The sequence below is a fragment of the Quercus lobata genome, chromosome 9, assembly GCF_001633185.2.
Source record: "Quercus lobata isolate SW786 chromosome 9, ValleyOak3.0 Primary Assembly, whole genome shotgun sequence".
Taxonomy (NCBI): domain Eukaryota; kingdom Viridiplantae; phylum Streptophyta; class Magnoliopsida; order Fagales; family Fagaceae; genus Quercus; species Quercus lobata.
The window spans coordinates 12,773,852-12,845,655 of record NC_044912.1 but is presented as its reverse complement, the minus strand read 5'-3'; the positions used below and the strand labels follow the sequence as shown (position 1 = coordinate 12,845,655).

The following is a 71,804-nucleotide window of genomic DNA, read 5'->3' as shown; positions in this document are numbered from 1 at the left end:
AAACACATTTTTTTTTCTACAAAATAGGACCACTAAAAAAAAAAAGAAAGACTCATCGCACATGTGAAGCACGTGTGATGAGGCTAGTAGATTATTTAAGCTTTATGAACTGGTAAATTTTGAGGGTATTTTGGACATGAAAATTGAGGATCCCAAATAGGGAAGCCACTTAAATAGTAGTATAAATTATTTAAGCTTTACAAACTGGTAAATTTGAAAATATTTTGGGCATCAAAATTGAGGATCAAGGGGAAGCCCCTTAAATAATAGCTAGCCTAGATAACAAATTTTATCCCAAAAGTGAATTAATTAACAGCGACAAAAGAAATGAAAAAAGTTTGCTATTTTATTTTTCTATACTGGACAATCCCATAGATATGTAAGTTAGGGGTCCTTCTCCAGTACCCCCTATATTTTTAGTGGGTATGGTACCCACACAAATCTCAGCCATTAAAACTATGTTGTTTTAATCTTAACCGTTAATTTTAGTTTAGTGGGAAACCAATTACCAATAGACCAAGTAAACATATAAAAGCCAAAAAGAAAAAAGAAAAAAAAGAAAAAAACTGTATTTCCTCTTCTCCAGCCTTCTCCTGTCCTCCCTCTCTGGTGTTCTCTTAAAAACCCAGATTCCTTCTTTTCAAATGGGTTCCTTATGTCCATCAATTTCACTGTCATCTTGTCGGTATCCCCATTTACTAACTGCTGAAGGTTTCTTAAAGGATCAAATCTTTTGATTTTTAAGGTAAGGATCAAATAAAACCCTAATTTCTTTGTTGGGTTTTGAGAATTTTTTTCGATTTCGCTCTTAAATTTCATTGTACCACAATGTAGGCAATACTTCTGTGTTGAAGAGGTACTAATTTTGTTATTTCTTTTTAAGTGGCACATAAAGTGCTTGTTGAAATGCTTCATTGGGATTCAGTTTTTCCAAGCTTGTTATGTCTATGTTTTTTATGATCAGGGGATTTGGGTTCTTGTTAGTGTGGTGTTGAAATTTGGGTTTTTTTTTTTTTTGGTTAGCAGAGGGAAATGCTCTTCCTGATACATTTGGTCCGCTTGATAATTTGACCAAACTCAACCTGGACCAAAATCCTCTTGTAATACCACTAGTGGAGGTTGTCAAGGAAGGGGTTGAAGCTATCAAAGTTTTCATGGCTAAGAGGTGGCTAGATATACTGTTTGATGAAGAAAGGAAAAGCATGCTTGAAATGCAAGAACTGACTCAGACTGGATGGTTGACTCGTAGCACCTCCTGGTCTAAAAATTATGTTACAAATGTTTTAGAATACTTGGAATCTCCTAAAGACCTGTTTCTTGATCAGCAGCTATGATGCTCTGATAATTCATGACTCGTTTTGAGTGTCACACTTTTCTTTGCTCAAATGCCAAAGCTAAGGAAGATCAAACCGGTGGCTTTGGTTTGCTGCAATTTTTGTACTTGTTTCTTTTCTACTGCATCCATTTCAAGCTTAAGGGTGCTGAATATCTTACTAAATTTTGTTCTTTTTTTCCAGTTCAATTGTTGGGAAATATGAGTTTTGTAGGAAAAAATAATAGATAACCTGCTATGCATCCTGTTTCTGATGACAACAATTGAATGCTTATAATTGTACTTGTACATTCACTAAATCTGGAGTGTCAAATTTTGGCACCAATCTTGCAATTTTCATTACCTTAATCAAAATTGTTTCAACTTCTTTTATAGAACATCATGCATCGAGGAGCTATGTCATCACTCTTATATATTGGCTCATCGATGAAATGATCAGAAATGTATTTATAGCTTTTGTTTCCTAGATAGGTATTTACAATTGCAACTAAAAAAGATGTCCAACAAATTCCTAGATAGGTATTTTCTTTGCCTTTTGTTGTTATTGTTGTTGTAGTTTCTTATAAATATTTCAGTTTTACCAAGGCTTTTGCACTACTTTCACGGGGAGTGTAGGTAAAAGAACAAGCATAAGCACCTACTTTCAAATGTGACGTAAATATTGCCAATATTGACAATGGAACCATCAAATATAAAAAATAAAAAATAAAAAAAAGAAACCACCGAATGTGACAAAAATACAATCACATGTGATGTTGGTACTACATAATGTGTGAATGGAACCGTCAAATTTGAGGAAAAAAAAAGAATCACTAAATGTGACAAAAGTACTGTCAAATGTGATATTGGTACTACCGAATGTAACAATAGAAACATCAAATGTGAAAAAAAATAAGAAAACCACCAAATGAGACAAAAGAACAATCACGTATGATGTTGGAATTGCACATTGTGAGGATAAAACCGTCAAATGTAAGAAAAAAATAAAGGAACCATCAAATGTGACAAAAGAACAATCAAATGTGATGTTAGAATTGCATAATGTGAGGATGAAACCATCAAATGTGGAAAAAAAATAATAAAGGAACCACCAAATGTGATAAAAGTACAGTCACGTGTGATGTTGTATTGCATAATGTGAGGATGAAACCGTTAAATGTGAGGAAAAAAAACCATCAACTATAACAAAAGTATTGTCAAATGTGATGTTAGAACTGTACAATGTGAGAATGGAACTCTCAAATGTGACAAAAAAAAAGGAAATCACCAAATGTGACAAAAGAACTGTTACATGTAATGTTGGTACTGCATAATGTGAGGATGAAAGCGTTAAATGTGAGAAAAATAAGGGGAACCACTAAATGTGACAAAAGTACTATCAAATATGATGTTGGAACTGCACAATGTGAGGATAGAACTGGCAAATGTGAGAAAAAATAAAAGAACCACCAAATGTGACAAAAGAACTGTCACATGTGATGTTGGAACTGTAAAATGTGAGGATAGAATCATCAAATGTAAGAAAAAAATAAGGAAACTATCAAATGTGACAAAAGAACTGTCACATGTGATGTTGGAACTGTACAATGTGGTGATGGAACCATCAAATGTGAGGGAAAAAAAATCGTCAAATGTAACAAAAGAACCGTCACATGTGATGTTGGAACTGCACAATGTGATGATGGAACCATCAAATGTGAGAAAAAGATAACCCGATATAGCAGGTTACCTACTAATGGGTACCGTACCCTCTCTTTTTTTGGGAGGGTACGATAGAATTACTCCCAATAATATATATGTCATGTTATGTGTAATTTACATGATTCACTTAGTTGATTGGATTAAATGACTCATGACAAGAACTAATTAATGTCAACTCTTATTGATCATTGAAGCCCAAGACCTCAAACATGGTTAGAGCTGAACTTTGTCCTTAACATAATTAAGTACCAAATATGTATGCCATGGGTTTTGTAACTTAATTGGCTCCTCCTGGTGTTTCTAATGGAAATGTCCATAGTTAAAATTCTACTCCCATGACATAGTCAAATATGTATATTAAGTTCTTAGCAATTTTCTTTTTAATATAAACAACTAAATTATTTTCAATAAAGCTTGTCCTTGGAGATCCTTAAGATGTTCTTTGGGAATTGAAGTTTCAAATGTTTTCTAAATTGTCAACATCTTTATTTTAAATAATGTATCGATACTTCTTAATTTGCGTATACTTACAATATATAAGGATTAATAGTGAAATATCCAGATTGAAGGAATTATTAGTGGCTTTAAATTTAATTATCCTTAGCAAAGATAATATTATTTGTACTTTATTAATCAATATGACCATATATTTTAATTAAATTAAAGAACTTAATATACTGTGCCTAAATTTTTCGCTCATGAAAAAATTCCAAGCTAAGTCAGGCTCGGGGTATGGCCACTTGGCCACTTAAGCCACTAATCAGGAAACATAACACACAAAAGTGTGTGTAATTCTGCATAAAAATGAAGGATAAACCATTAGTACATGAAAAAGATTTAAGAGCACACACTTCGTCACAATTTACACACGTATTAAGTGATCATTGAATTACTTTTCATTAAGTACCAATAATGTGGAATCCATGTGTAAGTGTTATAATTAAATTACAAGTTGACATATGCACAAGTTGTGGTAAAATGTATGGCTCTAGAACAGCTGTTAGTTTAGGGATCTGTTTCTTCTTTTGTGGGTCTTGCTTAGAGTTTTATTTAGTAATCGTCGCTCTAGATAGGTTCTTGTGGATGGTTTGGAGGAGAAGAATTTGAGAGAGACGAAACTAAAGAGAGAAAAGTAGACTATAGAAAAACTGAGAGACAGGAGAAGAAAGTCAGAGAATCAGAAAATGAGTACTACCCAATATGAAGATGGTACCATTCAAGTGGGAAAAAAAAATAAAGGAACCATAAAATGTGACAAAAGTGCAGTTACATATGATGTTGGTACTCCATAATATGAGAATGGTACCATCAAATGTGAGAAATAAATAAGAGAACTACTGAATGTGACAAAAGTATAGTCACATGTGATGATAGTACTGCGCTTTGTGAGACTAGTACCATAAAATGTGAGGAAAAAAAATAAGAGAACCACCGAATGTGACAAAAGTACAGTCACATGTGATGTTGGTACTACGCAATGTGAGGATAGTACCATAAAATGTGAAAAAAAAAAAGGAACTATCAAATGTGACAAAAGTACAGTCACATGTGGTGTTGGTATTGCGCAACATGTGGATGGTACCATCAAATGTGAGAAAAAATAAGAGAACCACCGAATGTGACAAAAGTACAGTCACATGTGATGTTGGTACTGCGCAACGTAAGGCTGGTACCATAAAATGTGAGGAAAAAAAATAAGAGAATCACCGAATGTGACAAAAGTGCAGTCACATGTGATGTTGGTACTGCGCAATGTGAGGATGGTATAATCAAATGTGAGAAAAAAAATAAAGGAACTACCAAATGTGGCAAAATACAATCACATGTAACGTTGGTACTGCACAATGTAAGAATGGTACAATCAAATGTGAGGAAAAAAAAAAGAACCACCAAATGTGGCAAAATACAGTCATATGTGATGTTGGTACTGGGCAATGTGAAAATGATACCATCAAATATGAGAAAAAAAAATAAAAGAACCACCAAATGTGGCAAAATACAATCATATATGATGTTGGTATTGTACAATGTGAGGATTGTACCATTAAATGTGAGAAAAAAAATAAGGGAACCACCGAATGTGACAAAAGTACAATCACGTGTGATGTTGGTACTGTGCAATGTGAGGATGGTATAATCAAATGTGAGAAAAAAAAAAAAAAGGAACCATCAAATGTGGCAAAATACAATCACATGTAATGTTGGTACTGCAAAATGTGAGGATGATACAATCAAATGTGAGGGAAAAAAAAATAAAATGAACCACCAAATGTGGCAAAATACAGTCATATGTGATGTTGGTACTGGGCAATGTAAGGATGATACCATTAAATGTGAGAAAAAAATAAATGAACCACCAAATGTGGCAAAATACAGTCACATGTGATATTGGTATTGCATAATGTGAGGATGGTACAATCAAATGTAAGAAAAAAAAAATGAACCACCAAATATGGCAAAATATAGTCACATGTGATGTTGGTATTGTACAATGTGAGAAAAAAAAATAAAGGAACAACCGAATGTGACATAACTACAATCACATGTGATGTTAGTACAACACAATGTGAAGATGGTACCATCAAATTTGAGAAAAAAAAAAATAAAAAAACCACCGAATGCGACAAAAGTACAGTCACATGTGATGCTAGTATTACACAATGTGAGAATGATACCATCAAATGTGAGAAAAAAATAAAGGAACACCGAATGTGACAAAAGTACAATTACATGTGATGTTAATACTACACAATGTGAGGATGGTACCATCAAATGTGAAAAAAAAAATAAAGGAACTACCGAATATGATAAAAGTACAGTCACATGTGATGTTGGTACTGCATAATGTGAAGATGGTACTATCAATGTGAGAAAAAATAAGGAAACCATTGAATGTGACAAAAGTACAATAACATGTGATGTTAGTACTACATAATATAAAGATGGTACCATCAAATGTGATGTTTTGGTAACCTAATATAGCAGGTTGCTTACTAATGGGTACCGTACCTCAAAAAAAAAAAGAGGGGCTTACCGTAGAATTACCCGTAAGTTAGATATCCTTCCAAATATTCACTCCCACTCTTTTCTATAAATTCATTCTTTCTTCTACAATGAAAATCAGTCTTAAACATTTTCTATTCGCAGAACATGGGGCTGTGTCTAAAACTCAGAACATCCCGTGTACGTTTTCCTAGCTCTCTTATTTTTATTTTGAAAAATGAATGAACATGGTTCTGTTTTCTATGTTTTCCATTGTGTATGTCATTTTTGTTTTTCCTGAGGGCTAGGTTCTGAGTTGAATCTCACAAAAAAGACGGTTTTGCTGCTTTGAGTTTCGGTTTTAATATAATGTTTTCTTCGTTTTGTATCTTTGTTTATAAGCATTTCTTCCTTCTTATTAAAGGGAATTAAAGGTTGGCATATACACTGATATTTTGATTTTCTTTTGTTAATGTTTACAGGTTATCTCAGCGATTGTTATCTTGGGAATACTAACTTTAAGGGTCGCAGAGTGCCGAAACAATCATCATCATCATAGAGATAATGGTGGAAAAATAGAGTATCCAGCGATAAATTGTCGAAAGCACAGTGCAGTTTTGACGGATTTTGGAGCAGTTGGTGATGGAAAAACATCAAACACAAAGGCTTTTAATGCTGCGATTCAGAAACTAAGCACATATGCATCAGATGGTGGGGCAAAGCTTATTGTAACCCCTGGTAAATGGTTAACTGGAAGCTTTAATCTCACCAGCCATTTCACCCTTTTTCTTCATAAGGATGCGGTTATTCTTGGATCACAGGTATGATTTTTCCCCCTTTTTATTAGTGGCTTAATCATTTTCAAAAGCAAACGGAGTAGATCATTCACTACCAAGAAATTAAAAATGGAGGAGATAATTTTCTTATTTTGGTTTAGTTTCTTGCTTTGAATCTAGGACCTTATCCTCCATCATATTATTTTAAGAAGAGAAAATTTAATTTGAATTAGAGAAATTATTTACTTTTATGAGATGAATAATCCTAATAATCATATTGATAGACCAAAAACGATAGGATTGATGACAAGATTGATTTTACTTTATGATACTAGCTACTTCACCCTATTTACATTTTTCCTTTTACATGAAACATGAAACATGAAATTTCTCTCATACCAAGAAATTAGACCAAAGCAATTATAGCATGATAAGCAAGAAACTGCCCCATAAAAGGAATTGGCCATTACTTGTTCATAATCTTTGATATTATCCAAAGCTAAAAACAAGGGAAGACACTAGCCTTAGAGTCTGTTTGGTTGGAAGGGTGGAAAAATGAGAGGATAGAAAATGATGGGAGGGTAGAAAAGTGGGATGATAAAAAATATTTTAATTTCTCTCATTTTTGTTTAGTTAGGAGTGGAAAAGTGGATGAATGGAAAAAAATAAGTTAGTATAAATTTACTCACATGTCCTTGTTAAAAAGTAATGTCCAATTAAAACAAAAAAAAAAAAGTGACAAACAAGCAAAAAAAAAAATTCACCCAAATTTATTTTTAAAAAAAAAATCATGTCAAGAAAAAAAAAATCACGTCTAGTTAAAAAAAAAAAAAAAACAAAAAAACAAAAACAAATCACTGTCACCCCACACCCCAAGAAATCAAAAGAAAAAAAAAAGTGCTAATTACACTCTCTTTCCCAATTTTCTCTCTATTTTGGAGAGAATATTTTGGTGGACTCGAGAAGAAAACATTTGGGTCCCACCACATTTTTTTCCTCTTTCCTTCCCAATCAAACACTCTCTAAAAAGTTTTATTTCCTCATTTTCTCTTCAAAATTTTCCATTTACCCTATTTCACCTCCAAACAAACACATCCTAAGTTATAATTAGTAATTGAGTAATGCTACGCCCGCAACAAATAAACAAAATAATACTTATTTTATTTTTATTCTATGTTTTTCTTACCATAATTTGCTATACACATGCATGATCATATGGACAGGATGAGTCAGAATGGCCTGCTATTCCTGTGCTGCCTTCCTACGGGAGAGGAAGGGATGCATCTAGTGGACGGTTAAGCGCTCTCATTTTTGGTTCAAATCTCACCGACGTCGTAATCACTGGTAATTATAGATTAGATCTCTTCATTTTTTTTTTTGGGATAAATATTTTGGGCTTTAAACAATTTCTAATGGATTCCATTTGTTTTGGCATTGTATTAGGTGACAATGGCACTATTGATGGTCAGGGTTCTACTTGGTGGAAGAAGTTCCGTGCCGGAGAATTGAACGTGACACGACCATACATGATTGAGATTATGTACTCTGATCAAATCCAGATATCTAATCTCACTCTAATTAACTCTCCATCATGGTTTGTCCATCTCATTTACAGCAGGTTTGGCCATGCTCCTCTGACTAAGTTTATCCTGAGCACATATGATCATAGCACTTTTTATTAGAATCCTGTGGTTGTGATTGCAGTAATGTACTAGTCAAAGGGCTCACAATCCTTGCACCAGTTGATTCTCCTAATACTGATGGGGTAGACCCAGGTATGTTTGGCACTTGTCCTAATTGCTTTGATTAATATGTAGTTTAAGTTTAATTACTTATTCCCCTGCCATTCACCTATTTTTTCACAAGTTGCTAAGTTAACAAGTTACAATTGATATTTCATTATTGTCACTTGACAGCATTGACACAATTTACAATTGCTGAGTTTATGTTCCTTTCTTTGTGTCCAGATTCATGCACAAACACTCGTATCGAGGACTGCTTCATAGTTTCAGGGGATGACTGCATTGCTGTGAAAAGTGGTTGGGATGAATATGGAATCAAAGTTGGAATGCCTACACAGCACCTAATCATTAGAAGGCTTACCTGCATTTCCCCTGACAGTGCCACCATTGCTCTAGGCAGCGAAATGTCTGGCGGAATCCAAGATGTTAGAGCTGAAGACATCACAGCCATTGATACTGAATCCGGTGTTAGAATTAAGACTGCTGTTGGAAGAGGAGGTTATGTCAAGGACATCTATGTAAGAAGAATGACCTTGAAGACTATGAAGTATGTTTTCTGGATGGCAGGCAATTATAATCAACATCCAGACCCGAACTACGATCCAAAAGCAATTCCAGAGATTAAAGGAATTAATTATAGAGATGTGGTGGCAGAGAATGTTACTTATTCAGCAAAACTTGATGGAATTCAGGGTGATCCCTTCACTGGAATATGCATTTCTAATGTGACCATTACTTTGACTGAGAAGCCAAAAAAATTACAATGGAATTGTACTGATATTGCTGGGGTGACAAGCAATGTGACTCCTACCCCGTGTGCGTTGTTGCCTGAGAAGCAAGGTGTGGATTGTGCCTTCCCCACCGATAGGCTGCCCATTGATGATGTTCAGTTGAGGACTTGTTCTGCTGCCCTTTGATGATGTTCAGATGAAGACTTGTTTTGCTACCAATGCCATCTTGTTGGAGTGAAAATGTACTTTTTCTTTTTGAGAAGAGAGTGAAATGTGCTTGAAAATTTTATGTTTCAAACATTTTAGCTTAAAGATAAAATGAATGAAACGAAAGTAGCATCACAGGGCATTTTTTGTTATTTTATCTATGATCCATTTTGTTACCAAAAAAAAGAACCAACTCTTGGCCTTATTCACCCTCAAAAAAAAACTCTTGGCCTTATTTATTTATTTATTTATAGGAACTCTTGGCCTTATTTAACTCTTAACGATAATTATAATTACCATTTTCCTTATTATAATCACACTTTATATGAATTCTTCAATATCTTTCTAATTTGTTGTTATTTATGTTTATCTTATGGTCAGCAACTTGCAATTTAATGGGATCTATTGGACTTTTTTTCTTTTTCTTTTTTTTTTTTTTTTTGAGAATGGGGATCTATTGGACTTGGTGTCGGTGAATCGCATTTTAAATTGATGGAAATTATTAAACAATGATGCACCTAAGTCATCTATTGGATTTTGGACCTCTGGTACCAAATACGACTTATTGACAAAGCTATGTACAACATGACAACAAAGCTCTGGACGGCAAAATGACAAAGCTCCATATGAAATTTGCCAACAAAATGCAGTTGATTGATCATTGATGAAGCTACATCAACACATCATAAATACAACAATATATTAACGTGTAGATATGCGTGACACAACTAGAAATTAATAGAAGGAACAACAATAGACCCTTTTTTTTTTATGGAAGATGGTAACTTTATTAAAAAAAAGATAAATTCAATACATCTTAAGACTTGGTTTATGAAAAACTAGTCGTAGACCCGCGCGATGCTTGGGAATAAATAATTATTTTGTATTGTAATATAATGTATAATTTTTTCTCTAAAATTTGTTGAAGATAATTTGTTCTCTTTAGAAAATAAACAGTTTCTATTTGGTCTATTTCGGTCCAATTAGGTCTACTTCGGTCCAATTTGGTCCATTTGGTCAATTTCAATCCCTTTCAATCCACTTAAGACTAATCGGGCTTTAAATTGATTCTTTTTGTAGGTTGCCTTTTCAAGTTTAGCTCAAAAATTCTTTTTTTTTTTCCCTTAATTTTAGGGTTGAAAAGTATGAAATTTTATTATATTTAGACTAAACTCTTTAGTTTTGAGTCAAAAAATATAAAGAAAATAGACATTAGAAATTAGAAATATGCGCCCTAAAAATGCAATAAAAATGATAAATATTCAAAAATCTTATTCAATCCACATTGTTTCTATTTGGTCCATTTTGTCATCTTCAATCCAATTTGGTCATATTTGGTTGATACGGTCCTATTCGATCCATTCTGTCCACTAAAGTTCTATTCGGTCCACTTCGCTTCTATTCAGTCCACTTTAGTTCTATTCAGTCCATATTGGTCCTATTCTTTCCACTTCGGTCCTATACTCTTATTCAATCCAGTTTGGTCCTATTTAGTCTATTCAATTAGCACTGGTCCTATTCGGTCCATTTTGTCCACTTTGGTTCTATTCAGTCCACATTGGTTTATTTGGTTCACTTTGTCCACTTCAATCCTATTTAATCAATATTGGTCCTATTCAGTCCATTTTGGTCCAGTTTGTCCACTTTAGTTCAATTTGGTCCCTTTCAGTCCATTCTATCCACTTTGGTCCTAATCTGTCCATTTATTCTTATTTAGTCCAGTTTGGTCATATTTAGTCCCTTCGGTCCACCTCGTTTCTATTCGGTCCTATTATGTCCATTCAATCCACTTTGTTCCATTTAGTCCAATTCGGTCCATTCAAATCACTTCAGTCCATTTTGGTCCACTTCGATCTATTTTTGTACACTTATATAATTGGGGGAGGGGGGGGGGGGGTGGGGAACATGTTTGGGTTAAAAGCAACTACTCTAAATCCAAATTTATTATAAAAATATATAATCTCAAACTCATAATATCTAAAATCTTGAGCATAGTATTTATTATTGTTATGCTTTTGTTGAGCCATATTAACATAGCATTTTAGTCCACTTTGGTATGACTAAATTTAATTTAAAGTTTTTATAAACATAAATGCTATGAAAATACAAATGTAATATTTAAGGAAGTTATTCATTTATTTTAGGGTATGTTTATTTGAAGGGATTTTAGGGAGGATGGAAAATTGAGGAGAGAAAAGTGGAGAGAGGATTTTTAGTAGGTGTTTGGTTGGGAGGGCCGGAGAGGAAAAAATGTGGTAGGGTCAAGGTGTTTTCTCCCCAAAATGTAGAAAAAACTAGGGAGGAGAAGCTGAATTTTTTGGGTTTTGTCCACATCTAGTTGCTTCTTCCTTCTTCTTTTTTCTTTTTTTTTTTTTTTTTTTCTTTTCATCTAGTTGCTTTGTTTCATCTAGTTACATTTCCCCCCCCTTTTTTTTTTGTTCATTTATTCTTTTTTTCTACTTCTTTATTTATTTATTTATTTATTTTGGCTTCTCTTGTACTTCTCAGTAGTGTTTTTTTTTTTTTTTTGGTGCTCATCTTTCTTTGGCTTGTGCTATTTTTTTTTTTTTTTTTAAATTTTGAAGTGTCCATACACAATTTTTTTAATAAAAAAAATGTGTTACTTTTTTGTTTTATTTAACGAGGACATAATAGTAAATTTATACCAATTTTATTTTCCATCCTCTTATTTTTCTTCTCAACCAAACAAATAAGTTTTCCATCTCTTTACTTTTCCATCCTCCTAACCAAACACAAATGAGAGAACACTAAATCTCTTCTATCCTATTATGTCAATAAAAATTTATAGAAAATAATATGAAAAGATAAAGGGTAAAAATAAAAAATATAGTAATCGACACCAAATTATCTCAGTCCTATTATGTAATAAAATAACATTATATTTTTATATACTACCTTTATAATGCAATATGATAACATCTATGAAATCAAGGAGGATAAAAAAGATAACAACTTAAAAACACAAAATTTAATTGCTCAAATCAAAGTAGAGTTCCAAATAATAGAAAAACTCATCAACCTAAAGTAGAGATGTAAGAAAAATAAATAAAAAAATCCACCAAAAATGAAAAAAAAAAATTTGAGAGAGAGAAATAACCTTATGTGTGTGGGAAAAACTATGTATAGAATGGAAAAGAGAATTGCAAATTTATATTAAGGGGAGGGGAATAACAAAAGCCGAAAATAAAAGAAGATAAAGAGATGGATGAAAAGTGATAATAAGGTAGATAGTAGTGGGGAGTTGAAAATGTAAAAGGGAGGGGAAAACTTAGAGAAAGTATAACAATAAGTTGGCAAATTAAGAAGAAAAAAAAAAGTTTAAAACAAGAGAGAGAATGTTGAAAATGAGTGGATAGTATGGCTATTGATGAGCTCAACATGAGCATAACAAAAATAAATTTTATACTTCAGCTTTTAGATAATATATATATTTCAAAAAAAAAAAATTTGAGAAAAATATTTCAAAGTTTTCTGTGCATTGTATGCGTTTGTGATTAATTTAAAATAAATTATACAAAGCTTTGTTAAGATCCGGGGGCACTAGCGTTAGCGGCTGGGGGAGTTTTAACATTTATTGATGTGGCAGATTATTAGTTGTAGATAAAAAAAAGTAATATCAATGACGAGCGCAAATAACCAAAAAGGTATAAAAAATGCTGTCAAATTTTTTGTTAATGCTACTCTATCTTGAAAGATACAAATAGCAAGTTAATTAATTCTCTCTATCAAATTTTATCCTCTAGAAGAAGAAAAAAAAAATCCTCTCTATCAAAAAACGTGAATTATTTCACAACAAAAAATATAAATAGATCAATCAAAGTCAATAAAAAAAATATAAATAGAAAAGAGTGCGTCACTTTTCTATAACTAAAAATACAAATCATCTATTTCACTTTTCTATTCCTGACATTCTCATAAATAGACCGATGTGAGATTGATGTCCTTCCAAATATTCACTCCCACCCTTTTTTATAAATTCAATCTTTCTTCTACAACGAAAATCAATTTTAAACATTCTATTCTCAGAACAAATATGGGGCTGTGTCCAAAGCTCAAACATCCCATGTACGTTTCCTAGTACTCTTATTATATATATTATAATTATTTTAAATGATCAATATGGCTCTGTTTTGTATATATGTTTTTCAGCGTGTTTGTCATTTTTTGTTCCCTGAGGGCTAGGTTCTGAGTTAAATCTCACAAAACAGACGGTTTTGCTGCCTTGTGTTTCGGTTTTAATATAATACTTTCTTCGTTTTGTACTTTTGTTTATAAGCATTTACTCCTTATTAAAGGGAATTAAAAGTTGACACTTAAATTGATATTTTGATTTCTTTTGTTAAGGTTTACAGTACTCTCAGATTGTTATCTTGGGATCACTAAGTTTAAGAATCGCAGAATGCCGAAACAAACACCATCATCATCATCATCTTCATAGAGTTAATGGTAAGTATCCAGCAATAAACTGCCGAAAGCACAGTGCAGTTCTGACTGATTTTGGACCAGTTGGTGATGGAAAAACATCAAACACAAAGGTTTTTAATGCTGCAATTCAGAACCTAAGCACATATGCATCGGATGGTGGGGCACAGCTTATTGTACCACCTGGTAAATGGTTAAGTGGAAGCTTTAATCTCATCAGCCATTTAACCCTTTTTCTTCATAAGGGATGCTGGTATTCTTGGAACATAGGTATATATGCTTTCTATTTTTATTTTTCCTTTTTTATTTGTGGTTTAATCTTTTTATTTATTTATTTGGTTTAGTTTCTTGGTTTGAAATGGAAAGCATTCCTTTTATGGTAAAGATTATATGGAATAACAGGTCACTAATTTTTTTTTTTTTTTTTGAGAAAACACTAAAATTTAATCTCATCAAACGAAGAATGACATTTTTTTTTTTTGGAGAAAAATGATAAATTATTTTAAATGATATGAAAACATATTTTTACCTTTAATTAGTCAAGTACTACTTTTTTTGAGAAACTTAGTCAAGAACTACTTTAAATCTCTATTATCATAATTCATATGATATGCAGATATGGTAACTTATTTTAAAACTCTACTATATAATATACTCTTTTAATTTCAAAAGTAAATGGTGGAGATCATTCACTCCAAAAAAATAATATATTAGAAGAAATGGAGGAGATCAATTTCATAATTTGGTTTCGTTTTTTGCTTTGAACCTAGGACGTCATCGTCCATCATATTCTTTTAAGAACGAGTAAATCTAATTTGAATTAGAGAAATTATTCACTAGGATGAGAGGAGTCCTCCCTTCCTTCTCTTACATGTTCTTGTAAGGAAAAAAAATTATTTTACTTTCGCTAAAAAACGTAGGCTCTAACTAAAGAATAACATATCTTGTGGTAGAAGGAAATATGAGTAAAATAATGTAAAGAAAATAAGCTATTTCCAACACACTAATAGTTGAGGGCCCAAAGCTTGCACAAAAACATCAAATCTTTTTACAACAAACTATGAGCTACTAGATTCTCCCAAAAAAAAAAATCCTATGAGTTATTACATTAGTAATACAATTTTCTATTTAGAGATTAAAAACCTTATTTGGCAACTCAAAATAAACAGAAAACAAAAATTTTTCTCAAAACTCAATTTGTGAAGGAAACTAAAAACATGCAAAATACTGTTTTCACTTTTTGGTTTCTAATTTTCAAAAATCAATGAAAATACACATTTAATTCAATAAATCTATCTCATTTAATGAGTTAGCATTAGAGTTCAAATCCCAGTAACAACATATTTTAGTATTTTCTAGTTTTTCTTCAAAAATATTATTTTTTTAATTTCAACTAACCAAACATGTTTTTAATTTCAAAAATAAAAGAAAATTATTTTTTATTTATATTCCCAAAAACAAGTTTTTAAAAACAGAAAACAAAAACTATAACAAGAGATAACCTAATTTTTTATTTTGGTCACTAGACACGTCATCAATTTTCATCCAAAAAATAATGGCAGGGACTAAATGGACATGGTACTGAAATATTAGAGATCAAATTGAAATATAGTGTATAGGATAGGGACAAAAAATATAGTTTACCCTAATTATATTGATGACCCTCATTAAGGGGAAAAAAATTATATTGATAGACCAAAAACTACAAGATGAGAAGATTGATTTTACTTGATTACTTCGCCCTATTTTCATTTTTTCCTTTTAAATGAAACGTGAAAATGCTCTCATATTTTCGCCAAGAAATTAAACCAAAGAAATTATAGCATGATAAGCAAGAAATTACCAAAATAAACTTGTCATAAAAGGAATTGACAGTTACTTGTTCCTAGTATTTGATCTTCTGAAGCTAAAAACAAGGGAAGACACTAACATAAGTTATAATTAGTAATTGAGTAATGCTACACAAGTAAAAAAATAATTCCTTCCTTTTTTGTTCTATGTTTCTTTTACCATGAGTAATCAAACGGGCAGGATGACTTAGAATGGCCTCCTATTCTTGTGCTACCTTCCTATTGGAAAGGAAGGGATGCACCTGATGGACGATTAAGTTCTCTCATTTTTGGCACAAATCTCACTAATGTCATAATCATGAGTCCAAATCTTCTGTCCCACTTTTCCTGCTCCACTCTATGCTCCACCACCTAATTAATTAATTACTATTGTAAGGACACGATTCGTGGCGGACCGTAGTAGTGTCGGGTTCGCACATGAAAAAGCCCTAACAATATCATTTATAGAGCGTGGGTTCGAAAGGCTAGGCATTGATCGATAGGCGGTGGGTTTTCGTGGTGTTCATACAAGGTTAAATTTTCATTCACCCCTGGAGTCTTTCTCCGGGAGGTGGGCTGGGAGGCTCTACAGTTTGGCCATCTTCTTTTTTCCAGCCCCTTCCCAAGGTTACTTAGTTTTCCTTTTATACTCGCCTGTGTCCATTATCCTTCATCCACGTGTAGGGTCAATCTTTCCAAGGCTGATACTTGTCCCATCAGTCCATCCCCCAAAGTCGTTGGGGGTGGTTGTAAAAGCCAAAGAATGCGGCCCTGTCGGGTTCAGAACATTAAATGACAATAACAGCAGCTTTCCCCGGATATTTTAGATCTTTCTTCCGAGTTTCAGTCTTATACCGTTTTTACCCTTCTTCATGAGGGGGAACTTTGGGTCTGCCGAGGACTGAACTGCTCTCGGCAATATCCACAGGCTATCTTGTCGAACTTGGGCCACAGCCTTCCTCGGCTTGGGCCTTTGGATCCCCCCCCGGGTAGATGGGCCTGGCCCATAAATCATTTGGTCCCCACAACAGCCCCTCAAAACCCGGCTGTCCAACCTCCTGGTTGGACAGGGGGGTTTTGGTAACATCGAGCCCCTTCCTACGGCCCAGTTGATTCGGCCTTTTAATGATATGGGCGGCTATTCATCTGCCCAAGGAGTGCACCGGTCTGTGAGACAGTCCTTTGACTTTGTTCCAGACGCGTTCTTATCGCTTGGGTATTCAAGGCGCGCTTTTAATGGCCTCTATTTACGGAACTGTTTTTAATCTGACGGTTTATTTTGAAGAGGTGGAGAAGTGGAACCGGCGTGTTTGTGCTTGCAGATTCTTTTGGAGACCTGAACCTATTAAATGTCCCCCGCTCCGCCCTCTGTATAAATAGGACAGGAGGAGTTTATCGCTTTTGTAAAGAATCCCTTTTCATCCTTCTGAGATTTGAAATACTTGGTCTCCCCCAGGGTTCATTTTACCCACCGGTTTACACACTAAATCATGATACACTTTACCGTAACAACGAGTGATGCAAGAGCCCAACCCCTCCCATAAACGCCACGTTCCGATAAAACTCCTTATGGCTCGATCGGGACAGGGATGGCGAAGACTCAAAATCAATCTCACCTTTCTTTCAGTCAAAATCCGAAGCAGGGACTCGTCACGTCACACTTTCGGCGTGACTGAGTCGAGAACACCCATCATCGGTACCAACCGCTCTCTTATGAGCATATATAGTATGGCCCCAGCGTGTTAGGAGTCAGGACCGAGGCAGAGACTAAATGTCCTTGCTTCTTCCCCTCTTCGCTCACTGGTGGCTCTCTCCGCCTCCCTTCCCTAGTCTTCCCAGCACCAGATTCATTCTGGTGCTTTCTCTTCTCCCTCTTTTGCTCCTTTTCTTTCTTTTCATCTCTTCTCTCTTCTTCTCCTCCTTCTTTACTCATGTCCTCCATCTTCTTCATTCATCTCCTCCATCTTCTTTATTGATTTCTTCCTTACTATTTCCTTCCCCGTGATTATTATTTTATTATTATATATTTTTTTTAAAGAAGGTTATTATCATAACATGAGCAGTATTGAGGCCGAGATTGGAGAGATTTTGAAGACGAGTTTAAGAGACGCCTGACAGTTTACTTATCTGTACTATGGATGTAATGATTGCTTAGGTAGTTCACATTTTGTATAGGCTCGTTTGAGCCCCTTTTTGTAAGTTGTAATAATTTTTCACACTAATAAAAATTGTTGTTAACCTTATTTCGCATGTTATGTCTCCATGTTTTCATAAATTTGTAAGCGCTGCTCGGCACAACAATATAGCATTTAAATCATTGACGACTAAGACCAAAATATCTGATAATAAAAAGATGTCGCCATAGCTTTAATAGAAGTGCTTGGCACAATAAGGCCGGCCCGTAAAAAATAGTACTTACCCAGAACTAGCCGAGGAGAGAACCGAAGGCTTGATGCCGTGTGAGAAATAACCATCCGAGGACATATCACCCGCCAAATGAGTAGCCCTTTTATACGACTGAATGCTGGGGCGTTCCATCACTTTCCTTACACCTTTATTGGCCTTAACTTTTTATGGTGTTTAAGCCGTGAACGAAGTGATTTTGACGTTTTTATCAAGTAACCCATCTTACGAAATTCAAACCTTTTCTTATCTAAGTGTTTGGTTTCTCCATTGGCTTGGGTCCGAGGACCATACACGGCCTTGGTACTGTCCGACACTTGTAACTTTTATTTTTTGTACTTGGTTCCCCCATAGGCTTGAGTCCGAGGACCATGCAATACCTTGGTTCTGTCCCTGGGCCCCTGTGTTGAATCGGGCCTGGGCCGCGAATTTACTGGGCCCACAAATTAGGGGGTATTTTCGTAATTTTAGGTCACGCGGTACTTTTCGGGCGTCCCGGTGTTCGAGGTGCGCCTTCTCGAGACTCCTTTATCTTCAGGGCTGCAGACGACATTGGAAATCGTGCCAGAGATGTTTTGTCTGTAGCATTCCTTGAGACGCTGCGTGAATTAAATGCCACCACCTTATCTTTTAACATAAATAGGAGAGAAAGTTGCTCTATCCACACACAAATCCTTCAGATTCCTCCCTTAGTTCATCATGCTTGAGGCAGGGCTTGGGAAAAAGGAGCTCCCTCCGCCACAAAGGCGCCATGTCCCCCCGAGACTCAGAGTAGGGAGGTACGGGCCAAGGAGGCGCAAGTTCAAGGGAGCATTCCATTTCGTCATAGGGGAGAGGGTCTTTTTCCCTCTTTTAGTCAAAATCTGAAGCAGGTTCTGGTCATGCCAGTTTTTCGGTATGTCCAAAGAAGGAATTTCCACCATCAGCACTGTCTGCCTTGTAGCAGGAAAATTTTTGTGGGGGCTTCCCAACCTCCGGCTCCCCGCACCCTTTCTGTAGATGGTGTTAGCCTGAGGTCAGGTTCTTTGGCTGCCTGAGTTATGGGCATGTAGAAGTGTCGAGGGATAGTCTCCTTTAGACGACATTTGGAACAGTAGCCAATCTCTCCTCTGAGCTATCTCCTCGGCTTTATCTCCACTTTCTTGTATTTCCCTTTACTTACATAGTTAGCTTTAGTGTAAGCTTGTTTCAACTTTTTATTGTACACGGCACCATTCCTTTGTCTTAACAAAATATATGTCTATTTCTCTATATATATCTTTCTTCTCCGTAACAACTACTTCATGCATGAATATTAAATGTAAGTTTGACGTTAATGATATTCCAGGCAGAAAAATGATTTAACACAGATTCCTACTAGTTTAAACTCACAAGTATTATCAAGCATAACAAGGTTAATCCTCAATAATTTTGACTCTTGGAACTAACCGGGATAATCGCCGAGTGCTGCGCGATGCGTACTAGAGCGGTGTCCGAGGATGATAAACTCTAAATAATTCGTCTGAGAGGGTAGCTAAGTAGCGAGGGACTTTGATTGTGCTTATGGGCAATATATTGCACCGTACCGCATCAACCCCTTTGACACTGGGGATCTGAGGGTAGACCGAGGATAAACCGAGGGATCCGTGAGTCAAGGTATTAACCCATCTGTTAACGCGGAGTTCTCTTCGGATGGATTTTGAGGTTTATGTGCCATAGTTTTTTTTTTTTTTTTTTTTTTTTTTTTTTTAAATGCAATGTTGGTTCTTCTATTAAGTAGTTGGTTTCCCCATAGGCTTGAGTCCGAGGACCATGCAATGCCTTGGTTCTGTCCAAAACCTAGTTTTCCACATCCAAGTAGTTGGTTTCCCATAGGCTTGAGTCCGAGGACTATGCAATGCCTTGGTTCTGTCCAAAACCTAGTTTTCCACATCCAAGTAGTTGGTTTCCCCATAGGCTTGAGTCCGAGGACTATGCAATGCCTTGGTTCTGTCCAAAACCTAGTTTTCCACATCCAAGTAGTTGGTTTCCCCATAGGCTTTGAGGAGGTGCAATGAGTCCTATGCAATGGTTCTGTCCAAAACCTAGTTTTCCACATCCAAGTAGTTGGTTTCCCCATAGGCTTGAGTCCGAGGACTATGCAATGCCTTGGTTCTGTCCAAAACCTAGTTTTCCACATCCAAGTAGTTGGTTTCCCCATAGGCTTGAGTCCGAGGACTATGCAATGCCTTGGTTCTGTCCAAAACCTAGTTTTCCTCATCCAGTAGTTGGTTTCCCCATAGGCTTGAGTCCTGCAAGGACATGCAAGCCTTGGTTCTGTCCAAAACCTAGTTTCCTCATCCAAGTAGTTGGTTCCCCATAGGCTTGAGTCCGAGGACATGCAATGCCTTGGTTCTGTCCAAAACCTAGTTTTCCACATCCAGGTAGTTGGTTTTCCCATAGGCTTGAGTCCGAGGACCATGCAATGCCTTGGTTCTGTCCAAAACCTAGTTTTCCACATCTAGGTAGTTGGTTTCCCCATAGGCTTGAGTCCGAGGACCATGCAATGCCTTGATTCTGTCCAAAACCTAGTTTTCCACATTCAGGTAGTTGGTTTCCCCATAGGCTTGAGTCCGAGGACCATGCAATGCCTTGGTTCTGTCCAAAACCTAGTTTTCCACAAGGTAGTTGGTTTCCCCATAGGCTTGAGTAGTCCAAAACCTAGTTTTCCACATCCAGGTAGTTGGTTTTCCCATAGGCTTGAGTCCGAGGACCATGCAATGCCTTGGTTCTGTCCAAAACCTAGTTTTCCACATCCAGGTAGTTGGTTTCCCCATAGGCTTGAGTCCGAGGACCATGCAATGCCTTGATTCTATCCAAAACCTAGTTTTCCACATTCAGGTAGTTGGTTTCCCCATAGGCTTGAGTCCGAGGACCATGCAATGCCTTGGTTCTGTCCAAAACCTAGTTTTCTCTTTGCATGGAACCTTGGCTTTAGGGGAGTTAACTCCTCAGCCAAGCCCCTAGAGTTTATCTATATGGTTAACGTTACCAAGCGCCTGGTTTGCAATTTACGAGGAGCTTTAGCTTTGGGGGAGTTAGCTCCTTAGCGCAGCCCCTAATCCAGCAACGTAGCCCCTAGCAGGACTTTACACTAAAAATCTATAACCAATGGTTAGAAATAACAAAGGAACTACTTCGACATATCACCTACGCCAACACACAAGTCTTCCCACAGACGGCGCCAATTGTAAGGACACGATTCGTGGCGGACCGTAGTAGTGTCGGGTTCGCACATGAAAAAGTTCTAACAATATCATTTATAGAGCGTGGGTTCGAAAGGCTAGGCATTGATCGATAGGCGGTGGGTTTTCGTGGTGTTCATACAAGGTTAAATTTTCATTCACCCCTGGAGTCTTTCTCCGGGAGGTGGGCTGGGAGGCTCTACAGTTTGGCCATCTTCTTTTTTCCAGCCCCTTCCCAAGGTTACTTAGTTTTCCTTTTATACTCGCCTGTGTCCATTATCCTTCATCCACGTGTAGGGTCAATCTTTCCAAGGCTGATACTTGTCCCATCAGTCCATCCCCCAAAGTCGTTGGGGGTGGTTGTAAAAGCCAAAGAATGCGGCCCTGTCGGGTTCAGAACATTAAATGACAATAACAGCAGCTTTCCCCGGATATTTTAGATCTTTCTTCCGAGTTTCAGTCTTATACCGTTTTTACCCTTCTTTATGAGGGGGAACTTTGGGTCTGCCGAGGACTGAACTGCCCTCGGCAATATCCACAGGCTATCTTGTCGAACTTGGGCCACAGCCTTCCTCGACTTGGGCCTTTAGATCCCCCCCCGGGTAGATGGGCCTGGCCCATAAATCATTTGGTCCCCACAACTATCATGATTGACTTATTAATACTACCATTATTAATTAATGATACTAATTAATTAATTAGGTAAACATGTGACAAGTTTTTATTGGTGGAGCATAGAGTGGAGCAGAAAAAGTAGGACAGAAGATTTGGACTCCATAATCAATGGTAATTACAGACTAACTAGATTATGTCTCGCAAGATGCGCAGATTACTTTATAATTTCATTTAAAATCATTTTTATGTATATTAAGACTTACATATAATACTATTTTGTTGTATAATATTTATGTTTGCCTACAATATTGTTGAATACTTTAAAACTTAATTTTCTTAATTCATATTTTTTTTAAAAATTGTATAAGAATATACGACTATAACATATTATAATATTTACTATTAAAAGTAAAATTTATTTTTTTAACTGATTAAATGATTTTGAAATCTATAAATAAGAATTTAAAGCATAAAAACCTTTTTTATCCTAAACTTACATAAATTTAAGCAAGCTCCCAAATATTTCCTCAACCACTCTTTTCTCACAACCAAATATGGAGACCTCAATCACAAACACCTAATTCATTATCTCAATGAAATTAAGGAAATCATTTGTAAGTATCAATATAAAGAGAATGTGATTAAACAAAGAGAAATTGGCTTTAGTTAGGCTTCCGTATCCTTAAAAAAAACCTGAAAAAACTTTGAAATCATCATCGATTTTTATTTTTATTACTATGGCTCATACCACACGAAATAGCAATAAAAAAAAATAAAAAAAATAAAAAAAGCCTACAAATTATGAGTTCACACACACACACACACACAAAAGGCTAATTTCATAAATAATCAATTATTATTATTATTATTATTTTTAGTTCTAAAACAAAATACATTTATGACTTTCTCAAACCAAAATCTCAAACACCCAAATACTCAGAATAAATCACAACCTTCACAAAATCCATAACATCCGACTTTAACATCAAAATCGTAAACTACCGTTACTGAATAAAAAAACGCAAGCCCCCTTTCCTTGGTCATAGCCTACTCATACAGGTTAGAATCACAATCTTGGAGTTATATATGTAGGTGCTGTTGAAAAGTTGAAGGTAAATGACATCATTTTTTTGTCTAAGTGTATTTGAGATGAGATGACATGAGGGGCTGTGAGCATATATACATACATACATATATATATATATATATATATATATATAGAAAGGGTGAATAGAAATGCAAAGAGTTTTGTGTGTATAAAAAAAAGGAAAAATCTTAAAACATTGAACCAAATGAAACAAATAATAGTCTTAAAACAATATTGAATAAAAAATGCAACAAAATTAGTATTGAAACATTGAACCAAAGGAAAAGAGAAATCCCTATTTTTAAATTTGTTCTTATTTCTGATGTAGTTTAAAAGTATTTCAATTTTTTTTATAGAGTGTGCCACATAGTAGAACCTTATACTTTTCCACACGAAATCTTTACTTTTATATAAAAATTGATTAGACCTCTTATTTATTTATTATTATTATTATTTTTTTGGATAAATATTTTTGGCTTTAACAATGTCTAATGGATACCATTGTATTGGCATTATATTAGGTAACAATGGCACGATTGATGGCCAGGGCTCTACTTGGTGGAAGAACTTTCATGCCGGGGAATACAACGTGGCGACCATACATAATTGAGATTATGTACTCTGATCAAATCCAAATATCTGATCTCACTCTAATTAACTCTCCATCATGGGTTGTCCATCTGATTTATAGCAGGTTTTTATGCAACCCACTATTTGGCAATTAAAAAAACCATCCACGTGTATTTATTATTATATGACATTTTTAATGAATTGTGTGATTTACTTAAATAATACAAGTGGATTTTTTTTTGAAATATCACAGAATGAGTTGCATAAAAATTTATGCAATCCAAATTGGATAAAAACCTTACTAAAAAAATATTATCTAATGCTAAGAGCCTAAAGAGAAATGTTATGTTTACAACATTTTCACAACAAATTTTTAGTAACAAATTGTTACTTGTTGTTACCACTGGGCAAAAATGTGATTTCAGTAATAGATTCAAATTAAAAATCTACAACAACTTGCTATTTAGGATTTGTTGTGAAGTGTTATGAAAATATTGTAGATATAACACTTCTCTATTATTAAGTGTTAGAATATTTCAAATTATGAAAAAAAAAAAACTCCCTTGACCAAATCCTAATAATAGTTAGTGAAAGTTTTTTTTTTTTTTTTTTTTAAATAATAGGGGAAACTTTTTTTTTTTGGTTAAACATTATTCCTGATCACCAAATCATGATTGGAGTTTAGTCAAGGGAATATTTTCAAGTTTTAAAATATTTTGAAACTTTAAAATGAAGAAATACATAAGTTGTAACTTGTAAACTTATCTGGGATTTAGTAAGGGTTGTATTCTCTTTACTATGATAGTAATAAATTAATAATTTCTCAACGATCAAGCGAAATCTTTGATGCATTTGTCATTGAGATGAATCAATCATCCTTGTTTAATATTAATCATGTGGATGAAAATAAGATTTTAGGTCAAATATTTAAACTTTCCAAAAAAAGGGGTCAAATATTAAAAATCATTATTATTATTATTATTTTGAATAAGAAAATCTTATCAACTAAAAAATTAAGAAAAATGAGAAAATAGCCCAACTGAACTGCCAAAAAGGGGCAACAAAACCAAATTCCCACCCACAAATACAATACACCCCTACCCAAAATAGGCAACACTACCGGAACACCACAATTAGCAAACCAACTACCCCTACCCAAAAAACTCCACGAAGTCAAAATTTACAGAACAATTCTCATCTATTTACACAAATTTCTCAAATATCCTACTCATGAAAGGACAAAAATATATACAATTCCTTAAATTACTCAGTTAAATTAAGTTTAACTATATATATAGCAACATTGACCAACTATATATCTGAATCTTTTTGAAACGATAGAAATCACATAACTGAATTTAACTTATTTATTTATTTATTTTACAAAAAGATGACATCTTTAATACTGAATTGAGCAATATACATTTGAAACATCAAACATCTAATATATAACACCTAAAAAGTGGTACCTAAATTTTAACTAATGTCTCTCTTTTTTTTTCTTTTCTTTTTTCCCCCTTGAACCCCAGCATGATCACCTAAAAAGTGGCATCTAAGATTCAAAAGCAAGTTAAGTAATTCTCTCTATCAAAATTTTCCTTTCAAAAAATCTCTCTATCAAAAAAAAAAAAAAAGAGTGAATTTATTATTTATATATATATAAAAGTAAATTAATTCTCTGCGAAAAAAATGGAAACAGAATACGTGAATTTCTATATATGACCATCCCATAGATAGATGTGACGCAGATATCCTTCCAAAGTTCACCCCCACAACTCTATAAATTCTCTATTAATTCTTCTACAATGAAAATCAATCTTAAACATTCTCTTCAACCTTCAGTCTTCTCAAAACATGGGGTTGTCTCTAAAGTTCAAAACCAATGTACGTTTTCCCCGGAACTCCTAGGTTTTCTTGCTTTGTGTTTCGGTTTTAATATAATATTTTCTTGGTTTTGTACTTGAGAAATGCTATCACAGTATTTTCACAATATTTTTACAAAAAATCATAAGTGATAGTTTGTTATTGATTGTTACTATGTGGGCAAAAAAAGGTAATATTAGTAATGCGTTCAAATTAGAAATAATAACTACTTACCACATGATTTGTTGAAAGTATTATGAAAATTTTGTGGCTGTAACACTTTTTTTTTTTTATAAAATTGTTCTTGTTAAAGAAAAATAGTAATTCACAACATTTTCATAACAAATTTTAAATGACAGATTGTTACTTCTTGTTACTAGTGAGTAAAAAAATAATTTCAGTAATAAGGTTTAGATTAAAACTAGTGACAAATATTACTTAAGATTTATTGTGAAAGTATTATGGATGGTAGTATTTCTTCTTTCTTCTTGTTAAAGGGAAATAAAAGTTGACACAATACTTGATAACAATTGTGCAGGTTCTCTCAGCGATTGTTATCTTGGGAATATTAAGTTTAAGAGTCGCAGAATGCAGTTCACATGCTGAAAAATTAGTGTATCAGGCACTAAATTGTCGAAAGCATACTGCATTTTTGACTGATTTTGGAGCAGTTGGTGATGGAAAAACATTAAACACAAAGGTTTTTAATTCTGCAATTCGTAATCTAAGCGGATATGCATCGGATGGTGGGGCACAACTTATTGTACCTCCTGGAAAATGGTTAACTGGAAGCTTTAATCTCACCAGCCATTTCACCCTTTTTCTTGAAAAGGGTGCTGTCATTCTTGGAACGCAGGTATAAAGTTTGTTTGTTTGTTTTGTTTTTTAACAGTTTAATCATTTTTTTAGATGAAAAAATTTTGATTACAAACTTGTTTGGAGCAAAATAATCAAAAGAAAATAAACTATTTCAAACACACTAATAGTTGAGGGGGCCCTATTTACATTTTTCCTTTCACATGAAATTTGAATATGCCATCACATTTTAGCCGTGAAATTAAACCAAAGCCATTATAGCTTGATAATTGATAAGCAAGGAACTGTTAAAATGAACTTGTCACAAATGGTATTGGCCGTTATTTAATCCGAAGCTAAAAACAAGGGAACGGTATTGGCCATTAGTTGATCAAAAGCTAAAAACAAGGGTAGACACTAACCTAAGTTATTATTTGTAGTTGATAAGAGCTTTGTAGCTCGACTGTTTGATACTTCTTTATATATTTTTTAGCAAAGATATCTAGGTTTCAAATCTTCCTTTTCCATTATAACTAACAAATAATCCATATATATATATATATATATATAACTAACAAATATTTTGTTTGTAATTACCACAAATAGACTTTGGGTATACACTTATTATAAAAAAAGTGAAACTGTTTTCTTTGATTACATGTTTCTCTAACCATTATTTGCTATACGCATGTGATCAAATGGACAGGATGAGTCACAATGGCCTCCTCTTCCTGTGTTGCCTTCTTATGGAGTAGGAAGGGAAGCACCTGGTGGACGGTTAAGCGCTCTCATTTTTGGTACAAATCTCACTGATGTCATAATCACAGGTAATTATATATTAATCAGAACTCTTAATTTTTTTTAATAATTATTTTTTGCCATAACAATATCTAATGGATAACATTTGTAATGGCATTATATTAGGTAACAATGGCACGATTGATGGCCAAGGTTCTATTTGGTGGGACAAATTCCGCGCTGGGAAATTGAAGCTAACACGGCCATACATGATTGAGATCATGTACTCCAATCAAATCCAAATATCTAATCTCACTCTACTTAACTCTCCATCATGGTTTGTCCATCCCATTTACAGCAGTGATATAATAATCTCAGGGCTAACAATCCTTGCACCAGTTGATGCCAAAAATACCGATGGGGTAGACCCAGGTATGTTTAATTTGGCACTTGTCCTAATTGCTTTGATTAATATGAGGTTGGAAGGTTAATCATTATTCCCTTGCCATTCCCCTATTTTAAGGAGTCATGATAGAAACACAACTTTTTTTACCATATTTTTCACATGATATCATTGACACATATTTTATTATGCATCAAACACACCATGTCACCTCAAAAATTTCATAAAAACGAGTAGACCAAAGTTAGGATAGAATTTTGTTACCCCCTCCCTCATTTTCTCGCTTTTGAAAAAGGAATTTAAACACAATTTTTTGGGCTAATTTTGTTTGTCTGATGAAATGTGAGAGCTCTAGCTAGTGTCAAAAGAGAGGCTTTGCGGTCGAAGTGTATAATTATGAGTGATTTTACGATTGACATATCATCATTTTCACATGATATAATCGATCATTGACACAATTTACTATTGCTGAGTCTATGTTCCCGTTTTGTTTCCAGATTCATGCTCAAACGTTCGTATCGAGGACTGCTACATAGTCTCAGGTGATGACTGCATTGCCGTGAAAAGTGGTTGGGATCAATATGGAATCAAAGTTGGAATGCCTACACAGCACCTATTCATTAGGAGGATTACCTGCATTTCTCCTTACAGTGCTGCCATTGCTCTAGGCAGCGAAATGTCCGGCGGAATCCAAGATGTTAGAGCTGAAGACATCACAGCCATTAATACTGAATCAGCTATTAGAATTAAGACTGCTGTTGGAAGAGGAGGTTATATCAGGGACATCTTTGCAAGGAGATTGACCTTGAAGACCATGAAGTATGTTTTCTGGATGGCAGGCAATTATAATCAACATCCAGACTCAAACTACGATCCAAAAGCAATTCCAGAGATTAAAGGAATTAATTATCGGGAAGTGGTGGCGACGAACGTTACTTATGCAGGAAAACTTGCCGGAATTAAGAGTGATCCCTTCACTGGAATATGCTTTTCTGACATGAACATTACTATGAATCTGAAAGAAGATAAACTACCATGGAATTGTACTGATATTGATGGAGTGACAAGCAATGTGACTCCTAAGTCATGTGCGTCGTTGCCTCAGAAGAAAGATGTGACTTGTCTCTTCCCCTATGATAAGCAGCCCATTGAAGATGTTCAGACGAAGACTTGTTCTTACGCCCATTAATGATGTTCCGCGGAAGTGAAATGTACTTTTTAAAAAAAATTTGGCAGAGTGAAATGTTCTTATAAATTCTAGTTCTAGATAGGTCAACTGATAAAATCTCTTATAGTTGAATAAGAGATTTAGGGTTCAATCTCTATCTACGCCAAATACCGATAGATGTTTTGGTTTGATGATAAAAAACACAATCATCAAAAACAGATGTCATAGATTGAAACTCTATAAAAAATAAATAAAATATTCTTGTAATTTTTTTTTTTTGAAAACGCTTATAAAATTAAGTGAAACGAAAGTAAGGCTTTATTGTTATTTCCTCTATGATCCATTTAATTACCCAAAAATAGAGAGAGAACCAATTAACAAAGCTCTGGAGGGCAAACTAACAAAGCTCCATGTGAAATTTACGAACACAATGCAGTTGATTGATCATTGATGAAGCTACATTAACACATCATAAATACAACAATATATTAACATGTAAATTTGCGTGACACAACTAGAAATTAATAGAAGGAACATCAATAGACTTCTTTTTTTTCTTTTTTCTTTTATGATAACGAACATCAATATATAGACTTGGTTGGTGAAAGATGTATGTCATGTTAAAGTTACACATCTACAATCAGTATGTTATCAATGCCATTTATAGTTTTTTATTAATATTGTAGTGTACCTATATATTTTTCAAAGTTTTTTTTTTTTTTTTGAGAAAAATGTTTCAAAATTGTCTATGCATTGCATGCGTTTGTGATTAATTTAAAATAAATTATACAACCTCCCTTAAGATCTGAGGGCATTAGTGGAGGGAGAGGCATGATTTTAACACTTGCTAATATAGCAGCTTGTTTGTGGTAGAAAAAAAAAAAAATATATATATATATATATATATATATATATATATTGTCAATGGTTGGCACAAATAACCAAAAAGGTATTAAAAAAAAATGTTTCAAATTTTTTGTATATTACTTTATCTTGAAAGATACAACATCACAATTTTTTCACAAATTGTTAGTGTAGGCAATTCTTATTGATTCTAATATGATTTACCACTAATATTACTTTTTTACTCATCAATAACTATTTATCACAATTGCAATTTATAGAAAATGTTGTAAAATAGTTTGTAACTCTAGCATTTTTCATCAAATTTTATCCACTAGGAAAAAATCCTCTTTATCAAAAAAAATCAAAGTGAATAAAAAAAATATAAATAGAAAAGAGTAAGTCACTTTTCTATACGTACAAATACAAATAATATATTTCACTTTTCTATTATTCTTGACATTCCCATAAATATACAGATGTGAGACAGATGTCCTTCCAAATATTCACTCCCACCTTTTCTATAAATTCAATCTTTCTTCTAAATTTCATTAAAAAAAAAATTTTTTTTGAAAGAAGTCTTTCTTCTACAAGTTTATCAAAAAACAAAAACTTTCTTCTACAACGAAAATCAATTCTGAACATTCTATTCTCAGAACATGGGGCTGTGTCTAAAACTCAGAACATCCCATGTACGTTTTCCTACCACTCTTATTAGTGTTTTTTTTTTTTTTTTTTTTTTTTCATATTTTTAAATGATCAATATGGTTCTGTTTTCTATGTTTTCATTGTGTATGTCATTTTTGCGTTCCCTGAGGGCTAGGTTCTGAGTTAAATCTCACAAAGCAGATGGTTTTTTGCTGCTGTGTTTCGGTTTTAATACAATGTTTTCTTCGTTTTGTACTTCTGTTTATAAGCATTTCTTCCTTCTTATTGAAGGGAATTAAAAGTTGACATTTAAATTAATATTTTGATTTTCTTTTGTTAACGTTTACAGGTACTCTCAGCGATTGTTATCTTGGGATTACTAAGTTTAAAAGTCGCAGAATGCCAAAACAAACATCATCATCATCATCTTTATAATAGAGTTAATGGTGAGTATCCAGCAATAAACTGTCGAAAGCACAGTGCAGTTTTGACGGATTTTGGAGCAGTTGGTGATGGAAAAACATTAAACACAAAGGCTTTTAATGTTGCAATTCAGAACCTAAGCAGATATGCATCAGATGGTGGGGCACAGCTTATTGTACCACCTGGTAAATGGTTAACTGGAAGCTTTAATCTCACCAGCCATTTCACCCTTTTTCTTCATAAGGATGCTGTTATTCTTGGAACATAGGCATGCTTTTTATTTTTATTTTTCCTTTTTTATTTGAGGTTTAATATTTTTCTGGATTTGGTTGAGTTTCTTGGTTTGAAATGGTTTATGGTAAAGATTATATGGAATAACAGGTCAGTAAAATTTAATCTCATCAAATAACGAATGATATTTTTTTTTTTTTTTTTTGTGTGAGAAAAATGATAAAATAATTTTAAATGATATGAAAACATTTCTTTTACCTTTAGTCAAGTAATACTTTAAAACTCTACTATAAATATACTCTTTTTATTTTAAAAGCAAATGGTGGAGATCATTCTCTCTAAAAAAAATGGAGGAAATCAATTTCTTATTTTGATTTAGTTTTTTTCTTTGATCCTAGGACATCATTCTCCATCACATTCTTTTAAGAAGAGTAAATCTAATTTGAATTAGAAAAATTATTCACTTCTATGAGAAGAGTCATCCCTCCCTCCTGTTACATGGTGTTCTCATCAAAGACACTATTTTACTTTGACAAAGAAACATAGGCTCTAACCAAAGAATAACATATCTTGTAGTAGTAGGAGATATGATTAAAATAATGTAAAGAAAATAAGCTATTTCAAACACACTAATAGTTGAGGGCCCAAAGCTTGCATAAAAACATCAAATCTCTTAACAACAAACTATGAGCTACTATTTTTCTCAACCAAAAAAAAAAAAACTATAAGCTACTACATTAGTAATCCTAGTAATTATATTGATAGACCCAGAACTACAGGATGACAAGCTTGATTTTACTTAATTACTTCGCCCTATTTACATTTTTCCTTTAGATATGAAACGTGAAAATGCTCTCATATTTTGTCCAAGAAATTAAAACAAAGCAATTATAGCATGATAAGCAAGAAACTGCCAAAATCAAATTGTCACAAAAGGAATTGACCGTTACTTGTTCTTAATCTTTGATCTTATCCGAAGCTAAAAACAAGGAAGACACTAGCATAAGTTATAATTAGTAAATGAGTAATGCCATGTCCACCATAAATAAATAAATAAATAAAATGATACATTTTATATATATATATATATATATATATTCTATGTTTATCTTACTATCATTTGTGTACACATAAGTAATGAAATGGGCAGGATGAGTTACAATGGCCTCTTATTCCTGTGCTGCCTTCTTATGGAAAAGGAAGGTGTTAAGAATATAAAGTGTGAGAAAGACTGAATAGTCTGTATATAGATGTGTGTATAATAATGTACAATAGAGAGCCTTATATAGACTAGATATGTGTGCAGTACAAGTAAAAGAAGTAAATCACAAGTACAGTATACTGGGCTAAGCCTAATGGGCTAAACTAGTCTAAGCTATACACTAACATCCCCCCTCAAACTCGAGGTGGCAAGGAGGAAGCCAACTGGAGTTTGGATATAAGATCTCGAAGACGACCAGGCGGGTGAGTCTTGGTAAAGATATCAGCAGGCTGGTCAGCAGAGGAGATGGAGAATAACTTGAGATTTCCTTTCTTGAGATGCTGGCGAGTGGTGTGGCAGTCGATCTCAATATGCTTAGTGCGTTCATGGAAAACATCATTATGAGCAATGTAGATAGCACTACGATTGTCATAATAAAGAGGAGTGGCAGTGGGCTGTGGCGCATCCATGTCAGCCAAGAGCCAGCGAAGCCAAACAAGCTCACAAGTGGTGTCGGCAAGGGCACAATACTCAGCCTCAGTACTAGAACGGGAAACCACATCCTGCTTCTTGCTGCGCCACAAGACTAGAGAAGTACCTAACAAGAAACAGAAACCTGTGATAGAGTATCGATCAGTCGGATCACCTGCCCAGTTAGCATCTGAATAAGCATGAAGCTCGAGAGGAGTAATATAGCGGAGAATCTAAAGAACAGCAGCATAGTGGACAGGACGAGGTACATCCATGAACTTACTAACCATACCCACGGCATGTGAAATATCCGGACGAGTAATAGTGAGACAGATCAAACTACCAACCAACTGACGATAACGAGTAGCATCGGATATAGGTTCACCATCCAAAGGTGTGAGCTTTGCATTGTATTCCAAAGGAGTGGAAACAATCTTATTATCGGTGACACCGGCTTTAGAGAGAAGATCAGAAGCATATTTAGCTTGGGAAAGATAGTATCCATCAGAGGATGAGGTAACCTCAAGCCCAAGAAAATAGCTGAGAGTGCCCAGATCTTTCATCTCAAAATGCTGACCAAGGAAGTGCTGAAGAGAGCGGATACCTATAGAATCATCTCCAGTAATAATCATATCATCAACATAAAGAAGAATAAGAGTGATACCAGCAGAGGATCTTCGAATAAAGAGAGCAGTGTCATGAAGACTCAAAGTGAAACCCTGCTGAGCAACAACTGAGCTAAACTTTTCAAACTAAGCTCGAGGAGCCTACTTGAGGCCATAAAGAGCACGGCGAAGGCTGCAAACTTGATTGCCTGAGTGTGGATAGCCAGGGGGTGGTTGCATGTGCAATTCTTCATGGAGGTCTCCATTTAGGAAAGCATTCTTCACATCCATTTGATAAAGAGGCCAACGGTGAACAGCAACCACAGCAATGAGACATCTAACAGATGTAAAACGAGCAATAGGAGCAAATTTTTCCTCATAGTCAATATACCATACTCCTAAGTAAAGCCCTTGGCAACTAGGCGAGCCTTGTATCATTCAAGAGATCCATCAGCCTTGGTCTTGATCTTGTAAACCCACCTATAACCTCCTACAAACTGACTAAGAGGCAAATCAACCATATCCTAAGTGTGATTCTTATGAAGGGCATCTAGTTCTTCATTCATAGCTTGCTGCCAAAGAGGGTCAGTATGAGCCTCACGATAGGTGTGAGGTTCATAGAGAGTGGCAAGATCAAAAGAGCAATGATAATCAGTGAGATAAAGGGGAGGAATGTTTACCCGAGTGGAACGACGAAGTTCAGGACCAATAGGAGACTCAGGAGAGGGTGGTGCCACAGGTACCTAGTCAGGGGGGTCATATGTCGGAGACAGAACCAGAGATGAGTCGTCTGGAGAGGCAATTGATGTTGAAAAATCCTCCACAAGTTCAGGATAGAGAGGGAGGAAAATATCAGTAAAAATGGGAGACTCTAAGGAAGAAGATGCAGGAAACTGCTAAAGACTCGTAAAAGGATGATGTTCCCAAAACTCAACATGACGAGAGAAACGAAGGCGATGAGAAATAGGATCATAGCAGCGAAACCCTTTTTGAGACACACCATAACCAAGGAAACAATAGAGATGAGTACGAGGTTGGAGCTTTGTTCATTCATGAGGAGGAAGAGAGACAAAGCAAGCACAACCAAAAACCTAAAGAGAGGAGTAATCAGGAGTTTGACCATAGAGAAGCTCAAATGGTGATTTGTTATGTGTAGTTGGTGAAGAAATACGATTAATGGTGTGCACAACAGTGAGTGCAGCCTCACCCCAGAAGCGTTCAGGAAGAGAGGCTAAAATGAGAAGGTTGTGGACAACATCAAGAATGTGACGATGTTTTCGTTCTGCACGACCATTTTGTTGAGAGGTGTAAGGACAAGACCGCTGAGGAAGAATACCATGTCTATCTAAAAAGAATAGGAAAGATTTATCATTATATTCTTGAGCATTATCTGATCAAAAGACTTTAACGGTGCGATTGAACTGTGTTTCAATCATTTTATGAAATGTTTGGTAAATAGACACAAGTTCAGACCTATGGTGAAGCAGATAAATCCAAGTATACCGAGAAAAATCATCCACAAATATGACAAAATATTTAGATCCCCCCTCAGTGGGAACAGGTGCAGGACCTCAAATATCAGAATGTATAAGACCAAAAGGGGCAGAAGAAAATGAGTCACTTTTATTGAAGGGCAATTTTGTTTGTTTGCCAAAATGACAGGAAGTACAATCAAATTTTTGAAACTGAACTGAACCTAAATGACCTTGAGAAACTAACAACTGAAGATGAGATAAGGATGGATGACCAAGACAAGCATGCCATAGATCAGGTGAAGAGGTGGCAGTGGTAGCAGCTGCAAAAACAACTTGTGAAGGAATCTTCAAGTCATGAACCTCAAACATGCGACCAACCTTACGGCCTGTCCCAAGTACTTGACCCGTCTGGGGATCCTGCACATCCACACCATGATTAGTAAATAGAAGATCTACGCCTAATTTGCAAAGTTGACCAACAGAAAGCAAATTGAGGGATAACTTTAGAATATGAAAATTGTCACTAAGGGATAAACAAGGAGAAGAGATTGTTCCTTTATGACTAACAGGCATAGGAGTTTCGTCAGCAGTGTAAATGGTGAATGGATGTTCTAAAGGTGCCTTATCAGAAAATTGGGATTCATCAGGAGTCATATGGTTATAACATGCAGTATCAAAAAACCAAGGTTGTTTACCTGAGGTGACAGAAAGGGCAGTGGAAGTGCGGGATAAAACCTGTTGAACAACTGCCTCAATATCAGCCGTAGTAATTGAGGAAGTCAAAGATGGACCTGTAGGAACCGATGGATCTGAAAGACATACAGCAACCGCTTGAGGAAGCGAAGCTTTATTCTGCTCTTGCATAAATTTCTGTAGCTTACGACAAACAGAGATGTCATTGCCTTTGACACGGCAAAACTTGCAGTGAGTACCTTTGGAAGACTGAGAGGTGGGACGCCTAGAGTTTATTCGTGAAGGAACAGTGAATGCAGCAATGGGAGGCTGTGGTGAGGGTGTGGCCAATACATGATCAGATGATGTCATGTGATAAGTAGGCCGACGATTCTCCTCAAAATTGAGCTCCTTTACTGCAGCATCAAGAGAAGGAGTAGGAGACCGGCTAAGCAAAGAAGCCCTAGTAGGCTCAAAATCCTCATGTAAACCCATCATGAAATGCATAAATTTACGGCGATCCCGATATTTGACAAAGAGCTCAATGTCCTTAGAACACACCAATGGAGGATCTGCAGCAGAGAGTTGTTCCCACATAGTAGAAGTCTGAGAATAAAAATCAGAAATAGACTAACCTGTCTCTTGGTGCATTTGATAAAGTTTTGATTCAATGTGAAACTCCAAGTTTGAATCATTAGTGCAGTTATAGTGATTGGCCAAAAATTTCCAAGCAGCCTCAGTAGTTTCAAGACGAGGAAGAAGATTATGAATGGAGGGAATAAAGATAAACCAAGACAAGATCTTACTCTGAATACTCTCCCATTTCTCTAGACGTTCTTCATAATCATCTGTTGTAACAGCAGTCTTGGAAGACTCTTCAGCATCTGTGGCTTTGGACTTAGGGTTCGGTACTGGCTTAGGAATTGAACTAGTCATATATCTCCACAGTCTATGACCCTTGAGAAAAACAGTCATATTTTGAGACCATGCATGATAGCTAGTAGGACCATCCAACATGATGGTGATAGGACGTATGATATCTCGTTCACTTTGTTGAGCCATAATAAAGAAAATGACCAAAAGGTGAGATTTAGAGACCTCAAATCTAGAAACGAAGCCCAAAATTAGAATCTACGCAAAAAACTGAGCAAGACAGGTCTTGTTGAAAAATTTTGACTTGGTCAACGATCAACGATTAAAGTCAACAGTCAAGTCAACGGTCAACGGTCAGGTCAAGTCAAGTAAAGGGATGACGTGTGCTGACGTGGCAGTGTGACGTCACACTAGGGCTGGCGTGGCAGTCCATGAAACAAAGCTGGCGCGTGGAGCGCGTGTAAGCACGTGGGGCCCGTGGAAGCCATCTGGTTTGGCGCGTGAGTGAAAGTGACGACACATGGCGGCGCGTGCTCGTGAGGCAGAAAATTCAGGCGGCGCGTGGAGGCACGTGTGATGTGTTTTCTGACTGTTCTTGGTTGGGTTTTTCTCGAGATTTTCTGTTCTGTCACTCAATGCCTTTGCTTTTACAGTTGGATGAGCAGAACAATGAGATCCGAGAGGTGCTGGGATTGTGGGCGTGACGACGGTGACTCGCTTCTGACAGTGGCTATTGGATGAAGACGAGGGCAGCGGAAGAACGCCGGAGATGTCCACAGGAACCAAAAAGTCAAAGGAATGGCTCTGATACCATGTTAAGAATATAAAGTGTGAGAAAGACTGAATAGTCTGTATATAGATGTGTGTATAATAATGTACAATAGAGAGCCTTATATAGGCTAAATATGTGTGCAGTACAAGTAAAAGAAGTAAATTACAAGTATAGTATACTGGGCTAAGCCCAATGGGCTAAACTAGTCTAAGCTATACACTAACCGAAGGGATGCACTTGGTGGACGGTTTAGTTCTCTCATTTATGGTACAAATCTCACTAACGTCGTAATCACTGGTAATTATAGATTAATTAAGCCTCTTAATTTTCTATTTTTTGGATAAATATTTTTGGCTTTAACAAGCCTAATGGAAACCATTTGTATTGGCATTATATTAGGTAACAATGGCACGACTGATGGCCAAGGTTCTACTTGGTGGAAGAAGTTCCGTGCCGGGGAATACAACGTGACGCGACCATACATGATTGAGATTATGTTCTCTGATCAAATCTAGATATCTGATCTCACTCTAATTAACTCTCCATCATGGTTTGTCCATCCCATTTACAGCAGGTTTGATTGTGCTCCTCTGACTAAGTTTATCCCAAGCAGGCAAGCACATATGATCATAGCACCTCTACTTCTTAGAATCCTGTGGTTGTGATTGCAGTAATGTACTAGTCAAAGGGCTCACAATCCTTGCACCAGTTGATTCTCCTAATACAGATGGTGTAAACCCAGGTATGTTTAGCACTTGTCCTAATTGCTTTGATTAATATTTAGTTGAAAGGTTAATTACTTATTCCCTTGCCATTCACCTAGTTTAAGGAGTAACGATAGAAACACAACTTTTTTCTCCATATTTTTCGCCTAAGGTAACAATTTACGATTGATATATCATCATTTTCACATGACATCATTAACACAATTTACGATTGCTGAATTTATGTTCTTTTTTTGTGTCCAGATTCATGCACAAACACTCGTATCGAGGACTGCTTCATAGTCTCAGGGGATGACTGCGTTGCCGTGAAAAGTGGTTGTGATCAATATGGAATCAAAGTTGGAATTCCTACACAGCACCTGATCATTAGAAGGCTTACCTGCATATCCCGTGACAGTGCTACCATTGCTGTAGGCAGCGAAATGTCTGGTGGAATCCAAGATGTTAGAGCTGAAGACATCACAGCCATTGATACTCAATCGGGAGTTAGAATTAAGACTGCTGTTGGAAGAGGGGCTTATGTCAAGGACATTGATGTAAGAAGAATGACCTTGAAGACCATGAAGTATGTTTTCTGGATGGCGGGCAATTATAATCAACATCCAGACCCTTTCTTCGACCCAAAAGCAATTCCAGAGATTAAAGGAATTAATCTTAGAGATGTGGTGGCGGAGAACATTACTTATCCAGGAAGTCTTGCTGGAATTCAGGGTGATCCCCTTCACTGGAATATGCATTTCTAATGCGGCCATTACTTTGACTGAGAAGCCAGAAGAATTACTGTGGAATTGTACTGATATTTCCGGAGTGACAAGCAATGTAACTCCTAAGCCATGTGCGTTGTTGCCTGAGAAACAAGGTCTGAATTGTCCCTTCCCTGAGTATAGGTTGCCCATTGATGATGTTCAGTTGAAGATTTGTTCTGCTTGATGATGTTCAGTTTAAGACTTGTTCTGCTGCCCATTAATAATTTTCAGTTGAAAACTTGTTCTGCTTCCAATGCCATCTTATGAGATTGAAATGTACTTGAAAATTCATGTTTCAAACATGTTGGTTGAGAGAAAATCGAGTGAAATAAGAGTAGTTTGACAAGACTTTTTTTTGTTGTTTTATCTATGATCCATTTTGTTACCAAAAAATTAAATAAAGAAAAAATGGAAAGTTTTCTACTGTTCTCTCATGCAGACAAGTCTTCCAAGTGTGTGCAAGTTAAGAAACTAGTTGCAAATTTTGCAATTTGCAAAGCAGCTTAAGTCGCCCCTGATTTTTCCATAACTTCTTTGAACATTAAAGTATAAAACAAAGCCCATGCAATTGAAAAAAAAAATTATTATAGAAATTGATTGTGCCAGATGTTCAGATTTTTACAAGTTCTATTGAATTATATCCTGATAACCGCTTGTTAGTCTGGCATTATCTGCCAATGTTGTGTTCTGGGTTCAAGAATTTTCCAATTAAGACATATTATGGATAGTTTTATCATTAGGATATCGTAGAATATGACAGATTCTCCAATCTAATTAACTATGGATAGAATGAATACAATAAAGTCATAACTCATAAAACTAGATTAGAGAAAACATTTCCAATCATAAATGACTTAGGAGTGCTTCTCTTATAAAGATTTGTCTCAACAATGAAATTCAAAATGAACAAACATCCTATGGCTTAAGCTTATCAATAGAAGAAATATAGTCTTGATAATTGTCTACAAGAAACTGTACCTTCAACTCAGAGACCTTCATGATCAGTAGTGTCTTTTTCAACATCATTTACTGGAAGTGATTCACTGCCGCTTTCACCATGATCTGTTCTGTCAGGATCATCATCTGATATGGCAACAACCCTCTCTTCTAGGTAATTATCATGAGAAGTTTCTCTCCTATTCCCGGAACGCTTAGGATAGAAACAAGAAAAAAGTGGGATTGTCAGAAGAAAAAAGGAAAGCAAGTAGGATCTGAATTTTGGAAGAAGAAACAGTTTGTCCTTACATTATTGAGTATCATGTCACATGGCTCAAGCATGTGAATCACATCTTCCATATTAGTCCTATCTTTTATATCAGGATCCACACATCGAAGAGCTACCAAAACAATTCGTTTGAGTTCCTTTGAGCAAGGTATTTCTGACAATTTAGGATCCACCACATTATCAATTTTCTGATTCACAACCATGGACTTTAACCACTCAATCAAATGTGGCTGCAATGAAGAAATCCAGTCAAACCATAATCTAGTATATAAGATTGATAAGAAAAGAAGTCAAAATTTTCAAAATTAGGCCTTTGTACTTCACGTTGATGGCAATCTAAAGGGGTCCACCAGAGATGATCTCCATAACAAGTATCCCAAAACTATAAACATCAGTCTTCTCTGGGAATTCGTCAGTTGAATCACATTCTGGAGCTACATAACTGCAGACTTTTGAAATTTTAATATTAATTATTTTATTTAAAAAATTATGCTATCACAAATCACAGGTTTTGATAGCAAAGAAAATGAATAAGCATGAAGGATTCAGAAAGCAGAGAAACTGACCCTAATGATTCCATAATTATGTGACCCCATTCAGGACCAAAAAGCTTAGCAAGGCAAAAATCAGTTATTTTTGGATTCCATTGGTGATCAAGGAGTATATTGCTTGATTTTAGGAATCGATGAATGACTTTTGGTTCTAGGTCCTCATGAAGGTAGGCCAATCTGCAGAAACAAATTCTTTTCAACTTATATGGCATAAACTCATAACAAAGAATATAATGATACATCTAAAATTTAGGTGCCACGTATTACCCTTTTGCAATTCCTTGGATAATTTTCATCCTTATATTCCATGGTAGAGGACTGACTTCTTCTGAATTTTCATGAAGCCACTGGTACAGATTACCATTATCTACATACTCATATACAAGCATCCTAATTGAAAGGAAACTCATGTCAAATGTTTGAATATCTTAATCAGTCAATTATGGATAAAAAATGTTCATAACGTTCATCAAGTGGAAAAAGAAAAATTATGTGAACTTATTCTATAAGATTAAAAAAAAAAAAAAAAAAGGAAAATGTTTTATACCTGATAGTTCCTTCAATACAGTATCCAAGCAACTTGACAAGATTCTTGTGCCTAACTTGCCCAAAGGCCTCCACTTCTGCTATGAAGTCCTCAGCTTCGCAACTGATGGTTATAGTTCCATTAAAAGATATTACTTTTTTTTTTTTTTTTTTTTTGCTCAAAGATATACACACTCACTACAAGCCAAAAATAACAATTGGTCAAAGACTTAAAGCACAAAATTCTTTGCCAACCTACTCATAAGTTTCAGGTTTATCTTCTATATTCCAAATCATTTAGCATCAACAGCATAAATTAGACAAATTTCCATCCAAATCTGAAATTTAAACCTAAACTCCGTTCTAGTTGCTGGAAATTTAAACCTACCCAACCGTTTAAGGCATAAAGCATTTGCTGACATGGAATTCAGATCTTTGTTCTAGCAATCATTGGCAAAACCAGACCTTGTCCAACTGAAACATTTGAGACAAAAGTAAGGGCATTGTTGGATGATTAGATATTCAATTTTCCCTGGTGCTAAAATGTATGTTACTGTTATTTAATTTCAATAGGACGGCTGAGCAAGAAGACTCGAAGAGATTATAGGAATTAGGATTCTCAGTATATTTCTTGTGTAGTTTTGGCTGTTAAATATCTTTTCTGGAGATTACAAGTGGAAACTGAGTAGGTAGAGCATTTCAATGCTGTGTTAGTATGCAGTTCCAAGAATACATTGTGCTAAGTGGAAACTGAGATCATGTCTTGCAGAACATAGAAATGAACTAACCTAGGATTACAAGTAGCACCTAAGATATCAGCATACATTTCAACTCCCTTTTGTCATTTTGATTTAATTTTGCTTGAAATTCGGCAAACTAACTCTGCCTCTTAGTCTACAATACTTCTGTGAGATCAATAATTGTTGAAACCAGAAAAGTAGAAAAACAATTAATGAACATATTGATTCTTTCTTAGTAGCTTAACAATCATATATATTGTAACTTTTGTGTTTTGGGTTAGTGACACTTCTCTATTAGCATTTTTTATTAACAACTAAAAGATACCACTTGTATATTAACTAATTGAGTACTCATAATGGATTGTAATTGATAAAATCTCTCTGTTATTGAATAACAGACCTAGGATCTAACCCTTGCCTACACCAAAAAGAAACCTACTGATATATTTTTATCTAATAATAAAGAATAATTATCATAGAGCAAACACTGTAAATTCAAATCCTATTGTATTTTTAAAAACAAAAACAAATACTCCATACCTGCTACTCACTAGTTTCTTCACCGCGACTCGCGTGTTATTCAACAAAATACCTCGATAAACAATCCCATTATCCACCGTTCCAATCACATTCTCTCTTGCCAATCCATTGGTGGCCATCTCAATCTCCTTTAAACTAAACCTGCAACCCCTCCAAACATCCTCAGCCATTGGCAAGTACCTAGCAAACTCTTCCAAATCAGTGACGTCACATTTTTTAATTGACCCTGTCCAACGTTTCTGACTAGACCAAGGATCAGACAACAACACTGGGTGTCCCTTACCGCTCCTACTGTTACTATTGTTCATCTCAATCTCGTACATGTTACGTGAGAGTAGCCTCCTATCAAGGGACGATAGGCTGGAACTATGGTAAGGATGATTCTTGGAAGCTATAGGATTTGACATACAAAATTTGGCTTTGTAAGACTTTCTTCTTCGAAGATAACAAATGAAATATAGACATACAATGATACCACTGAGAACAACAAAGAATATTGCAATGATAACAAGTATCAAAGCCCATAATGGAAGGTTAAAGAATGAGGTATGGTGTGAAAGCTTTCTTTTAACAATGTCAAAGAACATGATTAGAGAGAGAAAACAAAGAGAATAATGGGATTCTACTTAATGTGGAAATATAAGAGAGCTTAGGTTTTTTTTTGGAAATATTAAGGTAAAAATATCAGAAGCGTTTGTGTTAGCTAGAACTCGTTTGGGATAGATAGAATTGAAAATTTCAAATAGCAAACTAACCGGCGAGAGTAGTGGGAAATCTGGGTGACAGAAGTGTTGTGGGAGTCCATTCACATAAAGCAATCAGTGACTTTCATTGCAATATATATATATATATGTTATGCTAGGAACTATTACGTTGCATTTTCAAACATGTAACTTACAGATTAATGTATATCCAATTATAAAAAGGTAATTCAAATATTATACTATATTAATTATCTTGTTGAAGTGAAAATACCAACTACATTCATCACTACACTACCAACGCCATGAAACCCACTTAGTCCAAACCAATTCTACATATCAGGTTAGTTTTTTTGTGGGTTGGTGGACTAGGTTGAGTTGGATTAGAATTTTATTTTGAGTCTCAATGGATGACTCTATAGTATAGGCAAGGCAGTCACCTAAGACCGCCAAGTAAAAAAACGCTTCCAAATTTTAACCAATAGAGTTATTTATTTCATTATAATAATATTAATTAATCCAAATATTGGTCAATAAAGAAAATAATTTTTTTATTAAATGAAAAACAAGAAAAAGAGTAAGAAAAATGCTATGTTCACAACATTTTTCACAACAAATCCTAAATGGCAGGTTGTTACAGGTTGTTATTAGTGAAAAAAAATGTAATTTCAATAGTGGGTTTAAATTAGAACGAGTAATAACTTAACGCCTAGGATTTTTTGTGAAAATATCGAGAATGTAGCACTTCTAAAAAAAAAAAAGCAATACACAAAAACTTTCATAATATTTTTCACAACAATTAAGTTGATAAATTTTTATTAGTTCTCATTTAGGTTCACCACTAATATCACATTTTTATTTACCACTATCAATATGTCATATCAATAAGTGTGAGAAGTTTTGACAAATTTTTTTTTTTTTTTTTTTGTGTCTATAGACTTTCTCAAAAAAAAAAAAATTCTACATGGTTTATGTTAATTAGTAATTTTGCATATAAAACAAGATCATAAAGTTTAAGTAATATTAAATTTTTAAAAGATTCATATTTAAATATATAAAATTTCCTCAAAAATAATATTGATGTACTAAGAATGCCTTTTTTTAGGCTTGAAATTTTCAAGAAATTTTTTTTTAAAATTTTTAGAAAGGATTCTTCTATCTTGAAACTGCAGAAGAAAGTTTTTGAAGTATAAAGTTTTTGAATTACTGTCCATAGTTCCTATGAACGGGTTTTCTAATTTTTCGTTTTTTTTCATAACAGTATTAAAAAGCATGTAAATTATAAAATCCACTTCCTGATGAGAGTAGTTGAAAGAGTTGGATACTGACTATATAGTGCCACTCTGTTTTCAACTCTCTAGGCTGAAATCTAGGAAATAATCGAAAGTTAGGGCCAATGGCATCAAAATGTGAAATGTGGTGGTTAGTGGAGACAACATTACTGCCTATATATAAGACTCCAATCAAGAATATAGGTAACTCCCTCAGCTAGGACAATAGAATGCCTTCTGTCATTGTCACTTACAAAAGAACTCCTTCATTATTTAATGTGTTCTCTTTTTCTAGTTCAAGCATTTTCAATATGAATAATGTCTCTTTTGTATGTGTGTGTACATCACAATGTTTTTTTGTAAAACATTTGCGATATCTATAGATTAATTTTATCATCATTAATTCCATTTTAACAGTGGGGTTGTTTATCTAAGTTCTAAATGGGGTTATTGTTAGTTTCCCCTTCCTTTATACCCATTATCTTTCTTACAAACTGTAGTTCTTCAATCTCTTTTTTTAATCCTTATGTTGCCCTATGTAGTAATTGGATTATATTTTTCACTTATAGCCGAAGCAAGGGAGACATGGTGAGGTTCTATGACCAATATTGACATAGACGGTTGCTACTTTATCCATTTGTAAAGCAATTCTCCAGAGGGGAAGATTATTTGTTGTCTCCAGCATGTGTTTCTAGAACCTACTTAGCTTTCCATCATTTTCTATCATCAAACAAGTCTGATTTTTTTTTAAGAAAAATAAATCGTGAGTATTCCAACTATAATTAAAAGAAGAAATTGTAACTATAATTTTTTCCACTTCAAATCAAATTGAAGCAAATGGAAGAACACCCAAATAATAATTAACATTTGCGCACATGAAAAGAAAAGAAGAGGTCTGGCAAGGTCATCATCATTTGTAAGAACAAATAAGTAAAACTTGAAAAAATAAAAATAAAGATTTACATGCTCAACAAAAGTCAATGTGAAAATCCAAGAAAAAATTCCATCAAAGCAAAACCCTATATTATAAACTCAATAAAAAATAAAAACAAACAAACAAATGGCACACTAAATCAGCATTCATAATATCCCAGTAAAAATATCATACCTTTTAGATGGGGTAATCCATGATTCTAAGGTTTAGACTTTGAAAACTTGAATCTCATAACAAGTTCCACACTGCAACCATCAGTTAACTTTTGTGGGGAGAAGTCTGAAGTGTGCAATTTTGGAATCAAGAGAAATGAGCATGCATGGGAAGGAATGGAAAAAGAGGTGGAAAAGAAAATTTGAAAAACTCAATGGAGGGTGTGGAGTGCAAAGTAATGAGAACGTATATTAGGAAGTTGAGTAACATTAATGTACTAAATTGACCCTATTATCTATTATTTTAAAATATGATAAGTTTGATGCAAGGGAGTATTTTGGAATTAAAAAAAAAAAGGAATCCAAACAAAGGAAGTCCTTTAAATAGTAGATAGATTAATACGATCCATTATTTGGAAATCCAACTGAAGGAGGTCTTCAGCAAACCACAAAATAAGTTCAATTCTAAATCTTCTAATATGAAATAACACTAGTTCAAAATTGAAGCTATTTTATTTTTTTTATAATTAAGCCATAACTAATTTCTAGTTAACATAAAATTTATAAAATTTCAAATTTAAAGCTACTTTTTTATGGGAATATAAATGTGAAATCACAAAAATTTGAAAATTTGATGGAGAGAATTTATTGAAAGAACTAAAGTTACAAATAGTTTTTATATAGCAATATATCTATTTCCACCATAAACAATATCCAACCAAAAATAAATAAAACGAGTTATTTTGTTCTTAGTTGGCATGATTTTGTGGTTAATTGCCAAAAACTCTAAAGCCTCCGATAGGACTACAAAGCCTTCTAAAGCAATAGTTGTACTCCTGTGTAAGCCTTTGTAATTGGATCAAAGTTGTAGCTCATATTCTTTATTTCTAACATTCCCAATAGGATTGTAACGGGGCAAGACAAGAAAAACTCACACAAACCTGGAGTAGAGTAGGTCAAGGCAGGATAGGATGAAGGCAACTTGTCATCCTAATTAAGATCCCATCACCTCTTAACATTCCTGCCTAGCACAATCTTTCTTCTTCACCATAATCAAAGTGAGAGAAAAAGTATACTTGTTCACATATATTGATTCCAAAATATGCCATTTTGTCCTCTAGTTTGTACAATGGAACAATGTCATTTTCTCAAGTCTTGATGAAATTTAAGGGAACTTGGGGGCTTGAAAACAGGACAATAAATTTTGATTTTTTTTTTTTAATGAATATTGTTGTTATATTTTCTGGTACTGAACGTCTGAAAGATAGACTTTTGAAGATTGATACTCCATTTGGCAGTGACCTAATTTCAAGCAAAAGAATCTTTTTAAGTTCAGAATGCAAATACAGCTTTTGAGTGAGGAATTTCAACAACCATGCTTAATGGATGGATTTTGTCGAACAATTTGTTTCTCTACACAATAATATCATATCATAACAACATATAGTATGTTGTTATGATTCACGAGGCGCTAAGCTTATCATTCAAATTGATGAAGTTTGAAATTTAAATAATTATAGTTGCGGATTATAATTTGCATTATTTCAAATTGTATTCTTATTTTCAAATTGAATTTAGATGGAAATTGCTTCCTATTTTTTTAAGATTAGATTGTGATGAGGTCATCTCATTTTTTATTACTTATATACATTTTTTTCATGATATGGAACCTCACCAAGGCAGGGCCCTTTAGACTCATCACTAAAAAGTAAACCACAGATATACAACCCCACCTACCAAATGAGAATTAAACAAAAAATAAACTCTAAGATTGTCTTTCTCCCTCTTAGGAGGCTAGTCACCTTGAATCCACTAAACTACCATTCTATTTTATCAGTTCATAACAATAACAAGCAGACATCAGTGAGAAACATCAAAGGGCTGCAAAACCAGCTCCGCCACACCTGAAAATAAATGACTAAAATTACTTACCTCCATCACCCTCAAATATGAGAAAACCCAATACCATTCCTTAGCAAAGTTCAGGTCGTTTATGGAAGATAAATTGACTAAAGTTTTTCTCTCTTAATTTGTTGTGGTCTAACGGCATTATCTTAAATTATGCATTCAAGCGTACTTTACTGCTGTTATATAAGTGGCAGTAGAGAGTAGTACTAGTAAACCTTTTTGTCCTCCCTACTTGATATACCATGGAGGCTTTCAAATCATTAGAGTAAGTGAATTCTTTTGTTAGAATATTTGACTTTTTTTTTCTTTTGATATTACATACGCCCTTGGTGAGTGTTAAGCATAAGACCTTAGCCTCTATCTTACTCTTACAAGGGAAGATGTGCCATTTGAACTAGAACTCATCAGCATTCTAAGAATATTTGGCATGGAAGAGGAAAAAGAAGGTAGGGTGTATTGCGAAATTCTTCCTTAGTTAAACAGTACACGAATGGCTCCATATCAATTTATTTCACATATGAATAATAGTTTGTGTATAAGTATCTGGAAATGACTTGCATAGAGTGTGCGCTGATCCATGAATCACCATGAAATATCTTTTCACCATCTGAACTAATATGTATAGGGAATTTTTTGTCAAACACTGATCCCATGTACAAAGAATGTATTTCCTCTATAGGTAAGCATCCTGCCCTCAGCACCAACACACCACAAATGGCCTTGCAGCTGCAAAACTCCTCTCATTCCCGCAGTTTCCCACACAAACTTGAAAAGCCGAAGAGCCCTGTCCAATTGCCTCACCCCACTCCAGACCATCTTATCCTCTTCTGTAGTCAAAATCTTTCCCATGTACAAGCAAAACCTATCCTCACCACCAACGCTATAAATTCGACCGCATAAATCCACTTCAATATCTCTAGCATGTCCATGGAGGTAATATAATAAAAGAGTAAACAAGCACTTGGACGAGTGGCCCAATGTCTTGGAGAGCTTCTTCTGCACTAGGCTTTCTTGATGCCGAGCTTCTTTGTATCCAATACTTTTATCAATCAATATGTCCTTGATTTGAGACAGTCCTTCTTTCATGACCTCAACCTTCCCCACAAGAAGACATAATTCCTTTTCACTTTTCAAACACTCAATGAGATCATTGAACATCTCAAGAACATCTTCCCATTTATGTGAAGCAGAGGAGCCAACAACTTTTGCAGGCGCAAGCCGCATCCACGAAGCAGAATCATGGTCAAAGGAAATAGCTGTGTCAGCCAGGAACTTTAGACAGCTAGAAACAATCTGCTGACCCATCTTGGTCCCTTTGCTAGAGCATTGACAACTTAACAAATCCAACTCAGATTTCAAACCATTTAGTATCTCCTCAAGTGTACCTGTCCATATCCGCATTTGCGTGACCTGTGGGCATATTGTGTGCCGAACCACCTTCCTTTGTTGGGCAGAAATGTTCAGGAAGTTGCACACTTTAGTGAGTGAATTCACAATCATAGGCTCTCTTTCACTAGGTTCACTGAAACAAACAAATGGGGTGCAGTTGTTACTTGCCGCCAATGATAAGGCCATCACATTTTTCTGAATCTTTTGCTGAATTGATGGAGACCCAATAAAGACCCTGGCCAGGGACTTGAAAGTTTGCATTTTGTGCTCAATTTCACCATCAAAGACAAATGAATTGTCCCTGACATGAACTACCCTCCCATCAAGCCAATCCACATTTCTCAACAAGTGGCTCAATTCTGTTAACTTTGGAAACTCCTTCTCATACCATTCACAATGTAAAGGCTCTTGATGGGATACTTCTGAACAGTGATATAGCATAACATTCATATAAGCAGCTCCATTTTGCTTAGTTTTTAAACACTTTGCACCATGGACAAGCTTCTGTATATATGTGTGCACCATCATAAGCCAGCCCAGACTCCTTTAAATATATAATAAAAAAACCTTTTGGATCAAAACCCAAATCCCACCTTAACACATTAGCTGTAAAATTTCGTTTGGACCATTCATCGAACATGTAGTGTACATAATATCTTACAAAAATAATTGGATTATAGTGAGAGTCAATTGAAGAAAGTAAAAAATAAAAAAAACACGTAATGACAAGGAAGAAAATCAAGATAAAGAAACTAGCTTACCATAACCATGTTCGATGCTGGCAGTGCTAGGCTATACTAATCAGGGACAAGTCTGCAATTTTAGAAGCTACGTGGAGAACTTAAAAATTCGACCATTTTTTTTTTCTTTTGACATTACTTGGGCTTGATTTATGGGTCCACAGTCCACTAGTGTAATATGTTCACTACAATGGGCCAGAGCTCAATGTTTAATACACTCTGCAAGATTTTTAAAAGCCCATGTATAATATTAACATCTCTCTCTTTTTTCTTTTCTTTTTTTTCTTTGTTTTAACTACAAATTTGGTCCCTCACTTTCACGCTGAATATTAATTTGGTCCCTAGCGTTTCATATGTGTCAATTTAGTCGTTAACCTTTTAATATTGTACTAAAATAATCTTTACCATGGATGAAAAATATTTACATGATTAACAGGCAAAATAAAATATTATTTTCATACCACATCAATTGTCACGTCATCATAAACTTTAAAAAGAAAAAAAAAAATAGTGTAAACTAAAAACATAGAACTTTCTTTTCCTTTACTTTCTCAGGGATCATTTTGGGGTTAAAAACCCAAACTGAAAACTCAACTTCATTCATTTTCCCAAATTTTCCCGGCAATCAAACATGGAAAAAAAGGGAACTTCAAAGCTCATGGAACCATTCTTAAATCCCTATTCCCAGATTAAACAATAAAACTTAGCATGTGGTGGAGTGGAGAGCAGCGGCGAGATTTCTCTACCTAGTCCCTACTATCTTTATTCAATGGCTAGTCATAAGGAGGAATCATGTTGGAAATCTACGGCTTTTAATTGATATTTGTGTGGGGTCACTTGCCGATGAGAACTATGGTTTCCTCCTAGCTAATAATTCATATACAAACTACGTTTTCAATTCTTTAACAAATCACCTCCCCAAACTCCCTCACAATCCTAATTCCGATTTTCTCAACAACAAGACTTTCCCACAAATGGAAGAGCACCGTCAATGAGGCCCCACCCCACCATCCAAACATGCTGAGTTTTTGCTGTTTTAATTTGGGAATGGAAATATCATGAGCTTCAAAGTTTTTTTTTTTTTTTTTTTACATGTTTGGTTGCTGGGAAAATATGGGAAAATGAAGGAAGTTGAATTTTAAGTTCTAACCCCAATTTGGTTCCCGAAAAAGCAAAAGGAAAAGAAAATTCTGGGTTTTTAGTCCATAAATTTTTTATAGAAATTTCTTATGATGATGTGGCAGTATAGGTGGCAGGAAAATATAATTTTATTTTGATTGCTAGCCAAGTTAGTATTTTTCATCCATTACTTAACGGTAGAGATCATTTTGACACAATACCAAAAGGTTAGAAACCAAATTGATACATATGAAATGTTAGGGACCAACATTTAGCCTAAAGGATAAGGACCAAACTTCTAATTTACCCTCTTTTTTTTGGTTTTATGTTTTAACTTCTTTCTTATTTTTAAGTTTTAACCCCTTTTTCCTCCAAAAAAAAAAAAATAAATGAAATATAACATGCTACATATTAGATCCTAGTTTACGTCCTCTGAATATCTGATGACAAGTTAATAGAAAACGATTTCATTGAATTTTAGAGCTTCAATGTTGTAAAATTTAAGGAAAAATAAAGGAAATGATTTATTGTTTCATTTTCTTTCTTCTTTTTCTTTATTTTGGGTTCTATAATGCATGTTTTGATTGGAATGCCAATGTTTTGATTAGTTATTTCTTGTCTGAATGTGATATTGAATATGAAAGGAACAATATTATATATGTTATACAATTGGAGTATGATATGGACCTTGTCACTATTAAATGTGTTATTCTCTTTCTCAACGATTATGGCTGTAAACATAGTGAGATAGGGGTCCTGTTAACGGATGCTATGTATTAATGAGAAAAATGCATTGATTTTCATGTAATTATCTATAAAAAGTACATTAATTATTTGCAAAATAGTACTTATATGGTTATTAAGAATATTTTTTTATCAAAAAGAAATTTGATTTGTAATATTACAATTTTCCTAATGTAACAATTAACAAATGATCATTCATTAACAATCATGATAACTTAATTATCCTCAAATTTTGGATGTTGACTTCTACTTATCATCCATAAACAATCATAAAAGCTACTGAAATTCAAAATCCAGTTGCTCAGGTTCTTAAGTTATCAATTGATCATCCCCACCATAAATTGTATCCCCCGATGCTCACCTCTTTGGACGTTAATTTTAGATATAATGGTCTATCTTTTTGTAAATGAATGCTCTAAAGTAGTAGTTAAGGTGCATTTTTTTAATTTATTAAATAATATATTTATATATTTTTGAAGAAATAAAGTTAAGTTGTACACATATATCCAAAAAGTACACACAATGATAATAATTTGTGCATGTAAGCCAATGAATCATTAACAATTTTTTTTTTTTTTGAAAAATGTGTCATAATTGAGTATTTATTAATTCTCAACTTGTACGGGCACTCATTAAAAAGACCCTTATTCCTATGTATTGATGAGGTAAATGCATTGATTTTCATGTATTAATTATTTATAAGTAGTACTATAGTGCCAAGCCCAAAATACTAAATGAATTTTTGAATTTAAGTCCCAATTTACTTGTTTTGAGGGGTATGAAATTTCCTACAATGGAAAAACCTCTAAAAGCCAACCCAATGGCCCAAAATAAGATGTTTCAAGCCCAATTGGAATTCTTTGACCCTGTGCATGTGCCTCCCGAGAAGACACAAGATAAGTAGTATTGAGTTTACTCTTTTTAATGATTCCTCTCTTTTCTCTCATGTATCTCTCTTTCCCACAAAATTGCCAACCCCCTTTCTCACACCTTTGACCCCTATTTATAGACTTCTCTAAGTGGGCTTGTCATGATGAGGGGGTTGCCTTTTTCATGTTGGTGAGTCCTTTAAAGATATATTCCTGACTAGATGAGACCTACTTCTCATGACAAATGTGACTCTCTTGAAACTTGCACCGTTGCCAAATGATGCTTGGCAGGCGATTTCTCCCAAGGCACTACCATTATCATCCTATATAGACTCTGACCTAGTACTGGACCTCGACCAAGCACTGGTCCCCCGAATTGATATGGGCCCCAACCTTACATTGGGCCCTATACTCTTAAGCATGCAAAGGTTGATGGATTGGGCTTATAATTGATGCCTGTACAAGTGCATTGATATTTAAAAGACAATTATTATATTGTTATAATTTACAAAATTTATATAAGAATTTTTTTTACTAAAAAAAATATGTAACAAATGATAATTACCTTCACAATTTGGATATGATTTCTGTTTATCATCCTTTAACAATCATAAAAGCTTCTAAACTTCAACATTCCTTTGCTCAAAATCTCGAGTATTTTCAATTGATCATCTCCATCATGAAATGTATCACCCAATGCTTACTCTTTGGATGTTAAATAACATTTCAAATGTTTAATCCGCATCAGATCTTGCAATCATTACAACATATGAATATCATCCTCTTCGTTTTCAGATTTTGTGCCATAAAATATTTCTCCATTATGCATTCGCGGTTATACGTCTAATCCATTACAGATATATATATATATATATATATATATATATATATTTATAGTAGAACAAAATCACATTTTGACATCATCTTAAGTAACATGAAATAAATTGTGACAATTAAGGCATGGACATCTCAGTGTGCCTTCTACCCTGGTCCCTGGACATGTAAATGTAATACATAGGAGCTCATCAACACCTTTTTCATACTCTAATAATTGTTCAATAACAAGCTGAACCCAACTTTAATCAATTAACACATGCTTTCCACAAAAACATACTTTAATCACTCAAAAACTATAAGAATTTTTTTCTTGATAAGTTTATTAAAACTTTTGAGAAAAGATCATGGTGGAATACTAAATACAAAAGTTTTAGTAAAAAATTATCAACCACTATTAGAAAACTAAAATATGTGATCGAAAACATTATATAAAATTTACTGGGTATAAGGGCATACAGGTGTAGCATTTAAGGGATTATGGTCAAGGACGTAGCTATGCTTGGAGTACGGAAGGCAATTATTGCCTTCCCCCCCCCCCCCCCCCCCTCTCTAATGAGAAAAGGCGAAATATAAAATATATAAAGTTTGGATTTGAATTTTCATATTCCATTTTTGTTCAATACTTCCATACTTTCATAAAAAGTACACTTTCTTTATTCAAATTTTCATTAAATTTTGATTCTTTTTGTGAGTTTTTGTTTGGATTTTAAATGATTTATGAAATTTATCTTAAAGCATTAACATAGGATAATTGCAACTTAAGGGTCTGTTTGGATAGAACTTATTTTGCTAAAACTGAAAATTAAAAACTGAAAACATTGTAGCAAAATAATTTTTAAATGTGTGAATAGTGCTGTGGAACCCATTTTTAATGAAAAAGTTGATAAAAGTGGAATTTGTGGGACCCGTGAACAGTACACAAGTGCACTGTTCACAGAAGACCGAGTCAACAGTTGCGGCTGGAAAGAGAAAAAAAAAAGAGTGAAAATGCAGACGTAGCACTTTAAGTGCTATCCAAACGAACACTAAGGTGCAGTTTGGATAGGGCGTTTGCGCGTCTACGTTTCCTCTTTCTGCGTTTTTTTTTTTTTTTTATTCTCCCCAGCCGCAACTGTTGACCCGGTCTTCTATGAACAGTGCACTTGTGCACTGTTCACGGGTCCCACAAACTCCACTTTTTATCAACTTTTTCATTAAAAATGGGTCTCACAGCACTATTCACACATTTAAAAATTATTTTGCTATAGTGTTTTCAGTTTTCAGTTTTCAGTTTCAGCAAAATAAGTTCTATCCAAACAGACCCTAAGTGTTTGATAAAGTTCTCCAAAGAAGCTTGGGATAAACACACACACACATATATATAGATATTCTTTTATAAGTAGCTTGGATAAAAAGACATGGTTGTCTTTGGGTTAATCTAGAGCTACAATATGAAGGTTTAGGCTATAACAAATTTTTTAAGCATTTGGGTTTGAGTGTATATCGCCCCCCTCACTTGAAATCCTAACTCCGTCCCTATTTAGGGTTTGTGGTTTTAGGATTTAGGGTTTGAGGTTTAATGGTTCAAAGAGTTTAGGGTTAAGAATGAGAAAACCGCCCTCACATTCTTTTCATAGAGTACGTAATCAAAGAAGTTTCATTATTTACTGTAGTGATGAAATTAAGTAATAAGATCTACTGTGTCTTTAAAAAAAATTTAGTTTTATTTTTGTAACCCAAAAAAAAAAAAAAAAAGTAGTATATCTAGAATACTAATTAATGACTCAAAAATAATAAAAGTCTTAATGCTAATATTAATAAACAATCCTATCCAAAAATAATGATAAAAATAATAAACAATACCTAACATTGCTATCACGAATAACAATGGAAGGTATTTTATGAGATCAACTCTTAAGATATTTTCTCCAATACCAACAAGGTATCTTAAGAAGGTCTCGTGAGACCTCTCATTCACAATATGTGGCATTAGTATTCTCTTTTATGTTTCATCAACCATAGTTTGCTACATATCTGTATTATTCCATATAAAGTAGTAATTAACATTTAAAATTGAAAAAAAAAAAATTAGGCATTTGTTATACTACAATTGGTGGAGAAAAAAGTGTAAACACTAGTCCACTCTTAGTGTTCTACTAATCGAAAAAAACTATACGGGAGTGCAATAATGTCGTACTCTCTATTAGACTCACTATTTATGTGAGAAGAGGAAATACGACATTATTTATATTTATTAAAATCTTTATAAAGCAACCAAATTAAGTTTGATACAGAGAAAAGACACTTGACGAATTATAATTTGTGCATCACAAAATGAAACACATAATACAAGTTTATCTCCTCAATTCCATGAGTTTCTATTTTCCTTGATAAGCATGTTGACAGATAATAATAAATAAATAAAAACTGGTAGTGACAACTAAAAATATAATTAAGTGGCTGGATTTGTACTGTGTAACAAGAGAGTATTCATAAATATACATTGTTAATGTGTATGGTAATATCTCTTTTGAGAGACATGAAGAAAATATAGAAGTTAATTAATATAATTTCAGAAAATCATAAGATCTTTAAATCCCACACTACATATTCCAAAATGAGGAAAAAAAATCGGTTTTCCCTCCATTTTTATTTTATTTTTTCAATTTTTATAAAACCTGAAGTGCCCTTGTCCATAGCCATAGCCAGAAGGAAAGCTAGAAGGATTAGTTCCACTGGTATTAGGGGCAAAAGGGGTGGTTCCTTGGGCAGAAATATCAGCAAGAAAGGTAGAAGAAGAAGAAGAGGGTAACCCAGCTATAGTCTTCTCCTTCATACAAGCGCACAGAACTTTGCGGAGCACCTTCAATGATTCATTCATTTGTTGTAACTCTTGAAAGTTAAGCTCCTCAGAAGGAACCTCCCACCAACCCTTTTTTTCTCTTGCCTTTTTCAGTTCCTGAAGCGCCTTTTCTCGCTCTTTCTCAGCCTCGAGCTAGGTTGCACGGACACGCCATTTTTGGCATCGTGTCGGTGTCGGACACGTGTCGGACACCGGAACGGGTACGACTCGCTAGATTCCGGTGTCCGGCGAGTGTCTCTTTTTTTCTTTTTTTTTTTCGCTTCTCCGACACGGCTCCGACACGCCAGCGGTGAAAAAAAAAAAGGAAATCACAGATTTTGACTTACCAATAACATTGATTTTGTGAAACAACAAGCCTGAGAAGTCCCGAAACCCACATCTCAAGTTCTCACTTCTCAACCCACCCACCCTCTGCTCTGCCCGCTGCTGCCGCTGCCCTCTGTTCCTCGCCGGAGCTAGATCGGGCCGATCGGCGAGCTCCATCAACGTCGACGCCGTGTTTGTCCCTTTCGATCTCTCTCTCTCTCAGCGTCAGGTCCTACCTCTTTAAGCTTCTCTCTGTTTTTTCTTTTTTTTTCAGATATTCGGCCATTTGGTTTGGGTGAATGACTGTATGGGTTAGTGGGTTACTTATAACACGCTTTTTTTTTTTTAATCCCACTCTCACTGTCCCGTTACTATGTTTCTTTACTCAGCCCTTCAGCCTTTTGTTTTGCCTCAAATTATAATGTTTATTATAAATGGGTCCTGTTAACAAATCTATTTTTGAAAAATTTTTATTAAGAATTAAAATAGTTGTCAAAACTTTTTCAATTTTTGATAAACTTTTTTCAAAATTGGTTTATTATTTTGTACCCTTAGGACACATATTAGTAAAATCCATTATAAATTTAGTGATTTTTGTTTTTGTATGTCCTGCTATAGTTTTATTTATTTATTTATTAAAGTTAAATATTATAGGTGATTTTACTAAAATGAATATTGAAAGTGAAAAATCAGCTCAGTCAGTTGCCTAATTTAAATTCTAGACATAAACGTATTTTATGTCTAAAAATATTTAAAAATATGAGTAAATATAAAATTTAATTAATTATTTAACCGCCGTGTCCCCGCCGTGTCGTGTCCTTATTTTTAAAAAATTGGCGTATCCCTGTGTCCGTGTCCGTGTCCGTATCCGTGTCCGTGCAACATAGGCCTCAAGTTGCCTGAGAAGCTCATCGCATTGTTGGTTGAGCTCATTGATTCTCACCCTCCAATATTGAGCCTCCAAAGTATGGGTACTACTATCCTCTTGGGCTTGTGGAGGGTTTCGTTTTAGGAAGCGGTTGGCCACAGACTCAACTGAGGGATGACCAAATGAAAAGGGCTTTCCAGCTGGTGAGAAAACTACCACACCAACCTCAGCACCACATAGAGTCACCAACTCACTAGCTTTTTTGTTGATACCAAACCTACGTTTTGAGAAAGTAACAAGACTAACTTCTTTGTCTATTTTCTTCATCTCTATCTTTTGTTTTCCCTTGGTCTTTTTACTCTCCATGGCTAGAAAAATAGAGAAAAGAGATGATGGTCTTTTAATTTATTGTTTGGCTTGAATAAATGGCTGTCTTGTTTTAGTAGTGATGCATATAAAGAAGTGGAAAGCTTAGGTAATTAAATGATATGGATTATCATTAATAAAAAAAAAAAAAAAAAGATTTGGATTATCATTTTTTTTTTAAAATGATTTGGATTATCCAAAAAAAAAAAAAAGGTAATTAAATGATTGTATGCCATTTTATTTCCTCTTTGAGTTGTCTATTTCTATGGTCTACCCTCATAATTTTGAATAGTGAATTTCATTGATTGGCACTATTAATTTTCTTTTTAACATGCCAGTTATTGATTGTGTTTCATCTATATTCCCCATAAAAAAATAAAACATTTTTATGTACTCACAGTTCAAGAAGTTATTATAGGTATCTAATTCCCTAATTAACGATTTCTGTTTCATATTAATTATCTATAACCTTCTTATAGGTACTTTAAAATGCATCTCTACTAACCAAGAGCTTTGTAACTTAATTGTCACATTTTCATGTACAAAGTGTTTGGAAATTTATGAGGAAAAAAGGTTCGAACTACAAAATTAGCAGTATATTGTAATTATCTTTAAAAAAAATACTAAATCTATTATAAATTTTACTACAAAAAACTTACAAACTGATATGGAAGAGAATGTGATTGGTAGTACTTCAATAACTATAAGATAATAAACGAGTATTTGAAATTGCTTATTTTGATTCATGACACAATATTTTGTAAGATCTATTTAATAAAATTTGTAATATTTCTAACATCATTCAATTTTTTGAGCATTCTAAAAGTGAAAGGGAAAATGTATAACTCACTTATAAAAATATTGCTTAGTTTCCCATTTGGGGGCCTTTATCCATTAGAGGCCCCAGGACATGGCCTAGGCCTAGGGTCGGCTCTAGATACAACTGTATCACGATTGTTAATTAGGGTATTGGGTTTAAAGAGTTAGATATTAAGAGAGCTTTAGACTCCCTTGTTGGTAGGAAAAAAAAAGTGTTGGGCTTGTTTTGCTAGCAAGTATATGATATACTTTATACTACCCTTTAATAACTACCAATATAATACTGGGACAATCAAAAACATTTATTAATTAGCATAAAGTTCTCTCACACACACACAATACTCATGAAAGCCCTTTTTATGAGGGTGAAGTTCTTTCATAGCGAGGGAGGAAGAAGTAGGCCACCAACACAAGAAAATTATAAAGGGTCATGCTAACGAGTGCCTTTAGAAGACACTCGTTAACAATCCATTTTAAGAAAGTTTTGACATCATTTTTATGGGAAATGAAAAAGCTGTCAAAATATTAATTGTTTTTTTTTTCTTTTCTCTTAAAAATTTTCTTTGACTAGATTCTTAACCAGTGTCCTAATCCCAATTATAAATTACTCTAGGAGTATAATAAATGTGTAATCTCTCACATAATTGTAGGTCTTATTAATTAAACTCAAGTTGTTATTTATGTGAGAGTATAATAAATATTGTACCCTCACTTCTCACATTACTAATGGATCCCTTCGTAGATTTAATTAGTAAAATATACAATTATTTGGGAGAGTACACATTTATCATAGTCCTTGAATATTCTATAATTACCCCACCAACACTAAGGAAACAATGGGCTGCTAGTTGAACCCCAGTAAAAGCATTGTTGAACAAGGTAGAAGAGGAAAAATTAAATTAACCGCCAATCATTGAATAAGAAAAGTTGTTGAAAAGAATGTATCAATATCCTCTAGAGTACCTAGTGTACACTACAATGTGAAAATCTTGAAGGGTCCATTTGGTTGGAGTGAAAACTGAAGGGATAGAAAATGAGAGAGAAAAAATGCAGAAAAATGTGTGTTTAGTTGGGAGTGGAAAGGGGTAGAGAAAATGGTGCGGCCCAACAGTTTTCTTTTCAAGCCCACCAAAACTTAATCTTCCTGGGGAAAAAAACATAAGGGAAAATGGGGAGTTGGGTTTTTGGACGAAATTGCCCATCCAATGTTCAAATTTTTATTAAATCTTTTTTTTTTGTATTTTTCCTCTCTGCTTTTTCGTCCTTTTAGAATTTATCATTTCTTTTTTCTTTTTTTATGTGCACATCCTTTTTTTTTTTGCATTTTCTGATATGAACAAAGTTTCTCTCCAAACTAGTTTGAAGAGAAACCCTACAAACTCATCATATATATTTATATTGAGTGTGAATTTTGAAAATCTAACCATTAGATTGCATGTTTTTATTACATCCTTAATGCTTACAAAATTTCAAGAAAATCAAAGATCAATTGCTATATCATCAAATAAATGTTATAATTTCAAGTTTTTGTAATCTAAAGTTGTATATAAAAAATAACTTAATTGATCAAATAGTAAATATTATTCGATTTGAACGAAATTTGATATGCATGTTAACAACATAAGAAACATGAAATTAAATGGTTGGATTTTCAAAATTCACACCCAAAAAAGAAATATATGAGAAATTTGAAGAGTTTCTTTCCAAACTAGTTTGGAAAAAAACTTTGTTCTTCTGATATTATCATTCTTTTCTTTTTTTTTTTTCCTTTTCTTTTTTGGTGCTCGTCCTTTCTTTTCTCAAAAGTTTTTTTTTTTGAGAAAAAAGTTTTGGGCTCTTTGAACTTCTTGTGCTCTTTTTTTTATTTATTACTAAATATTATTTATTTAAAATGAAGTGCTCATTTATACACAATTTTTTAATAGAAATATAACGTATTATTTTTTGTTTTATCTAATTGGGACATGGTAGTAAATTTATACAAATCCGTTTCAACCAAACAAAAAAATTTTTCATCCCTCCACTTTTTCATTTTCCCAACCAAACACCATGAAAGAAAATTAAAATCTCTTCTACCCTCCAACTTTTCTATCACTTTCTAATTTTCTGTCCTCTCACTTTTCCACCCTCTAACAAAACGTACCCTAAATCCCAATATTTCCTTTGTAATAAAGGGGGAAGATTTTGCCACATGAACATACCACCCATCCCCACACTCCTCCTCCCATGGCCAGTAGCCGGAGTTATATTCCAATTCCAGGGGTGTAAAAACTAATTTTATCACTTTGATTTTAAACCAAACAACATTTTTAAGATATAAAAAAATCCAAAGAGATTGTCACAGCATTTTACTTACAACATCCGCACGTTTTATGCAAATTTGAAGGTTGCTAGTGCCTTCGTTGACCTTGTGGCCTTGATGCCTTGTCTTTAAGAATGGCCCTGTGGTAGTACATAACCTGTCCTCGTAGTAATTGCATCCTGTTGTACATAATTGCAATTGCTCTTTGCCCATCCCTCTCTTCTCAACAATTATCAACATGATTAGTGTGGGTGCATTTTTAGCTCCAGGCCAAGGGTGTCCCTTGTAGCCTTTGGCTTTTTTTTGCTATCCCACATTGAAAGAAGTCGAAGGAGTGGTACGCCTTATAAGCGTGAAGCCAAAGGAAGTAGTGTACTATCAGTTATTTATTGTGGGTGCATTTTTAGCTCCAGGCCAAGGATGTCCCTTGTAGCCTTTGGCTTTTTTTTACTGTCAACTGATGGTACACTACTCCTTCGACTACACGCTTATAAGTCAGAAAGTGGGGGGAGATTCTTTCGATGTGGGACAGCAAAAAAAGCCAAAGGCTACAAGGGACACCCTTGGCCTGGAGCTAAAAATGCACCCACAATTAGTTTTTGATAAACATTTACAGCATCGTGAGGGAGACTATTAGAATTGTCAAGAGCTGCCATTGTTGCAACATTTCTCTTTTCTTTTGAGGGGCACCATTGTTGCAACATATGTACAATAGGATTGAGATTTGGGGTATTGCACCGAGTGCATTACTTCTCAATGACTGAGATTGAGAATTAAGAAAGCGCTTTCAATCTTAGACTTTGAAGTTTGAATACAAAAATTTAAGAAAACTTAAAAAGTTGGGTAAGTAAAAATTTGTGAGACGTAAAAGTAGGCATTGCACCCGGTGGGTAATGTATCAAATCTCAATCACAATTACTATGACAATAGGTACTGTAATAGAGAATACGAGAAACTGTTCTTATTGTACTACCACATATTAGCATGTCGAATAACAGGCGTTGTGGAGTCATGCATCAAGCACCATGTTGTTACCTTTAACCTTTATATGTTTGGTTTGTATAACGCGTAAATCTTGACTGTTATATCAACACATAATGAAGTTCCCAGTAATTTAATCTGTGGCACCGTGCAGCTTACCAATAAGACTTAAATTCACCATATAACAATTAACAAGCTTCCAGCAACCAAGAAATGACCAAAAATAGCAGCACTGCCTAGTTTAAAAGTGCTAAAATTTATGGCAAGACGTACCATAAATAGTTAGCCACATCAACACTTTACTCCAAAAAACCTAGTCTAGTCACAATTGAGAGACCTTATAATCACTTAAAAACCTAAGCCCCACCTAATAAATATCAGATATGAGACTTAGCACACATCAACATAACACACACTCGCACAATCCAATCCAATTTGGGATATCACATAGATCTACTCTCCTGATTGATTTTGAAATAGATATGGTGTTTAGAGACACAAAGAAGAGGATCCAAGATTAGCAGAACAAATCACATCTTCTAATGTGACACACATATATATGGGCACGGTGCTTTTGTAGAGATAAACATGATCCTCTCTATTTCAAATCCTGTTTATTTCATCCATTTTATAGTTTAGATTTTATTTTCTGCCGCTAACAATGTACAAGTTGTCATATTATTTAAAATTTTAAATGATGCAACTGTGTCCACCATCCCTCACCGAGTTTTGTTTGCCAAATATGCAAACATGGTTACTGCCTTACTGGATAAATGATAGTTAAGGAGGGAATCATCTTTTTTCAACAACCAATAAAGACTTTTTCTTTTTAATTGGAATTCTTTCTCATTAACTTGTGTGCTATCGTCCAAAGAATTCTTTCAAATTTACCTTTATGCCTCCATCTTTCCCACTATAATTTGATCCTAACAATATCCCTCCCCTAAATGACTGCTCTTTCATGCTTGTAACTTTTATTCTCCGAGCAAAAGGTTTTTCCTGTGCATTGACGGTCCAAAATTTGAAGAATGCTTCCAAATGTCGAGAACTTCATGATTATTATTTTTTTTTTTTGTCTATGACTTTGTAAAAATGGCTAGCTCCCGCAAGCAAAGCTGCTCAATAACTCCACTTTTAACTGTTTGGTTTACTTGATGCAGCTTGATCTCATAAAGCTTTGGCCAATGTTTTCCTGTCACTGTTTTGGGGGGAAAAAATCAGATACAATTTGAATAAACCATGATCAGCAGATATTCTCGAAAACAAGTCTTATTAGATGCAACATTATTCCTTTAAAAAAATGCTTGGGTTAATATAAACATTAAGAGATTGCATGACAGAAAAGCAGATAGATGGTGATGAGTTTTTAACGTGAGAAATTAAAGAATAAAAATTTGCAGGCAGCATCAATTAATAACATACAAAAACTGAACAACAATAGAATGCAATATATTCCAAAACCCTCTTTTATCACCCTTCCTATAGAGTCAGCTATCTGGCTCCAGATAGCCAGTTTGAAACTTAAATATTTAGGAATGTGCAAATCTTGGTAAACGTGGGGAATAATTATGCCATAAAACTAGTGAACCTGAGTTTTAGCTCCCTAACTTTTATTTTTTCTGTTTTTGGCAGAAAAGCTCCCTAACTCAACTGGTCATGAAACATCAAATATCCCAAACAATTCACAGGCCACATGCAAGATATAATGCTGATTTTAGAGCAATCACATCAAACATTGGAGCTTACCAAAGATGCGCTTTTTAGCACAGTCCCAGGCTATGCCATTTAAAACATCAATACCCTAGAAGGACATGAGATTTCCAAAGAAAAATTAATTAGACAACTTCTGACCAAAAAATATAGAGGCAACTTAAAGATTTTTTTTTAAAAAAAAAGCATTTAATTCTAAGAAAGATTAAGAAGAAGTAAAAGTAGATGCCTAAAAGGAAAGCCATTTTTAAGGAGTCTTTTCCTCTCTTTCAGGGAACCAAATAAGGCCTACATGGTATTACAATTCACAAGGTGCACTATAATAGGCAAAGTAATTTTTTTAACAAAGATAGAGTATTTTATATTTTGTTCAAATACTTACATTATTCCCAGCTCGTACCAAATTTTCCCTGTAAGAAAAGAAAAGGATAGAGGACAACTGAGTGCAACTTTCAAGAACATAAAATAGAACTTAATTTATCTACTTGTAGGTGTAAACATTCAGCTAATTCATCAAAATGATAGGAAATGCAAAGGAAAACCTTAAATTTTGAAGAAGAACCCATCCAAGCAAAGTACCATCCTTAGGTGAGATTCTAGCAATGCAGTCAGTCTACAGAATGAAAAATTTGAGTCATAAAGTAATCCAAGAAAACAGAAAACTTCTCAACCCATGAAATAATGTTTATCCAACAAACAACAGTATCGTGTAAATTGTAGATCATGAAGGTAGCAATAGCTAAGAAGCTGAAGCTTCAAAGAAGTCCACTTGTTGGAAAACCCTGGTCCTACAGAGGATATCCATAACAACATACTGCAATGAGAAGTTGCATCTTGGTCTATCCCAGGAAGCAGGATTTAAATGGTCAAAGATACTTTTGAAAGGGAGGAGCTGATTTGGGAAGCAAAAGAGACAAATTTAGTTTCGTTTTTGTTTGAACATTAATTGTGTTTTTATTATAGGCCCTAGTATTTAATTAGGTTAATTAGAATTTTTAATTAAAGTTTAGGGTATTTTTGTCATTCAATAAGTAGGGTTTCTTACACCTAGGGTTTAGCTTTTACTATATAAGCAAACAACTGTAGTCCTTTTGGAGATGATTTAGAGATGATTTGATGAATCGAAATTTCTATTGGTCTTTGGTCTGGTGCTGATTCTAGCCAACCCTAGGTGCTAACTCCTAACAGTTTTTTCCTCGCTTGGTGCTGACTCCTAGGTTCCTGTCGTTTATTTTCCTGTCTTTTAAATTTATTGTTGCAAAATTCAGGTTGTCCTACGCCAAGAGCATCTCATGTTCCAAATATAGGAGGCAATAGCAGGGGTTTTCACATGGCATAGTTGGTATTGTAGCTTAGCTTAGCACAAACACTAATCAAAAGAGCACAATTTTAGTGAACTTTTCTGGGGAAGCTTGTAATTTACTGTTGTATCAGTAAAAATCCAAGACATAAAACCATATATGCAAACTCTCCACTCATGCCATGTAAAAAAAGATATTTTTTAAGCAAGTAGATTTTTCCATAGGTTGGAGGTTTACAAATTTCATGCTCTGCTGCTAACTTTCCAAAAAGAGGTCAACTATCCCACCAAGGAATCCCTAAGCCAATGCCAGTTAGATATGCAAATCATGGCCCACAACTAAAAAAAAAAACCCAAATAGCATGAAAAACAATTTTACAATTGATGATGCAAGGACATACCTGCCAAACATTTGCCCAAACTTCTCCATTTATATACTCCAGTTCATTAAGGTTGTTTACTTCACGACCATTATATGTGACAATATGTTTTCCTATGACTACATTAAAGAAGTCAACTCAAATTCTTTGTAACATATATAAATTTATCAAAAAGAGAGTTAAAACTAAACAGAAATCTACTATCACATTTTGGGGGGATAAAAATTAAAAAGCTCATGAAAGGGGTAAAAGACTGAAGGCCTGATAATATACTGCCAAAGAAAGCTTAAAATCACTTAGATTTGATGCAGCATCAGCAATGTCAGGCACTCAAATAAACAAATTGCAAAAAAAAAAGACTCACTTTTTCTTTCTTTTTTGGGGGAGGAGTAAGAAATGGAATTGATACCAACTGTTGTATACAAACAAACCTTTGAAATTTTGATGGTTAATCAGATACAATGTTGAAGTCCCATCACTTCCAAACAAGACATTTTCATCAGTTGCCAAACCCCAACCATCTTTCATCTGATGGGTAAATTTCTCAAACTGCATGGAGTATAAAAGCATGAAGCTTGTTACATATGTCGATCATCAATATTAGGGCACACCAAAAAGGAAGAATCTCAGTCAAAAAGAACATTGCAAGAAAAAGGAAACAATTAAAAAATCAATAGTATGGTATATGAAGGACATGTTCATCTAGGATGAGATTAAAAAAAGGATCGCTTTCTATATTTATACAACACATCAATATCACCCCAGAAGGTAATTACAATGTCGAAGACATCACTTTTTCCAGATCTAAGTGTGATTTTCACAATTAAATTGTACTGTAATTATTTCCATTAGCAGAGCCCAAATGATCAGGAAGTGAAATCTTAATGGACAGTCAGCTCAACATCTCAAAGATTCCAAACACATCTGCCATTAGAGCCAGTTTGGTAGGAAGGATAGAAAAGTAAGGGGATGAAATGGGATGGGGAAAAAAGTAAAAATTGCAGCAAAATTGTCTTTTTTTTCCTTCACAATTTTTTGGTAGGAAAGATGAAAAAGTGGAAGGATAAAAAAGAATCTATATCTTGTAATAATTTCCCATTCTATCTTTCTATGGAATTGTTTTTGATGAATTATAGGATAAATTTGTCAAATTCTTTATTCTTGTCATTTTTCTCCCAGTCATTTTTCTCCCACTTCAGATGAATGGAAGATGGTGGGGCCAGAAGGAATATGCTCATGGTCCTTTTTCTTCTTCCCCCTTTTATAGTCAACCAAACAAGAGAAAATGATAAGCCACCCTCCATTTTCATTCCCTTCCATAGTCCACCCTCCCAAATATTAGGTTTCCAATGCATTTCCCAACACTACTCCATCAGGTCTTAATTGGCCCCAACAATCTGATGTTATGTCCCATTTCCAAAATTAATAAACAACTAGAATTGCAAGCAAAAGAATATGGCCCACACATGCAAACATATAGGAAATTTAAAACTAAGTAGTGCGGATTTATTTTTAGCAAATTTTTACAGTACTCTTTAGTCTCTTTTTTTTTTTTCCTTTTTATGTGTATTTTAATTCGTTTTGAATTGCATTTAAAATAAGTATTTCGACAAGCATAAGGAAAAAAAAAATTACACGAGGAAAAGAGGTGAAGCACAAACTTTGCTTAAATTATTTCGGTCATATATGAAACCAGTATCCTTCAACCACGTTACTTGGAACAGCCTATAAAGAATGTAAAAGTTACTATATTAGCATCATTACTCTTTCAATTGTTAGAAGCACAAAACATATAAAAATAAACAATTAAGAAACTACGTGATTAAATAAAAAGAAAATGATGAAGCCAAAGTGCAAAATATATTGGAGGAAAAGGATAAATGTTAAATAAACTAACTACACATGCACAACAATTCCATATTGCAAATAAAAAATCTTGCTGAAATTATTGAAACTTTAGAAAGAATTGTATGCAAAACATATATGTTTTTTGCTCTACCGTTATATTAATACACTGTTTTTTACCTACTTTTCTGGCACTTTTATTATTGTTGCTCATCAAACAATGAAGTACTAATCAAAGAGAGGTTTCCATTGCACCAGCCCCATAGTTACGTAATAGATAGAGAAGACCTATGCCTCAAAACCATAAGGATAGACAGTCCTTGACAACATGCTTATTTGCACCAAGATCTATCATCATGGACTTCTTTCATGGTGTTAAACTACTCAATATGAAAAAACAATCAATTCAATCAAACTTAAATCTAAACAAGTTATGAGAAAGAGTGAGGCAATCAATGGGAAACAAAAGACATGGTAAATTGCATGCATACGAATTTGAGTAATATTCCTAGAATGGGTGGGTTGTGCACATCCTTGTGTAGGTGCACATGTTTGCTGGCAAGTGGAAACAATGTAAAAACTATATTTCAGATGTACTGAAGTGTCTTAACATGCAAGCCCAAATAGGAAGGAAAAGGTCAAATAACCAGTGCGTTAAATTGTAATAGCATGCTTTACACATCAATCCCACGATAAAAGATGCATTCATAATGTCCTTTCATTACCATGACATGGGCTTATGAGCCTCTTATAAATCTCAAGATAAGACAGTGCAAACTACTAGACTCAAGTTACCTGCAAAAATTTTAGGGGCCAAATCAGAGGAACTATCGCTGACGAACAACTAATTAGTCTACTAGAAAACATCAAACTTAATGGTGCCATCCAGGTGCTTACTACCTTGGTCATTAAGTCATATAAGCAAATTCAAATAGAAGTATTTAAAAAAGGGGGTTTGGATTTCAACTTTAAAATTAATGGCTTCAATAATCCATGAAAAGTACAAAACTTTCTCTTTGTGAAATTCATGAATGGATTTGAAATGATTAGGCATAAGATGTTATTTTAAAAAGAACACACATGTTTGCCTTAGAACAAAATTCTCAATGATGAATTTCTTCGTGTGTAGTTAAAATTAGTATCAAGAAATTAACAATTATTCTTCAAATCCAACATCATATTAAAGGGATAATCAAGTTAATCCCTATGAATAACAAATCCAGGAACAAATAATGAATGCCTGAAAATTAAATCCTCAATTTACTGAACATAAAAGAAAGTAGAACTGAAATTATTAAAATTTCCCTCACAAACCTTTCATCAAGAAGAGTTAAACCCTCCCCAAAGTAAGAATCGTCCATCTTCTGGAGAACCTCAACCTATAGATACCCAAAAAAAAAGAAAAAAAAAAAAGAAAAAGGAAATTTTATTTAAAATCTTTAATTTTAAGCATGGCAACTTGATTGATATAGTTTAGTCACACTGATTTCTCGACCACTCACTACTAAACTAAGTATAGCTAATCTACTTATAAAGATACAGTCTTTGATTTTGAATATGCAGCACACTATGTAGCCACATTCAAACCATAACTCTCTCCTTACCACAGCCATCAATTGATCTAGATAACAGCAATTTCTTTTGAGAAAGTATTTTTCTTGCTTTTAACATGATGAGTATTAATTTTATTATGAGAATGATAAGAACTGAGTATTTAATTAACACATATAACTAAATGTAAGATACAGAAAACTAGGATCTGTACCTTCCCAGTCTGAAGTGCAACTTTCCGAACCGATGACTGAAACAATAAGAGTAAATATGTAATCTTTCCAAACCGATGAATTACACAAATCTAAACGTTCAACATAAATGACAGCAACATGCAGGATATGTAATATATAGAAATCAAAATCTTTAGATCATAAAAATTTAGATGATTATCCTCAAAGTTAAAGTTACAAGACTGAAAAATCAAGCCATAAAGCATAAATATTTTATAGATACAAAAACATTAACAAACAAACAATTATTAGGTGAAAATGAAGAAAGACAATACAAACTTACATATTTATGTAGACATAACATGCTTTGGTGAGCTTACCTACAAGGCCTGCTAAGTATGTATTTACACACACACATGCACAGACAGACAGACAGAGAGAGAGAGAGAGAGAGAATAGATTTTGCAAATTGAAGGTAACAAACCAAGAAAAAGAAGAGTGAATGATTTTCTCATATTCATGATATATCTGCCAAGGCTTTTTTGAGAAACAAAACAATTTGTAAATATAGTGACGACCACATATTATATAGAGTTACGTTGAATTTTTTTTTTTTTTTTTATAAGTATAAAGTTACATTGTTTGTGCACCCCTTAATGTTCTTGCTCAGTGTTTGCAATGGCTGGGGAGGCAGTCATAGAAGTGAAGCCTATCGCCACGCCAACCATCAAATACGAGATTGGGACCCTTCTCAAAGATTTGATGGAATGGCCCAGCCCACCCAAGAGCACTTATGTCATATGGAAACTCATGGCTGGAAACAATCCTTATGGTTTTGATATCCAGTAGGAATAATAAGAATCAAAGTCTAGGTTGGTTGGTGAGCCTAGTGATAGGAGACTATCTAGCTTGGTTCGGAGAGGCACTTGTTGGGTTAAAGATTTCTTGCTGCTAAATGTTATGGTGTAAATGCTGAACTATTGACTCTACTTGTTCAGATGGGTGTTCACCCCAAAGTGTTCCCGGACCACATGTTACATTGAATTTATCCAATCAAACGTCATAGCCATATTAAATAATATAGAATGCGACATCATAATGAACACAACAAATAACTCAAAGATGAGAGTCTTACCAGTTCATATATTAGACAGGTTCCAACAAAAACAGGTGTCAATTTGACTTTAAATGGCCATCAGCTAATAAGTTATGTATTTGATTTAAATGGCCAATAACTCTGCTTGAGTTTGTCTAGCGCTGTAATTGAACCTCTCAAGTACAACACTCACAATAAAGTGAGGGAGAAAACCTAAATTGGTTATTACGGTATATAACAAGGAGGTTCTATACACATTCTTCTATTCAATGAACTTAGACCAAATACATTTCATGTCATTGCTCACCGCCCTGCTTCACTCAGCACTGATTACATGGCCAGACAATGGAGACATACTACCAGTTAGGCCAGAATTGATTTAAAAGGTCTTTTTATTTTATGTAATTGGTTAAGAGTTATTGTTCTTACTTGGTTAAGAAGATAGTCTCTCCTTCCTTAATGTGGGAACCCTATTTAAAGGCCTTAATAATTCACCATTGTAAACAGGTTGAGCATATATTAATATAAAATATTGGTTGGGAATTTCCTTCCAACGCTTGGTGTTGATTCCAAGCAACAGTCAGGGTTTCCATCTCTACTTGGTGCTGACTCCATGCAAATCTATGCGCTAACTATTAGGTTTTATCCCTCTTTCCACCGCTTGGAGCTCACTCCAAGCAACCTAAGGTACTGATCCCTGTGTTTATTGTCTACTCTATCTGTTTCCTGTAATGTTTTCTTGAGAATTTTGTGCAGTTTTAGGGATCCCCCACAAATATGTGCGTACAAATGTACCTACATATAACCAGAATGCTAAAAAAAAATGCAAATCACCTTCTTCAAAAGACCAGTTGATTCATATAAGGTGTCATTTCCTGCATAAAGAAGCCCCTGAAAGCAAAAAGAAAAACCATAGAAATTGTTACTTTTTTTTCTTTTATGCACAGCCTTTCAGATGCTGAAAATTTAAACATGAGCAATAGATATGTTTCAAATAAACCTCCAAGATGTAACAAATTATGTAACTGTTTTATGTTCTAACAATTAACCTTGGTAAATCACAGCATGTATTCAACCAAAAACATACAAAACAATTGAATAATTTCAAGTTTTTAAACAGAACCCAAAAAATAAATAAATAAATAAATCATTTGAAGGGGGGAAAAGTGTTTATAGATCCTAGAGCATCTTACTATTCCCCTAGGTGTTTGTACTTTGTAGTTGTAATTACGAGGAGGAATCCCTTACAGGTGGCTCCAAGATGTTGGTTAGAGATTTCAAACCCGATCTCATAAACCCTTAGGAACCACTAGGCCAACCCCTAGGGGTTAAACAAGCATTTTATCGTTTATGCAACAATGCCAGCCCTAAATTCTTAAATCACCATATTTTATATTCCTATGGAGTAAAAATAGTAAAATACTAATAAGTACCACTTTAATTATCAATTTTTTATAGGTCAAGTACTACCTCAATTATCTTAATATGTAATTTTTTTTTTTTTTAATAATTCAATAGTTACAATGGGATAGAATCTATAATTGTCTAGTAGTGTATTCCCATTTCACTTCAAAATCCCAACATTAGAGGAAAAAAAAAATGGACTTGAATAATGAGACTAGAGAGACTAAACAGAGATTGAAACTAAAGGGGGGTTACCTGAGTGAAGGCATCGGGGTCGTGAGGAAACTCGTTGAGTACCTCGATGGTGTAAATTCTGGGAAATGGGTCGTCTTGTGGGGACTTGTAGGTGTCCCAAATTTCCGAGGTAAGGCCGAGAAGAATTATAGAGGAGAGAGTTAGAACACCTGAAACGATGAGACAGACACTGCCGTATCTTGAAGAAGAAGAAGAGGGACGAATTTTAGGGCACGAGGAGTCCATTGGACTTGTTGGACTCTGAGGCTTCAGGTTCGATCGTTTATTCAGCTTCTTCTTGTTCGATCCGCTCTTCATCGATAAATCTTTGATTTTTTTTTTTTTGTTCACGGAATTTGGGGGTTTGATGACAGAATGGATTATCTGGAATAATAAGGATTTTCTAACTGTTCATGGGATTTTTTTTTTCCTGGTTAAATAAGGAGACTTCTAACTAGTCTTACGTTAACAAAATCAAATTCACTTGGGCGTTTCTGATAGGATGATGCGTTGGGGACTCGGCTATAAACGTAAGTCAAAAAATTGTAGTGAGATAAGACTGAGATGAGCCCCTGGTCAGGAGAAAATACACCCTGTTACAGGTGTATATTTATATCCTCTCAAAGCTTATAGGACCTGACTTGAGATCTTTTCGTTGGGAGTTGGAACTGGCGAGACAGCAGCACGTCTGTTACGGGCCAAAGTTGAAAATTAACACTAATTGCTAAACAATATAATTAGTAGTTACTATTTTCAAATTATACATATTATTAATATCTCTAAGTTTAAAAAACTCGATTTAGGGCCTATAAATCTAGTCTTAAAAACTCAATTTTTATGATCTAATCACTTCTGATGTGACATTTTTTTCACATGGCGTTTACTTGAAAATCAAGTCTCTAAGACCTGATTTATAAGCCAACCCTTTAAAAAGAACACCATTCTATGTATAGGAAAAATTAAAATAAAAAAATTTAAGATAAGATTAAAAACATCTCTTAGCTTCTCTCTTCTCTCATCCCTCTGCTTCTCTTGCATTAACAACCAACGGTGATCGCAACCACCGCAAAAACACCAACAACCACTGCATCCACACAAAACAAACAAC

The 71,804-nt window shown here is 34.4% G+C and overlaps 5 protein-coding genes and 2 pseudogenes across 8 annotated transcripts; 3 read left to right on the top strand and 4 right to left on the bottom strand.

Moving 5' to 3' along the window:
• The first annotated feature begins 6,114 nt into the window (after window positions 1-6,114).
• Window positions 6,115-9,670, top strand: LOC115960738 (probable polygalacturonase). Its single transcript, XM_031079718.1, has 6 exons — window positions 6,115-6,217; window positions 6,499-6,837; window positions 8,016-8,136; window positions 8,236-8,410; window positions 8,497-8,567; window positions 8,760-9,670. Exons 1-6 carry the CDS (start codon window positions 6,185-6,187, stop codon window positions 9,449-9,451), a joined length of 1,431 nt encoding a protein of 476 aa, XP_030935578.1. The 5' UTR covers window positions 6,115-6,184; the 3' UTR covers window positions 9,452-9,670.
• A 15,752-nt stretch (window positions 9,671-25,422) lies between these two features.
• LOC115960711 (probable polygalacturonase) lies at window positions 25,423-28,851 on the top strand. The gene is made up of 5 exons (XM_031079686.1): window positions 25,423-25,506; window positions 26,024-26,341; window positions 26,987-27,107; window positions 27,205-27,450; window positions 27,919-28,851. Exons 1-5 carry the CDS (start codon window positions 25,477-25,479, stop codon window positions 28,608-28,610), a joined length of 1,407 nt encoding a protein of 468 aa, XP_030935546.1. The 5' UTR covers window positions 25,423-25,476; the 3' UTR covers window positions 28,611-28,851.
• A 1,240-nt stretch (window positions 28,852-30,091) lies between these two features.
• Window positions 30,092-38,469, top strand: LOC115961242 (annotated as a pseudogene).
• A 674-nt stretch (window positions 38,470-39,143) lies between these two features.
• LOC115960634 lies at window positions 39,144-42,493 on the bottom strand (annotated as a pseudogene). Its single transcript, XR_004085213.1, has 7 exons — window positions 41,856-42,493; window positions 40,598-40,699; window positions 40,318-40,440; window positions 40,066-40,227; window positions 39,819-39,941; window positions 39,520-39,729; window positions 39,144-39,424 (listed from the first exon to the last, which is right to left on the bottom strand). The product of XR_004085213.1 is annotated as a probable serine/threonine-protein kinase At1g01540 (transcript).
• A 4,762-nt stretch (window positions 42,494-47,255) lies between these two features.
• LOC115960466 lies at window positions 47,256-49,094 on the bottom strand. 2 transcript variants are annotated; one of them, XM_031079393.1, is made up of 2 exons: window positions 48,972-49,094; window positions 47,256-48,866 (listed from the first exon to the last, which is right to left on the bottom strand). In XM_031079393.1, exon 2 carries the CDS (start codon window positions 48,736-48,738, stop codon window positions 47,458-47,460), a length of 1,281 nt encoding a protein of 426 aa, XP_030935253.1. In that variant the 5' UTR covers window positions 48,739-48,866; window positions 48,972-49,094; the 3' UTR covers window positions 47,256-47,457. The 2 variants fall into 2 exon arrangements, with proteins under 2 accessions (XP_030935253.1, XP_030935254.1); XM_031079394.1 differs by having other exon boundaries at window positions 47,256-48,714.
• A 6,066-nt stretch (window positions 49,095-55,160) lies between these two features.
• On the bottom strand, window positions 55,161-56,901 carry LOC115961241 (MADS-box transcription factor 23-like). Its single transcript, XM_031080253.1, has 2 exons — window positions 56,611-56,901; window positions 55,161-55,361 (listed from the first exon to the last, which is right to left on the bottom strand). The coding sequence occupies exons 1-2, from the start codon at window positions 56,899-56,901 to the stop codon at window positions 55,161-55,163; spliced, it is 492 nt and encodes a 163-aa protein (XP_030936113.1).
• A 4,701-nt stretch (window positions 56,902-61,602) lies between these two features.
• On the bottom strand, window positions 61,603-71,303 carry LOC115960300 (glutaminyl-peptide cyclotransferase). Of its 2 annotated transcripts, XM_031079119.1 has the most exons (11): window positions 70,718-71,302; window positions 69,893-69,949; window positions 68,004-68,039; window positions 67,553-67,617; window positions 66,055-66,118; window positions 64,825-64,942; window positions 64,415-64,512; window positions 63,256-63,326; window positions 63,096-63,123; window positions 62,750-62,804; window positions 61,603-62,201 (listed from the first exon to the last, which is right to left on the bottom strand). In XM_031079119.1, the coding sequence occupies exons 1-11, from the start codon at window positions 71,012-71,014 to the stop codon at window positions 62,080-62,082; spliced, it is 1,011 nt and encodes a 336-aa protein (XP_030934979.1). In that variant the 5' UTR covers window positions 71,015-71,302; the 3' UTR covers window positions 61,603-62,079. The 2 variants fall into 2 exon arrangements, with proteins under 2 accessions (XP_030934979.1, XP_030934980.1); XM_031079120.1 differs by lacking the exon at window positions 62,750-62,804 and having other exon boundaries at window positions 62,113-62,201; window positions 70,718-71,303.
• Between the last annotated feature and the right edge of the window lie 501 nt (window positions 71,304-71,804).

What these genes read in the sequence shown, in the direction of transcription:
- LOC115960466 (XM_031079393.1), bottom strand. Translation starts at nt 48,738, where the DNA reads ATGATGGTGCACACATATATACAGAAGCTTGTCCATGGTGCAAAGTGT.
- LOC115960300 (XM_031079119.1), bottom strand. Translation starts at nt 71,014, where the DNA reads ATGAAGAGCGGATCGAACAAGAAGAAGCTGAATAAACGATCGAACCTG. An exon ending in ACCCCGATGCCTTCACTCAG is followed by an intron (nt 69,950 to 70,717) that starts GTAACCCCCCTT and finishes TTTTGCTTTCAG; the next exon opens with GGGCTTCTTTATGCAGGAAA. An exon ending in TGCTAAAAAGCGCATCTTTG is followed by an intron (nt 62,202 to 62,749) that starts GTAAGCTCCAAT and finishes CCCCCAAAACAG; the next exon opens with TGACAGGAAAACATTGGCCA.
- LOC115960738 (XM_031079718.1), top strand. Translation starts at nt 6,185, where the DNA reads ATGGGGCTGTGTCTAAAACTCAGAACATCCCGT. An exon ending in GTCCATCTCATTTACAGCAG is followed by an intron (nt 8,411 to 8,496) that starts GTTTGGCCATGC and finishes TTGTGATTGCAG; the next exon opens with TAATGTACTAGTCAAAGGGC. An exon ending in TACTGATGGGGTAGACCCAG is followed by an intron (nt 8,568 to 8,759) that starts GTATGTTTGGCA and finishes CTTTGTGTCCAG; the next exon opens with ATTCATGCACAAACACTCGT.
- LOC115961241 (XM_031080253.1), bottom strand. Translation starts at nt 56,901, where the DNA reads ATGGAGAGTAAAAAGACCAAGGGAAAACAAAAGATAGAGATGAAGAAA. An exon ending in TGGAGGCTCAATATTGGAGG is followed by an intron (nt 55,362 to 56,610) that starts GTGAGAATCAAT and finishes GAATCATTGAAG; the next exon opens with GTGCTCCGCAAAGTTCTGTG.
- LOC115960711 (XM_031079686.1), top strand. Translation starts at nt 25,477, where the DNA reads ATGGGGTTGTCTCTAAAGTTCAAAACCAAT. An exon ending in CTGTCATTCTTGGAACGCAG is followed by an intron (nt 26,342 to 26,986) that starts GTATAAAGTTTG and finishes TCAAATGGACAG; the next exon opens with GATGAGTCACAATGGCCTCC. An exon ending in CACTGATGTCATAATCACAG is followed by an intron (nt 27,108 to 27,204) that starts GTAATTATATAT and finishes GCATTATATTAG; the next exon opens with GTAACAATGGCACGATTGAT.